Genomic DNA, 58598 nt, shown 5'->3' with positions numbered 1-58598 from the left:
GCTGCATGGGGGCCCTGAGGCTGGGTTGTCATGGGGAGGAAGGAGGGAGCTTGAGAAGAACTGCCGTGGCCCTCCCTGGCCTCTGCCTTCGCGTCCACCCTCTTGTCCCAGTCTCCCTCTGAACTCAGACATGCACATTTGTGCTGCATGCCTGAGTCTTGTCTCTTGTCTCTACCTAAGCTGCTTTTTTTTTTTTTTTTTTAGTAAGGGAGGGAATATTTATTTTGCTCACCTATCTAAGCTTCTTTGAAGGTAGGGGCCAGGAGTTACAAACTGCCTAACTCTCCCAAGAGGATGGTGCAGGTGTGGGACCAAGACTACGTGCTGCTCAAATACCTGTGGGCTGCATTCACACAGAGTCAACCCCAGAGCTGGCTTGTCAAGGGCACAGAGATGAACCAGCCCTGCAGGGCCAGGATCTGCCAATATACACACAGCTGTGTCCTTGTGGAGAACCATGACCGACCAGGCCCTGGGCTTGGGGTACAGCAGCAAGTGCAGACCACCCCAGGCCTTATGGAGTTCCTGGGGGAAAGGCTGCTCACTGCTGCTCTCTACATACAGGAGGAGGCCTGAACTCATTTCCTGAATGAAATGACTCTGTTGGAACCAGAGTCTGTCCTCCTATCAGAGGCAAACAGTCCTGACCGGGCCCTGGCAGTCACAGTAGGCCTGCTGGGCTGCTGGCATTTGGTACAGGGTGCAGGAGGGGACCTGCTAGGCTGGTTGAAAATTGTCCAGAGCCACCTGCCATGTGTTTTTCTAGACATGCCCTTAATGCTGTGTGTGTGTGTGTGTGTGTGTGTGTGTGTGTGTGTACAACAGGAGCACATGCCTGGGGTCCACTTAGCAGGTTTTTCTGTCCCCACCTCACCCCACAATAAGGAGTCTCCATAATGAAATAGCTTTTTTTCTCTTGAAAGAAGCTTTAGTCATTCCTCCTGCCTAGTTAAAACTTAAACATGGAACATTTCTTTTGAAACTCACCCAGAGGGAACCTGATGGACCACTGCTAGCTCTACTAAAACACCTCTAATGCATGCTCACCTTGATCAGGCTATTTTTTTTTGTTTTGTTTTGGTGGTACTGGAATTTGAACTCAGGGTCTCATGCTTGCTAGGCAGGTGCTTTACCACTTGAGCCACTCCACCAGCCTATTTTGTGTGTGTGTGTGTGTGTGTGTGTGTGTGTGTTGGGTTTTTTGAGATAGGGTCTTGGGAACTATTTGCCCAGGCTGGCTTCAAACCATGATCATCCTGATCTCTACCACCAGAGTAGCTAGGATTTGAGGTGTGAGCCCCAGCACCCGGCTTGATCAGGCTATTTTAAGTTGCTTTTTCAGATATTTTGAGACAGCCTTGTCTGCCTCAAACTGACTGAAGCACCTGCAAAAGTATCTGATGGGAGACCTTTTGGTGTTAGAGGGTCAAAAACTCCACTCTCAGGTCATGGTGAGGCAGCCATTTTCTGAATATGTGTCCTGTGAAAAGACATGAAGTTTGTTTGCACACGCACACACATCATCAATGCTTCACCTTTCACCACACCATCCTGTTTTTTTCCATCCCACAAATACCCCTAAAGCCTAATCCTTGGGGAGGTGAATGTAAGATCAGGGACTGCCTGCTTATTCTTGGCCATCTAGTGAATTAAACTCTCTTTTGCAAAACTCACTGCTTCAGGGATTGACTTACTGGGCGGCAGGTGAAGATGAGCCTGGTTCAGCAACACCGCCCGAAACACTCTATAATCCCAACAAGTTCCTGCACAGAAACCCGGGCCAGGTGCTGAGGAGGCTTCTCGGGAGTGCGTGGAATCTGCCTGGTGTATGCCTGCCATCGGACACGGCAGAAACAAACTGAAAGCAGAGCGAAGGAGGGGTGAGGGTGCTAGATGTTAATGGTTGGTGGCTCTGACCCAGCCAGCTTGGTCATTTCCCAGGTCCATTTGTCTCAAAAGGTAATAGATCTGTAGTCTTGCTCAAGTTCCTTCAACACATAAGCAAAACATTCATATGGTACACTTCACTTTCTTTGAAGGATTTTTGAGCATTAAACCTTATTACATCAGAGCAGGTGTTCATTCACTCATTTCAACAAAACACAGGCAGGAATGGGTGCAGGCCCAGGAGCCAGGAGGGCAGCAGGACTAAGAACTGCCAGCATTTACCGGGTATTTACTAAGAGCCAGATGCAGTTCAAGGGCTTTTCACACTTAGGCCTTAAAGCCTCACGATGGCACTTGGGGTCTCGAACTATTTGCCTGGACTGGCCTCAGACCACAATCCTCCTGAACTCAGTCTCCCAAGCAGGTAGGATTAGAGGCATGAGTCACTAGCACCTGGCCACCTGGTGCTATTATTGCTCTTGTGTTATGGCTCCAGAAACTGGGGCAGTCCCCAAAAGGTAAGGGCTGCATCTGACATGTCAATCCTGAAAGGCAGGCTCAGCGCCTCTGGCCTAAACCACGCAACATGGAAGCCTGGGGCAGCTGCAGCTCGTGTGCCTTGGGGTCCTTCAGACCAAGCAGGGCCTGCCTAGTGTGGTCATTCCTGCAGGTGAACCTGACTTGCTTATCCAAACTGTTCAGAACAGGGTATTTGGACAATTTTGATTTTCTACATTAGAAAATGTTTTTGTTCATTCTCTTCTCAGGGAAAGACTGGGGAAACCCCAGGCACTGAGGGGAATTCTTTGGCCATTCACCATGTAGCAGTATAGAGGGCAGCAAACATTTTCCTTCCCTGGGTCTCCTCCTCAGCCTAGAAACTCTAGTTTCCTGGGTGGTGAGAACAGAGCCAGGAGGCTGGCCTGAGAGATAGCCTTGCTCTGCATGTGTTACAAACCTGCCCCGTGCCCAGAGGCAGCAAAGTGCCCTGCACTGCCTGGAGCTTCTGTGGGAGTGGTAGCAGCGTGGGTGTGTGGTGGGGGAACAATAGCCCTGCAGAGCCCCACTGGAGCAGGGGTCCTGGCAGCTCCTTCCCCAGCTTGCTTCAAATGCAGCCTTAACGAAACTGGCCTCAGACCCACCTTGGCAATTTCAGCTCAGCCATGCCTAACTTTCCCCAACAGCTGCCTTTTGTTTCTTGGGTTTGTTACACTTGCAGAGTCAAACCTGGGTGATGTGAGCTTGTTAGACTGACTCCAGTTGTTGGGCCAGAATGCTATTGGTCAGAGGGGCTGAGCCCAAGAATCCTTGTGACAAGCACTCATGGGACTGGTGGGACCCCACTTTAAGCACCACCATTGCGGGAGTTGGGGGGTAAGCGCGAGGGGACGGGGGAAAGGGGAGGAACTGACCCAAACATTGTATGCACGTATGAAAAAAAAAAAAAAAAAAAAAGCACCACCACTATGAGGCTTCTGAGCGATCTGCCTGGGTTTCCGGGGGAATATTTGCCAGCCTCTACACCACTGGATGGTGAACAGCCAAAGATTTTCCTTCAGGGTCTACTCGGGCCTGAGGTCAAACACAGTATCATCATCATCTCATTAAGCCACACAGCCATCTCACAAGGCTGTTATCCCACTCTACAGATGAGGGTACTGAGGCTGAGAAGTTACTGAGGGGGCAGGATCTTGAATCTTAAGGCTGACTTTAGGCTAGGCGTAAGTATTACTAGAAACAGCTTTTTATTCTTTTTTGGGGGGACTGGTACTGGGGTCTGAACTCAGGGCTTCACACGTGCTAGGCAGGTGCTCTCCCACCTGAGCCACGCCCTCATCCCTAAAATTCTGCTTTTAGTCCTAGTTCTGGCTCTATCTCTTGTCATCTACTCAGCCTTGTTTTCTTAAATCTGTCCCAGCTAAGACGACAGTTCTGTGAGCCTCGCTGATTCTCGCTGACTGCAGCTGTAGCTGTTTTACAATGGGATTAGCATATCAAGAACTCTAAAAACTGGGCCACTTTAAAGAGCTCGGAGCCATTGCAGAAGTAGGGGCATCCCAAGTTCACCTCAAAAGAGAAAACGGTGGCTTTTAACAGGTTCCTCAGTGAATCCACCTACTGTAGTGAGAAAGCAAATCAACAGGTTCCCTGGCTTTGTACAGGATGCTGATCAGAGTATTGACAAAAAACAACTGCTGAAAGGGTGTAAGCTTCGGTTAGACCTCATCTGTGTCCTGAGGACACACATTGACTCCCCAGACACAGAAGAGACTTGACTGTGATGACTGATTTGTCACCAGGTCCCTTGCCTTGTTTTTCTGAGCAGGCAGCTATTGCTGTAGCACTGCCCGTCCTCCGCTACCGGCCAGGGCTGCTCAGCTTGGTGGTGGATCTTGGACTTTCACAGAGGAGCCAGTTCACCATTGCACCCTTTTCCCTCCAACTTGTTTGTGGAACTCGAGAGAAGCCTAACTCAACTTCTTGCACTGCAACATCTTGGAGCAAGGGACTGGCTCTCGGGGCATCCTGTTCCCCTGCCACACCTCAGTTGTCCCTTCTGGTTTGCCCCCTTGCTGCCTACTGGGTGCCCAGCTTCCTACACATGCCACCATCTTACCAACAGGGCTTCGCCCACAGCTCAGCCCTAACACCCATCCTGACCAAACCAACTTTGTGATATGTTTTTACTTATGGCCATGTCAGCCATGAAAGAACAAGCAAGCATGCTGTTGGGGGTGGGGAGCTTGCTAAACTGCCTGTCTGCTCATTCCCATTTCTCACTCCCATCTCCTTCCTCTGCCTAGAAGAGGAATGCCTTTGAGAAATAGGATCCTGCTCTCCCAGTAGCCCTGCTGTCCTTCACATAACCACCGCTTTGGGGGTTTGATGCTGCCTCTTGCAGAAACTTAACCCATCCATCAACTCCCATTAACCAAAGAGACACTATGCATGTTTTTTGATGGACTAAGCCCCAAGAACTTTTGACTTTGCTTCCTTCCTTGGTCTAGGAAAGCAGCACCTGTGGTGGGGTATTGTGGGGTATTTGGTGGGGGGAGGGAAGAGACTCCAGGGGTTCTTGTCTTCACTGGACTTAGGAATAAGCTCACAAGACACAGATAGTGCACACCCAGGTAGATTTATTAGAAAAAGAAAAGGCTGCAGCTAGAGCAGTGCCGCAGAGCCCGGAAGCCAGTGGCTTGCTGCTGAGGTGAAGGCTGGGGCTTTTTATGGACACTTTAACTCTGGGTTAGGGTAAGGGTTAGGTGGGTTCTTTCCACTGGTCATGGACTCACGTGCACGAGCTCTCTTTGATGAGCTGGTCTGTTTGCCCCTTATGGGGGGGAACAACCTTGAGAGCATTCTGCCTATCAACCCCATGGCAGATTTATGAGACTGTGTATCTCCTCCTTAGGGTACAGGGCTCATAGTGCCCTCCATGGGGGATGGGATACTGACTCATTCTTCTGTCCCTTAGGTTCCCAGACCCAACACAGGGAAACCAAAGGTGAGCTGTGTTCTAGCCAGAATCCATTTCTTTCAAAGGTCAAACTAGTTCAGCCTGGAGTTGAGTCCACAGCTGATTTCACTTGCTGCTCATGGCTTTCTTCTAGCTCTTAGCAGCTCTGCTGCCTCCTATTCATGACTGGAACTCTCTAGATGAACACCTCTTTACACTGGTCACTCATTACCAGAAGAGTGCAGTCCACAGCTCTAGGCCATCAATCTCCGCAAAGGTCATTTGTTCAGCAGGAACTGGATCTAGCAATGTTACTGGAGATTGCTCCTGTAGGAACCCTGAAAGTCTCTTTCCAATGAAGAAATCACCATCACTCATTTATCCACTCTCCCAGGCTGAGTTGAGTCCTCAAAACAAAGGCTGTGGAGCAGATGACTCTGCTCCTCTTTCAGGTTTCCACCTAGGCCCAGCATCTTTCAGAAGGCTCTTCCCTCAACCATCCTGGCCTTTGCAGGGGCAAGAAGACACCACCACCAAGAAGGATAAAATAAGTTTTTATTTATAGTCTTATAGTAAAGGGGGAAGCCTTAACTTGCAAGACAATTCTTCGGCAGTATGTACAACATACTTTTTATTTCCATGGAATGGAATCAAACACGGACTGAGACTACACAGAATACACTAGAAATCAGCAAATGCAGGAAACAGAGTAGGAAAAAGACAAAGAAATGAGGCCTAATGACACAAAGCCCTTCACTGGGATCTGTTGACCACAGCCAGAACCAGGGCTGGATCACACAATGGAGACAGGTTCCAGGACAGGAGAGGACGTGGGGAGAATAAGGAAAGGGCCACATGGGGGTGCAGGTTTAGTACCAGGTAAATTGCTCTTGGTATTTACATACAAAATCAGATGGATCTATTTCTTAGAAATACACACGAAAAGAAAGGAAGATTTGATCATTACTTTATGAATCTGTCGCTTTGCAGTATCGACATCATCAGAAATAGGGACAATTCACTCAGATTCAAATTTCAGTAGCAGGAAATAAATATCAAAACATTATCACTGGCCCTCAATACAAAACCTCTACCCAGCCCAAGGCTCCCTCCCTGTCCCACCCCCCAAATATCCACCCCTACCACTCCCTGGTAGCTGCTGCTTCACTGCTGCTGTCTCCTATACATACCACAAGTGTCATGTGGTCCTCCACAAGGCAGGTGCTGAAGATTTAATCAGCTGGTTGGGAGAAGTGAGTGAAACATGCCAAGGACTCTGCAAATCTGTCCCCACTTCCCTTTTACACCACAAACTTCTTCAAGGATCTTGTCTTTAAACAGAAGCGATAAATACCTTTCCAGAAAAAAATCCTCACAAAGGAGAGGGGGTGATTCTGATCATCCCAACCTGGTCATCTTCTCAAAGTAGAGCAGTTCACAGATTCACAAAGTCTATCAAATAGAAGTGAGGGGACCAAGAGAGGTCTGGCAGGGCAGGCATCCTCCAGGCATGGGCCCAGTGGGGCTGGAGGAGCTGGTGGGGTGGGCAGGACACCATGTGCTCAGGTCCGGCCGTCCGTCCGTCCTCCACAGAAAAAGCTGCCAAGTTGGGGTATTTTGGTTTAAAAATTCCTGGAGGGGACAGGGAATCCCTGAAGGGAATACATTTAAAAAAAAAAAAAAGTGGAAATGGGGAAAGAGAACGAGAGCTATTGTCCAAGAGCTTCTATGTAAAAATAAAAATTAAAAAAAAAAAAAAAGAAAAAATGAGTCTCTTAAATGGTTCTGGGGCTTCTAACGATGAACTGAGAGGAGGATGGGACGACGGAGGAGACAAGACAGTTTTTATTGCTGGCTGCCCCACTCGGCTTAGCTGGCCTCCATCCGGAGTTTCTTCCTGCTTTGGGGCTCTTCAGGCTCTGACTCTGAGCTGGAGTCTGAGCCCCCATCGAAGGCAGAGATGGTGCTGCCCTTGGCGTTGGTGTAGAGGTTGTTGTCTGAGGAGGGGTAGTTGGTCTGCAGCTGGGCACTCGACCTTGCCTTCTCCAGTGCACGGACTAAAAGGCAACCAAGGCAGAATGTTACCACCTTCTGGAGACGGGGCAGCAACCAAGTCTTGACTCAGGGTCCAGCCTGTTCTTCCTAAGGGCTTGCTTGCTGGCCCTCAAGGCTCAGGGTGGCTCAGGAGCCACGCCCTTCTGGTGGCTGCTCCACCCGCACACTTCACTTCCCCTCTCTCCTTTCCCAGCTGGGGCATCATGGCCAGCTCCTCTACCATCCTACCCAACCCTAAAGAGAGAGAAGGCTTGTGATGTCACCATCCTGCCATGGAAGCCCAGTGTAGAGACCAGAGCATGAGCTCCCTGTGGGATTCAGCAGTGCGAAAACAGAGAAGCCCGCCCAGCAATGCTGGGCTCCACAAGCGTATGAAGACCCCACAATAGCCAGAAAGGAGGACATAAGATGTCCTGGCCAAAGAGAAGTTTTAGCTTAGCTCTCATGTACAAGATCCATTTGGAATGACAAGCTGGACACTTGGAAGCAAGTCACCAATACGCACAAAATACCTGGGCCTTTTGACAGATAGCCCCTACATGCAGGCTGTTCAGCCCATTAACCAACCCACTGCCGCCGCCCACTGCCCATCCCTTGGTTCAGCTCAGCTTGAGCCTGGAAAGTCAACCCATTCATTTTATTTATTTCATTTGAGGTGTTCTAACCCAGGTGGTTACTTGCATTTCCTTTTACTTGCATCTTCCATGAGGGAGGAAGAGAAGTGAATTCCCCAGGAACAAAGAACTTGATCAGCTCTCGCTTTCCCCTGTGGTTGTAGGAAAAGGCGGGTGTGAGCATTGGAGAACAGCAGGGGCCTGGCCCATAGGCTGCCCTGATTGGACTACCATTGACAATGGGGAGGGCTCACTGTCCCTGAACACCTGGAGTTTCTGGTACTTACGCAACACATTCCACTCCAAAGGACTTCAAAGCTCTTTTGAGACACCTGATGCCAGGTGTGACCCTATTGTAGGCAGAGCACCTAAGCCCCAAGAAGAGGAGAGATCAGGCCAGGAAAGATACATGCCTCTGGATGTCCAACTCCCTAGCCTACACTGTGTCCTCCCTGGCGGCTCAGGTCCTTCCTCAGGACAGCACTACCACTCAACTACACAGGCCAGAGACTGTTTCTGAGGCACGAAACTGGCTCTGACTGCAGGCCCAGGTGTGAAAGCCCTGGCCTGGCCAGAGCACAGCAGGGCCAAGCGCCCCATGAGCTTGGCTGCTCACCTTGCTGCTCCAGAAGAGCGTTCTGCCGCTTGAGGTCATCGATATCTTGCTGGTGCGTGTGGTTTTTCCTTCGCATATACTGGATATACTCTGTGGCTTTGTCTAGGATTTGGGCCCGGGATGCCTGTTGCAATATGAGAGAAAAACGAAGAGGACAAATAAAGACCAAGTCTGGACAATGAAGAAACATGCCTTTCCATAGCCAACGTCATAGGGAGCAAAAAATAGGAGAGTGAGGTAGGCAAGGTGGAGGAAAAGAGTAATGCCTAGTTATGGCCTTTACAGCAAAGTGCCCAGTGCCTCACAGAGCTTACCTCATAAGCACAGTTTCAGAAGGAGACTACCAGGAACTCAGGGCTCAGAGAAGCTCAATGGCCTATTCAAAACCATCAGCTAGATAGTGACAGAACCTGGGCTCAGCCTTGGGTCTGTCTGATGCCTGAACTTGTACTCCTCCCATCCCCTGGTTCTTTAGGTTGTTTTATAAAGTCTTCAACTTGGCTATGTCTGAAAACATCAAGATACTGCTTATATGAAAGCTTGGGCCACTCACTCTCTGCTAGGACCTGGCTACACACAGCTGGTCTAGACTGACAAGAGCATGATCTCTTGTCATGAGCTGGCTTGGAGTAGGAGTAGGTACCATGCTTTCCATCAAGGTCTCAGACTTTAGCCAAACCATCAGACAATTGTTAACTAGGCCCAAGTGAATGCTGCTGTTGTGGCAGTATTTCAGCCTTTCCAGCTAAAGAAACTTTTATGAAAGCTGTCGGTGTTTGATGTCAACACAGGAAGAGCATAAGATTGAGACATCTCAGGAGGCAACCACACCTCTACAATGGCTGTGGGCAACCTGGCACTGCCCTGTCAGAGGGAGTTAATAAGCCAACAAAATAAATGGCAAGCTACTGTGCCCCCTGGAAGCCACGATCATCTGGGAGATTCCCTCCTAGCTGCAAGCAGGGCCAGAATTACTTTTGGTGGGCCAGCAAGCCAGCCACTTTGGTAGAATGATATGAAGGTAAGAAAAGCCAAGGCAGGGCAATCTAGTACCTGAAGTATGGTGTTCATGCCACAGAGGCTTCTGAGTAGTAGGAAACCTCTGCACCCACAAGGGAAGTTCTTGACAATTTTCAATTATACCCCAAGTGGTTCTAAATAACCAGAGCACAACAGCAGGGGAAAGGCAAAGAAAACATCCACACTTGGCTAGCAAAACTAAATTTACTTGTATTAAATCCTAACAATCTCAATTTCTAGACCTCTCTGGGTATCAGAGAGGTGTGCAAGGCCTGAGTTTATTCACTAGTCCTTGAAAACAACAGAGTTTCCTGACTCCTTTTTCTTAAAGTGGAAATCATTCATATTCAATCAATCATTTTTATCTGGTGAGAATTATGTGCAAGTGACTGGGCAGATACTGTAGGGAAACAAAATGTATTAGTCATGGTTTCTTTGCCCAGAAGCTTACTATCTAGTTGAGAAGTATTATCTACATACAGATAAATCACAGGCAGTGCTGAGTATAACCTCACTAGGACAGATTACAAAGGCCATGGGAAAGATGGTTCCTGGTAGGGTAATTCCCTACTGTGCACAGGCACTGGCCTTGGTACTACACATCTGTCTGTCTCCATCTCTGTCTCTGTCTCTCTCTCAAGGGCAATGGTAAGAGAGAAGCCAGGTGTGTTTCCTTAGCCTCTGGAGGAAAGAGGAGACCTAGCAATGGATGCTTCAGATGTTGTCCTTCTGCAAAGGACATTCTAGGGATTAAGTGATAAAATGGAGGAATTAATTAGAAGGAACTGATTAAGATACCCTCCCTCTCTGGACACTAGAGATGGAATTAAAACTGGTCAGTGGAATGTGATTGGGAGTAGAAGCTGGGGACTGAGGAGGCAGAGGCCTGGCATTGTCATTACTGGGTGTCAGCCCTACAGACACATTCTTGTCCATGGCCACTCCTTATCTGACCAGAAATTCTCTATAACCCCACCTCTTAACCTTACCCTGTCACTGGTGTCACTACTGTGCATATTTACACTCCATCTCTTATTTATTTAGCTAGTTGTTTATTTATTTATTTATTGGTGGTATTGAAGTTGAACTCAGGACCTTGAGACTAATAGGCACAGACACTCTACTACTTGAGTCACGGCCCTAGTCCTCTCTTACTTGTTTTTATTTAAAGACAGGGTACTACTATGTATCCCAGGCTAGCCTTGAACAGGGGTGTGCCAATCTCTCTTTAAATTTGCTCTTTGGCCATACTGTAGCTTGAACTCTGGGCCTCACTAAATTTGCCTATTTTAAAGCTTTTTTTTTTTTTTCAAATGTTCCCAGAAGGCAACATTAGCTCTTATTTAACTACCTGTGTGCATCTGGGACAAGGAAAGAAAAGCACAATTTCTGAAACCAGACAGCACTTGCAAATGCTCCACGATGGCTTCTAATAAATGACAGACCGAGGGGCAGGCCGTGTGCTCCCCGGTTTCTCCTTCAGCTATTTATACATGAAACCAGGAAATCAGTATCAGGAAGTGAAAAGTGAGCAGTGAGCATGGCAAAACAAGCCAGAAAAGGGAACAAGAGCTCATGAGTGAAGGCAGTCTCTACTTCAGGGAAGTTTTTACGTGAAGAGAGAATTCATAGATGCTCAAAGCAGAGTGTCTTGAGAACAAGAGGTCCTCAAAGAAGGTTGGGTTAGTCAGAACAAGACCTCCAGAATGCTAAGCACAGACCTTCCTCCATCCCCTGATGAAAACAGAAGTGTTCTTGGTCACTGGAGGTACCCCTGACCCCTCAGCAAGTCCAAAAGAATGGTTCAGAGTTTAACTTTAGTTTGTCCTTCCTAGGATACTCAACGAGAATTAAAATCCAACAAGAAAAAATTAAAAATCACAAAATACAGAATGTCCCAAAATTTACATCTAGTCCAAGAGAAAAACAAAAGACTGAATCTAGAAAATACAAGATTCACCTACAAAGCCCTCCTCCAATCTTTCCTAACTACACAAGATCATGTGGCCAGCCATAGTGGTAAGGTGTGAGCAGGCCCTTCCTTGCCTTTATGAGTTTATATGTGCACAGCAAAGATGAAGCCAGCATGAAACCCTGGGGTTTGTGGCATGGACTATGGATTGACCCTGGGCTTTCGGTTTCTGTCTTCTGAAAAGTCTCTCAGTCAGCTGAGTCAACTGATAATAGTCACGTGAGTGTGCTGGCCAGACAAGACCTGGCAAGTCAACTGTCCACAGATCAAATGTTGCCTTAGGAAGGACCTAATAACTTTTTTTCATGCTACTTTTTACAATCAGAAGGCACTAATTCTAATTTTGCCTTTCTGAGCAGAAATAGCTCTCCTGAAGAGTTTTGACACAGCCCATGGGATAGTACAGACTATGACTAAGGGACTGAAGAAGTAGCTGGGCAGCCAGATCTTGTTTCAAATCCATATTTGCACACAGCATTGGCAATCACAACAACGATGATGATGATGGTGGTGGTGTAGTAATAATGGCAATAGCTGACACTTATGGAATACTTACTAAGTGCCAAGCACTCTCATATAATCCTTTGTGTATCATTTGCTGTATTTTAAAACAATAAAACTGAGGCACAGAGCTGTAACTTACCCAATGCCATATAACTTGTAAGAAGCAGAGTCAGAATTTGGACATAGGCCTGCAGGATACCTGTATGTTGGGAAGAGGTGGTTGTAGAACTAATTTTAAAAGATCAACAGAACTGCATGGACAGTGTTGTCATGGAAGGGGAAGCAGGAAGGAGGAGGATCTTGAAAGAGCCACTGATTTGCCTAGAAGTTTGCCAAAGAAAATCCTAGTGAAGATGGTTTCCTCAGGAAAGCTGAAGATCAACAGTGAGTCGTCTCCACACACGTGCAAGCGTGAACTGAAAGCTAAGCAGTGATGAAGACTAGTCATTAGAATTTGACTGAAAAGAAGTGAAAAACAGTGGCATGTAATAATAGCAGCATGAATTCTAGGTGCTGGTGGCTCACACCTGTAATCTTACCTAGCTGGTAGGTTGAGACAGGGAGGATGGTGGTTCGAAGTTAGCCTGGGCAAATAGTTCATGAGACCCCCATCTCCAAAAAATAACCAGGGCAAAATGGACTGGACATGTGGCTCAAGTGCTAGAGCCCCTGCTTTGTGTTTGCGAACGCAAAACCCTGAGCTCAAATCCCAGTCCCACCAAGCAAAAGGTTTTTATATACAAGGCAAGAGCTCCACACATTTCTGGAGTTGTAAATCTCCATAGAAAGCTAAGCTGCTTTAGAAAGCGGGTGGGGACAGCCGTCTAGAGCACTAACATTATGAACCTAAGGTCTCTTGGGAGGTCCTAGTGCTGACCTGAGAAGCAGTGATCTTAGCTGGGTTTATCCCTTTGCCCCTCCACTGTCAAAAGCAGGTCCTCACTTGGTGTGGTGTGGCACACTTATAATCCTGAATTTGGAAGGTCAAATCATGAAGATCTTGAGTTCAAGGTCACCCTGGGCTACACAGCAAAACCCTGCCTCAAAACAAAAAAAATAGATCCTACTCAGCTGTTTCAGTTGTCTTGACCCCCCAAGAACCAAAATAATACATCTGGAGGAATGAAAAAAGAACTGCTGCCAAATGCTAGTGGCTCATGCCTGCAATCCTAGCTACTTGGGAGGCAGAGATAGGGAAGGTCACGGTTTGAGGCCAGCCCATGCAAATATTTTTCAAGACCCTATTTCCAAAATAACCAGAGCAAAATGGACTGGAGGAGTGGCTCAACTAGTAGAGTACCTGCTTTGCAAGTGTGAAGCCCTGAGCTCAAACTCCAGTCCCAAATAAATAGTTACACTATTTATTTTAGAAAAACAGGACCATATAATTTCTGAAATGTAAAATAGCTTTTGCACATATTAAGGTAAGAGGGTTGGGCAAAACTGATACACATTTCCATTGAATAAACCATCTTCTAAAAACAAACATGAACAAATCTGTACAACAAATTTGGGTCTGTGCTAACTACTTCATTCAAAAATAGAACCCGATCAATGCCTGCTGGGGCTGGAAGACTGTGAGCTCCACTGAAGGATTCCTGCTATCAGGCCCTCAGTTGGCTGAGTAGTAATGAAAGGTAGAGCTATCAGGCCCTGCAAAGGGCTTACTTAAAAGCCAGAAGGCAGACATTTAAGGGTCAAAAATCATTTTCAAACCCTGTATTTTAGCAGGTAGCTCATAACTGCAATCCTAGCTACTTGGGAGGCTGAGATTAGAAAGATCAAGGTTTGAGGTCAGCTGGGCAAATTTTGGAGACTCCATCTCCAAAATAACCAGAGCAAATGGACTGAAGGTGTGGTTCAGGCGTTAGCCTGCCTCCTTTGCAAACGCAAAGTCCTGAATTCAAACTCCCATACTACCAAAAAAAAAAAAAAAAAGAGAGAGAGAAAGAAACTTGCATTTTTCTTCTCCTGCTGTTGGAAGTCTGAAATAAAGGTGTGGCACTTCCCCATCAAACTTTGGCTGTGAAGGACAAGAGCACATAGTTCCCAAAAGAGGAAACAGAGCTAGTAAATAAACATGTGGCAAAGCATTTACTCTCACAGGTAATAAACAAGTAAAATACAAAAGGAATTACTATCTTTTGTGTACTAAACTAGTCAGCAACTTAAAAAAAATTCCAGTGAAAATGAAATTGAGTCTGTCAAAACACTACCAAAAGATTGTCTTCAGAATGTGCTTGGAGTGTGGCTCAAGTGGTAAGTAGTAGAGTGTCTGCCTGGCAAACCCAAGTATAAAACCCATTACCACCAAAAGAGAGAAAAATAAAAAAAAAGAGAGAGAGAGAAATGAGAGGATATGAAAACAATCCTGAAAAATAACTGAGTTAAGAGACAGCAAAAACCAGATACTGAAACCCTTGACCCAGAAATCCAAATTCTGAGCTGGGAACAGGTGGCTCACACCTGTAATCCTAGCTACTCAAGAGGCAGAGATCAGCAGGACTGAGGTTGGAAGTCAGCCCAGGCAAATAATTCCAGACCCTACCCCCAAAAATTCCCATCACAAAAAGGACTGGTGGAGTGGCTCAGTGGTAGAACACCTGCCTAGCAAGCATGAGGTCTTGAGTTCAAACCCCAGTACCTCCCCTTCCCACCCCCCAAAAAATCCAAATTCTGAGAAGGGACTCTAGGATATGGGAATGGCCACATGCACCATGATGTTCATCACTACATTATTTTTTTTTTTGGTGGTACTGAGGTTTGAACTCGGGGCCTCATGCTTGCTAAGCAGGTGCTCTACTACTGGAACCAGCCCTGATTTTGTGATGAGTTTTTTCAAGATAGGGTCTCGGAAACTATTTTCCAGGGGTTGGTTTAGAACCATGATTCTCCTGATCTCTGCCTCCTGAGTAGCAAGATTACAGGTGTGAGTCACCAGCACCCAGCCATTACATTATTTATAGAACTTTAAAACTGGACAAAACCCATGCTCGCTTCAGCAGCACATATATTAAAACTGGAATGATATACAGAAGATTATCATGACCCCTGTGCAAGGATGACATGTAAATTCATGAAGCATTCCATATTTCTATATAGGAAAGAAATAAAGATTTTTAAAAAATGCAATAAAACCCAACTGGAAGCCAGGTGCCAGTGGCTCACGCCTTTACAGCTACTCAGGAGGCAGAGATCACGAAATCAAGGTTTGAAGCAAGCCTGAGCAAATAGTTCAGGAGACCCTGTCTCAAAAAAACCAATCACAAAAAAGGGCTGGTGGAGTGGTTCAAGGCGTAGGCCCTGAGTTCAAACCCAGAACTGGAAAACAAACAAACAAAAAAAGGCCAAATACAAGGAAGCTTAATGACTAAATACGAACGCTAGCTACATCAATCACCTGGGGAAAAAGTGTTTTATGTAAATGCAGCAAGCTACATAGTATTTTTCCCATGAAAGGTGTATATATGAAAAGAACAGAAAGAACATACACTGATAATATTCTATTTTCCTTGCTTCTTAGACTCCATTGATAATTCCATGGATTAATTTTTTTTTTTTTGGTGCTGAGGTTTGAACTCAGTGTTTTTAAACGCTCCTGGAGTTAGTGATAAGATGATCACAAAAGACACAGCAGGGTCCTTGGTTCTAAGGGTATGGAAGTGTTTGAAATGGGCCTCAGGAGGGTTGGCAGACTGGTAGCAGAAGTACACAGGCAGGAAATAGTGCCTGGACAGGGAGTCCTTGAATAGGTCTCTTCAAAAGAAGACCCTAGGACCATCTGGACCAACAGGCAACAGGTTAGAGTTAGATCTTGAGTAAAGAAATCAGATAAGCCTTGGCTTATGACATCCCTGAGAAAACAGGAGGCAGATGCTCTTTCCACAAGAACTAAAGGGTTAATGGTAGGAAGGAAGACAAAAAGCAGGCAAGCAAGTTGGGAACCTTAGCGAACATAGAATGCCAGACCTTACTTGAATGGTAAATGAAAAGCTCTTGGAGGTTTTCAGCAAAATATATACACAATTTATAAGAAAAAGCTGTGGAGCCTGGTGCTTGAGAAGAGATGAGCAACTATGGGCAACAATTTATGATGTAGAAAATGTTAAGAGACAGTAATTGCCCAAATCAGAGTTTAGCCAGGTAATAACCTTAATGAGAAATGAAGTGAAACAGATAGGGGTAGGACCATACTTCAAGCAGCCCAGGCATAATGCAAACACAGTATTGCCAAATGAACTGTCTGCCTTAAAAGCATCCACAGGAAGGAGCCATGGGCCAGGGCAGAATAATGTGGTCAGGGCAGGCAGGGCACTTCTTCCTCTCAGCTTAGTAAATCTTCATGGTGCTCCCTACTAATTGCTAGGTACTAAGAGAAGAAAATAACAGCCTGGCGCCGGTGGCTCATGCCTGTAATCCTAGCTACTCAGGAGGCAAAGATCAGGAGGATCACAGTTCAAAGCCAGCCCAGGCGAATAGTTCATGAGACCCTATCTTAAAAATATCCATCACAAAAGGGGCTGGCAGAGTGGCTTAAGGTGAAGGCTCTGAGCTCAAGCCTCAGTACCACAAAAAAAACAACAAAAACAAACAAACAAAAAAAAACCCAGAACCAATATGAGAAAGGTTCCCTGCCTTCATGGTACTTACTGTGGTACAGTGTGAGCACAGAAACAAGTAAGACTACACAGAAGTAAGTGCTATGAGAGTACCTGACCTTAACCATCACTCCAGTTATCATAAGACAAAACAAAAAAATCACATTCCCTGTCACAAGGGAACTAGTTGGTTTTAACATCTATCTGACCTGTTAAGGAAACCAGACTTTAATGGGAACAAAACTGAGATTAGCTCAGTGTTTTAAACTTCCTAGCTGATGCATATTATTAATTGTCAAGTATTATCTTTCCCAGGAGGAGATCAAGAGCCTCAAGACACCGCCTATTAGGCCTTTAAACCTCTACAACACTCACAGCTGAGCAGCCACTGTTTTCTCACTCTACAACCTACATACACTGAGGGGGGGGGGTCTGTGATGGAGGTTAACAGGGTGGTGCCCTCATATTCTCACACAAAATCAAGAAGTGATGAACTTGCCAGGCACTGTAATCCTATCTACTCAGGAAACAAAGATCAGGAGGATCACGGTTCGAAGCCAGCCCCACAAACAGTTCTCTCAAGACCCTATCTTGAAAAAAATCCCTTCACAAAAAAGGGCTGGTGGAGTGGCTCAATGTACAGGCCCTGAGCTAAAGCCCTAGTACTGCAAAAAAAGAAACGAAATGCTGAACAGAATGATGACTAAGAAAATGTTGTTTTTGTTTTCCATTTGAGGTTATATTCTTTTCCACATAGCTCTATCCAGAAGGAAGAAATCCAGAGCACAAATATCCAAGAAAGCATATGATAAATGAGCATTTAGGAAAAGACTTAAGGATGAGAAATTACTATGAACAGCAGGACAGCTGGCAAATAGCAATGGTGAAAATAACCTTTAATTGCTAATGTCAACAATGAAAATGAAATGTGATTGGATACATCAATCTGATCAGGTACTAAGGCTAATTTACATGGGGTTTACATCCCCATGTAAAGCAAACAGATAGGCTGGCCACCAGGTCTTGACCCCCATATGAACACAGTGACTCAGTGTATTCCCCAGTACCAAAGTAGGCACCCTTAAAACAAAGAACTCCCACTTAAGAAAAGTACCATCTTCCTAAACTGGGCACTGATGGCTCACACCTGTAATCCTAACTACTCAGGAGGCAGAGATCAGGAGGATCCCTGTTTGAAGCCAGCCCCAGGCAAAAAGACCCTATCTCAAAAAAACCCATCACAAAAAAAAAGGGCTGGCAGAGTGATTCAAGCAGTAAGAGCACCTGCCTAGCAAGCTTGAGGCCCTGAGTTCGAGCCCCAGTACCACCAAAAGAAAAAGTACTATTCACCCTAAAAACTGGGACCAAGCTAGTTATGGTGGCACATTGCTATAATCTCAGCATCTGGGAAGTTGAGGCCACCCTAGGCTATATATCAAAATCCTGCTTCAAAAAATGAAAAAAAAAAAAAAAGGACCACAGTTGATCTTACCCTGACTTTATTACTACTCTGGTTGACTAACTGATGGTTCTAATTTCATGCCATCTTTTCCGGTGGGCTTCACACCCAGCTGAAATACTACAAGAGACACGAATGACTCAAAACAGCAGAGTTCAACGGTCTTCCTGCTAAGTCTGGGACCAATGGCAAAATCCAATGATCTATATTCTGAGGCTGAGTGATGTTAACTTGGAAAGACTCTACAGACTTTAGGCAGCACTTCACATAACCTACATAGGCCACTTCAGGGTATTTTCGTAGTAGCCCTGGTACGATATATTGCCAAGATTAATGGCTCTATCTGGGAAGCTCTCAAGATAATGACAAGATACATGTACTTAATCAAGATTTCTCTGAAACATTCTTCAATTGTTTACCCTACAATAAAAGAAGGAACTCAGGAAGTTCTAGTCCCTGTTCTGCTACAGACTGGGAGAATGACCTTGAGCTCTTTCCTCATCTAAGAGCAGCAGTGTAATAGTATAATACCCCATAGAACTGCTATGAGGACTTAATTTTATACTGCCATACACATGCTATATCTTAGTGATTTTTTTTCTTTAAGTAAAAGGTAAACTTTCTTTACAATGTTTATTTTATACTAGAAATACACAAAACAAGCTCAATGGAGCTGGGCACAGGTGGCTCACTCCTATAATCCTAGCTACTTGAGGCAGGGACCAGGAAGACCTTGGTTCAAGGTCAGCCTGGGCAAAATGAAATCAAGACCTTATCTCAAAAATACACAACACAAAAACTCCTGCACTCAGAAGTTTGAAGAAGGTGGATAGTAAATTCAAGGCCAGCCTAGACTACAAAGTGAGACCCTGTCTCAAAAACAAACAACAAGGTTCATGTGTGGTAGTGCACATCTATAATTCCAGCATTTTGGAGGGCAAGGCAGGAGGATCATGAATTCAAGGACAGCCTTGGTTACATAGTGTGACTCTATATCAAAGACAAAAATTTTCTTTTTTTTCTTTTTCTTTTGTTGGTGGCACTGAGGTTTGAACTCAGAGCCTTATACTTACAAAACAGGTGTTCTACCACCTGAGCCACTATGCCAGCTCTCCTTTTTCTTTTCTCCTTACTCTTTTTTTAAACACAAGTATCCCCTATTCTTGGTTAGGATCCAATTCAATATCAATTTCTCTTTAAAAAACAAAGGTTCAGACATGTATGACATATAATCGAAACGTTAAGTGAAAAGTCATCTGGACCCAAAGATGTTCAAATCAAAGGAGACTGGAGTATAAAAAGACTCAAATCAAAGGTTTTCAAGAATCTGAGCTAAGCTGTCCCACAACTCACACAGTAAAATGATCATTTCATGACTATTTACATAATGTTACAACCTTAATTACTGCAATCCAAATCAAGAATGAGTCAATTTCCTTTGGTTCAAATACCACATTAAAAAAAAAAAAAAAAAAAAAACTGCAACATTTAGCGAGAAGTCATGTCTGAGACCAAAGGGTTCTTGTTAGGCTCACTGCACCTGTGAAACTGCTGGCAGACAGAGAATAATGAAGGTCATGCTCTTTATACAGGAAGGGGCTGGGTTCAACCAAAGCTAATAGCACACAGGACAGGAGGACTGAAATTAGAATCACATCCAATAAATTCTCAAGCTATCTAATTTTAGCTACTCAGGAGGCAGAGATCAGGAAGATCACAGTTCAAAGCCAGCCCAGGGAAATAGTTCACAAGACCCTATCTTGAAAAACCCTTCACAAAAATAGGGCTGGTGGAGTGGCTCAAGGTAAAGGCCCTGAGTTCAAGCCCCAGTACTGCAAAAAAAAAAAATAAAAATAATTTAAAAAAAATCACAAGCTGGGGCTTTGCTGATTGGCTCTATCAAATCTAGTTCCTCTTAACTGCTCCTCTCCCAGTATAGAGTGTGTCTGACAGTATCTCCTGCTACCATCTTCTCGTTCCTTTAGCTACTCTAGCCTCTCCAAGTTGCCTGGACTGGCTGGGAGTGCTCACCAGGTCGTCTCTGGTTACTATTACGTTTTTTACCTTCCCTCTGCCTGGAATGCTTATCACCAGTAGGATGCATGGTTCTTTCCTTCACTTCCTTCAAATCTGCTCAAGGGCCATTTCGCCAGTGGCACTTTTTTTGTCTGCCCTATTAAAATTTATAATCCTTCCTTCCCAGTTTAATTTTCCTCCATATCACTCATCTGACTTAGTATTTATATTTTAAATAACACCTTCACTTTCTATCATTTCCTTGTCAGTAAAAGGACTTGTTTTTCGTCTTTTGTTCATTGCTGTATTCCCAACATCTAGAATAATGCCTGGCATAATTCCGTAAATATTTACTGAATGGAGTTAAGTGAATAGTGAAAGGGTCACAACAGATGATAAATTACTCCATTTTGTAAGATTACCAAATCCAAAACTTCGACTTCCTTTAAGAAAGAAGGGAAGCTACTGAGATTATGAGTACTTAGGGAAGAGGGTTATAGCAATGTAAAATAGGCTGGGAAGGATGAAGTACAGTTGTGTTCTCAAAGTTAAGAATGCCTAAGAATCACCTGACTGCTTGCTATAAAGGCAGACTCCCAGGCCTGCCTCCACCAAACTGATTGGATTGTGAATCAGTTAGATGTGAGACTTAGGAGCTCATCACGTAGCTCATGGAAGCTATGATAATTGCTACCATGGAATAAGGAATAAGCACTGACTGCCAACAGTTCAAGACATGCACAAGAGATAATCTTGCACGTGTGTACTTTGACAAAAGGGTGAGTCTCTGTAGTCATAAAGACTTCCTGTGGTACTTAGTGTTGTATCCAGGAATGTTGTTATTCTGGGTAAGTACCTTAGTTGCAGGACTTTAAATTAAGTCCATACTAAGTATGCTTAACTCATGACAAATTCTGGTTTTGCAATACTATGTAATCACATGGCCTGTCTTGTGTTTTCATAAAGGGCAGATCTATCCCATGCGTCAGTCACACCTTTGATAAACTATAAAGCACATGACTTAACATAATATAAACGAAATGTACCATAGTTTCCCAATTTGACTTTGGCTAATCAAACTTACTCGGGACCCCCAACACAGAACTAAATCAAGAAAGCCACTCAAAGTATACCCAAAAGCAAAGATTGTTCTTTTTTTGGTAATACTGAAGTTTGAAAAGGCCTTAATTCTTGCTAGGCAGATGCTCTACCACTTGAGCCACTTCACCAGCCCTTTTTTGTGTTGGGTATTTTTTTGGATAGTCTCTCTTTTTGCCCAAGCTGGCCTTGAACTTTGATCCTCCTGACCTCTGCCTCCCAAGTTGCTAGGATTAAGCCACTAGTGCCTGGTTCCAAAGATGGATCTTAATAATAAGTTGTTTCTTCTCCTTTTTGTAATGCTGGGATCACCTACCTCCAGCGTCTTGTACATGTTTAGCAGGCATTCTACTACTGAGCTACAACCAGCCCAAAATAGTCATTTCCTTAAACACTGAATCAGGGAAAACCCATAGGTCTTTTTCCCAGTTTGCTACTTAGTCTACTGAAGAACTGCAGAAAGCAGCCAGCTATACTGTGTTCAGGATAGACCTAACTGTCCAAACAGACACTTCCCCAAATTCTAGGAATGACCCTAACCCACAGGATTTTTGCTCAAAACTTCAGTTTTCTGAATGTATAAACAGTTGGTTTCCCTGCCTCCAGAGAAAACGCTAATTTATGAAGACCACCAATTTGGGGTACAAGTGAGTGAGTGGTTATTTCTTTCTTCTATCTCATATGAATATGTCTCTTCACTCAAGTTTTTTATTCTAAAACTTAAAATGTTCTTTCTATGTTTTGGAAAGAGCAGATGTCAGGGCAAGAAAATCATCCCAGGTTCACAGACATTCCTGGAAGTGCTCATTTATAGAACATACTACCGTGAGCTTCTAAAAAGAAATTCCTACAGAGGTCTAGGGAGTCACTGACCTTGGGAACCATTTTTTTTTTTCTTTTTGGGTGGTACTGTAATTTGAACCTAGGGCTTCTTGTGCTTAGCAGGCAGATGTTCTACCACCTAAGCCATTCTCCCTACCCTTTATGCTTTATTTTTCAGGTAGGGTCTTTCATTTTTGCCCAGGCCAGCCTGGACCTCAATCCTCCTACTTATGCTTCCCATGTAGCTGGATGACAGGCATGCTCCACCACACCCAACTTTTTGTTGAGATGTGATCTCACTAACAGTTTTGGTTGGTAGGCTGGTCTCAAACCATGATCCTTCTGAGAAGCTAAGATTATAGACGTAAGTCACTGTGCTTGGCAGACCTCAAAAGTGAGCTAAGCTCTATACTTCAGTATGAAGCTATACTGTATAATGCTCTGAGTGAGTAATTTATCACATATAACTCCAAGTTTGAAAGACCACATATTTCTGCTAAGGATAAACAAGAGGAAATAAGATATATGATGATCTTCCAAAGCATCAAAAATAAGGGAACCATGCATCTGAATATCCCTGACTGTATTTCTTTCCAAACAGTGGCATGTCCTGCTAAGCCCCAGAAGCCAACAGTGGCCAGTCAGCTTTCTCAGTAAACTCACCTTCTCTCCTTGGAGCGACGGGACCGAGTCCCGCAAACTGTGAAAGCTGTCTTTGATGTGGTCCCTTCGTTTTCGTTCCAGTGCATTATGATGAGCCCGTTTGTCAGCCTAGAAGAGTGGGAGAAAGAGTACATTAGGAAAGTCACTCATTTTTACTTAGTACAAGGTGGATGGGGTACAGTCTGGAGGTATATGCTGTCAGCGCTGTCCCTGGCGAGTGGACTGGGAAGATTTGTTGAGCGAGGTGGGCAGTTAGAAGTCTCCAGAATTAGGCTCTGCTAAAGGGGAGAAAGGGGTGAGCAAGGCTTGCGACAGACAGGAACATCCAAAGTAGCTCGATGCATCCAGCTCATGCATAAGTAAAATCAAAGTTATTCATGGGGACAAAGTGTGACTCTCCTGCAACAGTGCCCCCCAACTTATTTATGTGACAGAACAGCCACCAGCCCACTGATGGGAAGGGAAAGGGGAAACTACAGTGGGCCCTTTCGTAAGATGTGCTCACCCACTCTAAGATTGTTGGGAGATGCCCAGGGAGGAGGTGAGGCAGTGAAGTGCTTCTCTCCACATGAAACCCACCATTTAGAGGCTCTGCTCTATCTCCGGCCCACTAAAAGGTACTAGTATAATCTCACCAAATCATGCAAGAGAAACCAAAACCTCTAGAAATCAGACTGTGAGAATCTGATGAGATACAAACTGCATTCAGAATGCCTATTTTTAAAAATCAAATCCAAGGTGCTATCTGCCAAAGGCTTCCCCTCACATAGGCTGAGCCAGAAAGGCAGTTCTTAAGACAGCAGGCTTCCTGACACTTGCATGCTCCCAGTAAATTCAATCAGGCACGTACCGCAGCCAGTCAGGCTAATTTGGCAGTTTTCTAAATACTCAAACCATTCTCTAACCTGGCCTGCTTGGAATCACAAAAACAATCAGGTGGAGAGGGTGAAGACTGCCAACAAATCAAGGGTAAAGACAGAAGACAGTGCTTCCTCAGCACTGCCAGGGAGCTTCCACAGGTCCCCGTGAAAAGGATGGGTCCCCTAAGTGGAAGACAACCTTACTTAACCCAAAGCAAGAACTTCACCAGGAATTATGGAAAATATTATCTGGAATTTACCTTGACTATACCAGGTTGCACTGAACTAGCCTAAAGACCAGGTCTGTGTATGGGAAAATGAGGTGGCTTTAAATCTACCCAGGGTGCCAGAAATTTTAAAAACAAAGCAATAGGAGTGAATAACTTGGCTTAGTGCCAGAATAATACCACCTCCAAAGAGTCATATACTAGACAAGATGTATAGACAAAGCTCTATGAAGAGTTATAAGAATGAAAGGATGTGAAATTCTCCTATTATCTAATCCTAGAAATCTAAACCAGGTATGATCCAGCACTCAGAACACTGAGACAGGAGAATCTCGAGTTTGAGGTCAGCCTGGGCAACCTGGCAAAACCTGTCTCAAAAAAAAAAAAAAGTCTTTAGTCACTCTAGAGGAAGAACCAGGAGCAGCTGTGGCTTTATTAATTACTTCCCAGTCTCTCAAACAACTTCACCTACAGCTTTGTTGACTAGACATGTGGGTTCCCGTCACAGCCATGGCCCTCCAGAGCATGTCACAATTTTTAGGAGCAGAGGTAGGAGCCACTTCTAAGGCTGTCCCATCTTAAGTCTGATTTTACTGTGAGTAAAATCAGTATTTTCTGAACTACAATGATATATGTAATAGTACAGGGAATCTGAGGTGACAATTAAGCTTGAAAATCCAGAGAACCCGAGGCTAAAGGGACGTACTCTGTATCATACAACATTAAAGCAAGAAAACTGTAGATGCCTTCTAATAGCAGTATAAAATAGCTTGAAGGAATTAAACATATTTAAGTACCTAACTTACTGTTCCCTCTCATCAGAAAAAGGTAAGCTGGCCTGGGTCTACACCTGGAAGGCTTTCAAGGCTGAGGGTCAACATGATATTTGGCATGTATTGCTGCTCTCTACTGTGTTTGCTACATTATTCTCCAAGATGGTCTATTTACATGCAAATGACTGGCCCAGCTTTCGTCTCCAGCAGCAGCCCAAGATACTCCTGTCTAGTAAATCACCCTGATTCCTGGCCCTCCTCCCAGCTAAAGAGCTGTGCACAGAAGCAGTGACACCCGTTATCCACAATCCCTCTTGCTGATACAAATAAAATTCTAATAGACTGTTTTCTTTCTGGGAGAGCCCTGCAAATCTCAAACACAACTAAGTTGGAGATGGTTTCACATAGGCCTAAACAAGAGGTGTAGAGCTAAGTATAACCTAACACCAAAATCATCCCTACAGTGCATTAACTCCCTCCCATTCACTAAGCACTGAAAAGATTCAAATGGACAACAAGTCTTTTGGTTAGAATATTCTAAGTGAACTTGGCTGTGGACCATAAGCAGAAATCTTGGCTTCTCATCTGGGGAGCCAGCCAAGTTTGAGAAGTTGGCTCAACAAGGAAAGGCAGCAGTCCACTGCCTGGTAGAAAGACTGGGCTGGGGACTGTTGTTCTCAAAGTAGTGGATGGAATTTCTGTGGTGGTTCCAGGCCCAATTTAACTAGTAGAAGAATGGAATCTTAGACCAATCCCTCCTCTGCCACATCCATCTCTGAGCTGTTATGCCTAACCAGAGTCAATGTTAAAGCTCTTAGACAATAGCAAAGATGCATTTTTGTTCCTCTTCCCCAAGCCTCACTTGCAAGAGCAAGTTAAAAACATGTAAAACTAACATGCCTAATTTCAGGCAACTTTGAATTAAATGTATCACCAGTGGCTTGAAACATGAAAAACTTTTATACAAGGCTGAGAATTCTGAGAAACATTTCTACACCACAGATCCATACAGCCTGATACAACACTATCATCACCGAGGGCCAGTTGGCAGGTTTATCACTGCCTGGTGAACTGTGCTCACTTTCTTAAAAGGCCATCCCTTCCCAAAAGGCCAAGATTTCAGAGTTGAGAAAGAAAAGCTGAGAGAAGACTCTTAATATAAGGTATCTGAAATCCTCCCACAAACTTAAAACTGGTTTTTTTTTGGTTTTGTTTTGTTTTTCCTAAAACAAGGTCTTTATATTACTATCAAACAAATGAAACAACTCAGAGGAATGACTTGTCTCTCACTTGTACTGAGGATGTCTAACAATGAAAATGGTAGAAGAAACCCTACAGAAATAACCAGGTACAATTCTAGGAGATAACAGATCTTACTACAGCTATGTAGCAGGTATACATCCTCCTGTATACATCCTCTAGGGGCAGTTGCTAAATGCTGCTTGCTCTCCAAACTGGATTTGCAGTTTCTGCCAGAAAGCCTTCCTTCAGCTCGTCCCAGACCAACAGAAACAGTAAGGGGCTACCAAAGAGTGGCCCACAGATGCTCAACAGGAACTACGGCACCAAATCACTTCCAGCCTTTATGGAAGGTGCCAAGGTTTTTACTTAGCCTCTCAGTTTTACTTCTACCAAAGTGCCTGTTGGCAGCCAGAATAAAAATCTTCACTTACAATTTGTCCATCTCTGACACTAATAAGCACATGTATCTTAAGTGTTATTAAATGTTGAAGGCAAAAGTTTTTTTTTGTTGGCCAGTAAGTTAAGTTGGCAGGAGGTCACCAAAGCTAAGATCTGTTCAGAATTATAGGAAATCTCTTAAAATTATTTCCTTTCAACTTATTCCACAGAGAATGCATCTTGGTTCAAGGAATTATACCAGTCAGCAACCTTATTTCCTGCAAGTTCTAGCAAGTAACATGGGGAAATAAATGCTTCATTATTCAAAGATGGAGAAAGTTCTCCAGAACAATACCATTTCTTGCAAGCTACCTGACACCTAACCCCTTTTTAAGAGGAATCTTCTCAGTGCCAATATAGAAAATTCTCATTGTATAAGGAATTTGTACTGCCCACTAACTATTTACTGCCTTTAGGAAATTTAAAAGTTGCATTTTAATTTTTTTTGGTGGGACTGGGGTTTGAACTCAGGACTTCATGCTTGCAAAGCCAGTGCTCTACCACTTGAGTCAAATCTCCAGTCCATTTTGCTCAGGTTATTTTGGAGATGGGGTCCTGCAAACTATTTGCTCAGGCTGACCTCAAACCTCAATCCTCCCAATCTTCTAACTAGTTAGGATTATAGGCGTGAGCCACTGATGCCCAGCAAAGGTTGCATTATAGAGGAAAGATAATATTGCTTATGATTATTAACCTATTCCTTTTCTTTTTTTTTGGCAGTGGTACTAGGATTTGAACTCAGTGTCTCATGATTCGTAGGCAGGTTTTCTACTACTTGAACCACACCTCAAATCCAAGCTATTCTTATTAATCACTAAAAACATTGGAAATAAAAAGGTCCCATACTCTCACCCGAAAATAACTAGTACTTCTGACTGAGAAGAACCAGACAGAAATAAATAAAACTGAATTTCTAAGCAACTTAAAATGTTCATTTTATACATGAAATAATGAGTATTTAGGATGAGATAAACTAATATCCTTAAGTGAGAAAATACAAATTTCAATTTCCCAGCTCTTACTCTGTTTCAAGCCCATTGCCTGGTATACATTCCCATTATAATGAATACACTTGTTCTGAAGGCTTTTCTCATCTTTTGATCCATAAAAGAACTTAGGAACACTATTACCTGCACATGGTGTCATACTATGGCTATTTAAGAGGAAGGATGCCTTAGTCAGAAAATTTTAATTCAAACTCAAATTGGATTCATTTATCAACTCTTTTAGCATTACTGGCACATTGACTTAACATAAGAAAACCTTTTACTCTAACAGGCATATTCAGGAACTAAACCTGGCATTTATGCTATTGCCAATACTCTAAGACACAAAATACATGCACTGGGCAGCACTTCTGCCATGCAACTGATTGGGTGAATTCCAATCTCAGAGGCGGTCAAACTCATTCCTTTCCAAATACACTGTAATTCCTAAAGAAGCAAATTGCTGAGAAGTTAAAGACACTTTATACAAGCAAAGTCCCAAGGTGGAATTACACAAATCTACTTTAAACACCTAACAGGTATGCTATAGCTGCAACATGTTCAGCTGGTGTGAAGGACAGTACATCAGGAAAGGCCTCGGGCTTCTTGATAAACACAAATCCTACATTTCTCCTATACTTTCACTCTTAAGAAATTTACCGAAAAGAAAACAGAAAGGAATCCCTTCAACAGATACAACTTTTCCTGAAATTTATCTTTAAAAATGGAACCCTTTCCCTCCAAAAAGCAAAAAAAAAATAAGAGAACATGAGTGGGATTCTGTGATATATGAAACTTAGTAATATTGCTTGGGGTTATTTCCTTTAACAAAGCTTTACTGGTCACTGGAGAAGCTGTTTTCCCATTTCGTGAAATCAGTTTCACTTTCTGTTACAGTTAACCTCACTTCCTAATTCTGCTCTTGCTGAGTATTTTGCATTTTTCATGTAGTAGGGCTTACATATTGTAGTGACATTATAAAACACAAATGAATGTCTTTTTTTATATAGGACCCACAGAACATTTTCCAAAAAACTTTTTTAAAGTTCTACTGTAGTCCTAAATATCTGGTTGTTCATAACTCCTATCTTTTTCTGAATAATTTTCCCAAGGAAAAATTTAAGAAGTTTCCCCCCAAATTTTAAGAATATATTTATTATTTATATTGAATTTTAGGAAGTAAACAATGTATTTAGAGAGGGGGAAAAAAATGAAATCCTTTTCACCTTACCCATTCATAGCAGTTATTTGGTATACTATAAAATTTGCCTATAACACATTTGCTTTTTCTGTCCATGCTGTTGTCATTAACTTATACCAGATAATATTTAAGTCTCACGAAGCAGGTACATCAAATTAAAATCAAAGAATCTGGAGGTCCTGAGTTCAATCCCCAGCACCAAGAAATAAAACAAAACAAGAGAGCCAAACCTATTTTTATTGTCTATTTTCCAAAATAAAAGGAAAAAACTCTGGGCACCTTAACAGCAAGCTAAAAACATCTAGACAAACAAGGAGATTAGCACTCTAGGAGAGTGGAAACATTTTACTAAGTTAGTACACCAATTTACATCAACACCCATGTGGATAAGTATTTTGAAAAGCAGAAAGCACTCAAGAATTGTGAGCCAGAATTTCACAAAGAAGAAAACTTTTCTCTCACGAGAAAGACAATATAATTCCAATTCAAAGAATGATTCTACAAAGGAAACCTTATCAATCCTGATCCTCCAACCCTGATCAAGCCTTGAGACAGATTGAAAAAAAAAAAAATAAGGGTAACAGTAACTTTATTTGGGGAAAAAAAAGAGTGAGAGGGAGAGACAGACACCTGTGGCTCATACCTGCAATCCTAGCTACTCAGGAGGCAGAGATCAGGAGGATCATATGGGCAAATAATTCAAGAGATCTTGTCTCAAAAATACCCAAAACACACACCCACACACCCACCCACACACACACACCCCCCGATGAAGTGGCTCAAGTGATAGAGCATCTGCCTAGCAAGCGTGAGGTCCTGAGTTCAAACCCTAGTACCAACCAAAAAAAGAGAGAGAGAGAGAGAGAGAGAGAGAGAGAGAGAGAGAGAGAAAGCTGGGGGTATAGCATGGCTCAAGTGCAAGTACAAAGCCCTGAATTCAAACCCCAGTACTGCAAAATAAATTAATAAAAATACAATTTTCAACTATATGTATAACTGTAAGTATGTGACCATACTTATTTTTAGTAACTATTACCTGGTAACAATCTTAAGATCCTTGAAACTGCATTCTTGGGTTTTATGGAAATATCAGATCTCAATAAAAATTTTCTTAATGCCTATCTGCTTAGACAACCTGCACAATCTTTGATTGCTCTAATGAAGAGCAGGTACAACTAAAAGAGATTGACTTTACCTTGTGATTATTGGATTCTTACAACAGAGGTATCAAAGTGGCATCCTCTTAACAAGTCCTCAAACAGCTGTTCTACACATCATTTTAAAAATCAGAAAAACAAACTGAGGGTGCAGCTCAACAGAGAGTTTGCCTAACAAGCACATGGCCCTGAGTTGCCCCCAGCACTGCAAAAAAATAAAAACAAAAATCAGAAAAATAATATGACAATCTGGATTTCTAAGGTATGTGACTCACAGGGAGAGAGCTTACCAGGCATGTAAGAGGCCCAGTGTTTGGGGGGGTGGGGGGGCAGGGGACTGACACGTGACACAGGAAAGATAGAAAGATCTAGCAATGCTGAGCTCTTATTCCCATATAACAATCCACTGGGATTGAGTAGTGGCTGCCTTTTTGCAAGTGGATATGCTCTCCAGTACCCTAGTCCTCACCCCTTCCCTCTACTTTAAGCTTGACCATCTCACTGCCTGGCCCTCAAAGACCTCCACTATACATATTTCTTACTGTTCCCAACTGTCAAATATTAGACACTATGATAGACTTGTTTCTCTTCCCCACTCTGCTTCTGATTTTTTCTGGGTCTATTATTCCTCAAATCTATACCCACATTACTGTCTCAGACTCCAAAGACAAGAAATTGTGTATCTAAATCTATAGAACTTTCTTCAGAGAATACAAATCAAAACACTAAGAAATTACTGATAACACTGCATGTACGCATCCATCACCTTGCAGTAAAGCTGCCTCTACAGTGACACTTGTCTTCAACAACTTTTTTTTTATTATCTCTCAGTCAACTCAAATGTAAGAATCAGACCACAAGAAGCTGTATGTGACCCTTACATGCTTCAGCCTTTGGCTCTTCTAGATTTTCAATTTTGGCAGAGAAAACTATACTTTTTTAAGAGTCTGTGGGTCTATAGCAGTCACATGACTTGGTTAAAGGCGATTATTCCATGTGGCAAAGCTTCACACAACTATGCAGATATGGTTTAAAACCTACTTGTTCCTAAGTAAATCTTCTTGACCACTCTGCCCTGAAGTAATACCACCATTCACTTCATAAGGCTTTATTTTTAATTTCTCATATAGAGGCAGCTGGATCACTCATCTGAAAACTACAGACTAATTCATTTCTTTGCACACAGCTCCTCTTACTCGCCTACTCACCATAATTTACCACCTAAGAATCTAGGATCATGGGATTTGCAAACCCCTCCAACCCCTCATCTCAGCGATTAACAGGAGAATTTACAATATTAAAAAGATATAGAACGATTCCTTTTTTTTCTCTGACCCCAAAAAAGACTAAAACTGAACGGAAATGAAAATGAAATGGAGAGTAGGAGACGTACCGCAGATTGAAACCTCGGTTGCTCTTCCTGGAATAAGAGAGAAAAAAAATAGAAAATATAGAAGTTATTTTTACACTTCACACTCAATAATAAGAAAGAAAATGCCGGCGGCGGAGGAAGCGGCGGGTGGGGAGTCAGCCCAACACCCCTCCCTCTCTCTCTCCCTCCAACCCACACCCCCAGCGGGATCCGGTAGCGGGGTAGGGGGTCCCGGGCGCCGCCCCTCTTTCCGGGATCCGATCCGGGCCAGAGGGGTCCGGAGCACTGTGTCCTCCCCTCGGACTCTGCTGGGGCAGCTGGGCACCCCGAGCCTCTCTCGGTCCTCCCTCGCCCCCAGGATCCACGGGTCACAGGAGGAAGGGATCGCGAACCCAAGGGGCAGGACCCGAGCGCCGTCCCCCTTCTCCAGAACCCGGACAATGGGATCCCGGGCGCAACTTCTCCGGGTCCCTGGATCCTGAGCGGGCTGGGGGTGGAGCGGGAGGCCGCAGCACCCTCCTTCGAGGGAGGAGGCGGGGGTCCCAGAGGCCGCGTGTCTGCTACCACCTCCAGCCCCAGGAGGCCGCTCCGGCCGGGAGCTCCGAGGAGAGCGAGCCGGGAGCGCGACGCAGGCGGTCCCGGCCCCGGGGGGTAGAGGAACGAGGCTGCGACGGCCTAGCTCCCTCCCGCCGTCGCCCCACTGAGAGCCCCGGCCGCTGTCCCCGCCTGACAACCCGCACGGGAAGGAAGAAGCCCCGGGACTCACGTCGCTCTCCACCTCGATGTCATCGTTATCGCTCATTTCCTACGGCCCAGGGAGCGGCCACTGCAGCGGCGGCGGGGAGGGGGAGGGGCGAAGGGGAGGGGGAAGTCACCGACAACAAGAAGCCGAGTGCCCCCACACACACACTCTCACTCACTCACTCACTCGCTCCCTCACTCACACACACACACACACACACACACACACACACAACACGGGCGAGAACCACCTCCTCACTGCAGCACCGGATCAACGGCGGCACGCACGCCCGATCGGCCCCCTGCCACGTGACCGGGCTCGCAGCGCCGGGGCAGCCGAGACTTGTAGTCCTCGATCCTCTGACTGGTGGCCCAGCGAGCAGAGTAAAAACTACAATTCCCATAAGGAAGCGCACTCCGTGGCCGCCAGCCCGGCTTGTTGACGGAGCACAGGGCGCCTGCGCGCCGGCAGGGGGAGGGGCGGAAGTGCGTGGTGCCTGCTGGGAGGCGTAGTCCTCAGACCGCGAGTTGTCAGGAGGTTTTCTTCCCGAGGCAGCAGAGAGGCTGCCGGGAAGACAGGACACGTGGAGCGAGCTGAGCTCCTGGAGCCGGCCACTGTCTGAGCTCCGGGCTCCGGGCCCAAGAGACTGGGTGGAGGCCCTCGGGGAGAAGTCGGTTGCCTAAATAATGCTGCCTCTCTTGGCGCGACTGGTTTTACTTTGTCTTCTTCAATTCCCGAGTCGCTCCACTTTGCGCCTTGGGGCGTAACCCGCCCGAGAGCGAACCGTGCTGCGGCGGACTAGGGGGCGCGGCTCGGGATGCCCACGCCGACCCTCCGGATCCGCTTGTGGGGTGTCAGTGGCTTGGGTTTAGTGGCAGGTAGATGACCAACCTCGCGGCTGGACCCCTGCCAGCCGCAGTCTTGTATCCATTCGCCTGGAATAACCATTCTCGCCACTCACGTGCGACTCGTACAGAACCTCGTGTTCGTGGAAGAAAAAAGGCCCGTCAGTGTTTGCTGTATGTAGCCCGTGCAGTGTAGGGAGTGCCCCAGAGCAGAGAGCCATAATTACGGCAAAAAGGGTCAAAACGGGAAACGTGTGCAGCTCTAGCCAGTTAAAACCGTACTTATATACTAGGACTTGAAGCGTAATTACATCCATGCCACCAGTATTTATTGAGCACCTAACATGTAGCAGCACAGGAATGCCATGATATGTAAGACTGTAGTGGTCCCTGCCTTCTTGGAGCGCACAGCTGTGAAAGCAAAAATGACATTGCCTGGCCGCCATTTTTAGGATGCATTAAGTTCCACAGGAAAGAAACTTTCCAAACCATCACATAAACCAAACTACTCTTTTACATCTGTTCTCCAAGGTGAATGAAATCTTGGGCTTTTATTATGACTTACTGATTCCTGAATGAAAACCGTTTTATCCCTGACTTTCAAATGCGGAAATTTGGGATTATAACATACAATCTTTGTGACATGTATCTTTGTATGAGCATATAGTTATTGCTAAAGAGGCAAATGTGATAAACTTTCCTTTAAGTTTTTTCTTCATGTGTTTTATTTGTTGCTCAGTGATCCAGTCCTGCTAAAGTCTGCACATTTTGTAAATGAATCTATCTTTTCTAAATGCTTTTGTCTCCTACCGTTGGGGAGACGACATGAGTTGACCATTATGTGATAAGAGGTGATGGGGTATAAGGGAGACAAGGATGGTAGTTCTTCTGTGAGTTAACTAGATACTAGGTTCGGATTAATTGATAACAAACCATCATTTGGGTGCCTGCTATGTGCAAAGCACAATAGGACAACCCCTAGCTACAAGTTAAATTCACTTGGAGGCTTGGAAAAATTCCCATACCTAGGACACACCTCAAACCAATTAAGTCAGAAACTATGGGGTGAGACCCAAGCAGCAATAGTTTTTAAAGCTGTTCAGGTGATTTTGATGTGGCCCCAAGACCTAACTACTGCCATAGAGGATGCCAAGATAAATAAGGTAGGCTTTCATTGGATTGTATACTTTGAAAGAGTGGATTTTTATGGTATGTGAATAATTATATTTCAATAAAACTGTTATAAAAGGAAAATAGTCTTTGTTCACACAGAACCTAAAACCTAACAGGTGTGAATTATGAACACAATGTAGTGAAGACAGACTCTGTGTCGAATACCTTGTCCGGACAGTGAAAGCTGTAAGAGCTCAGAAGTGGGAGAAAAAGTGCTATGGCCCAGGTGGAGTGCAGTTTGTCCAAGGCATCTTAAACTGTCAGCTTCCCAGGGCAAGAGCTGGGTCTACAAAGACCAGGCCAAATTTCACTCACCACAAATCCCCAGTTGTTGGAAGGTCTGGGGGAGCAGGCTGAAGTGAGGAGGAGGAGAGTTGCAGGTGGAGAGACTGGGGGTGTTAACACATCTTTCTTGTAGTTGGTGGACCTGTCAGCCTGGTTAGTAAATCTGACCTAATAGACAAAACACTGCACCCAACAGTTGTAGAATGTTGTTTTCAAACACTCAAGGGATATGTATAAGAACTGCCCATATTATGTTCTTAGCCATAACACAAATCTCAGCAAGTTTCAAAGGACTGTGAACTTAGCATGTTCTTGGACCCTAGGCAATTAGAGTAGAAATAATAACAAAAAGCCAGCTAGGAATTCTCATGAGTTTGGAATTTAAGAAACACTTTGGGCTGGCAGAGTGGCTCAAGTGGTAGAATGCCCACAACAGCAAGCATGAAGCCCTAAGTTCAAATCCCAATACTGCCAAAATAAGACCAAAACCAAATACTTTTAAGTGACCCAAATGGAAAGACAGCATACAAGAACAGAAATTTCCTTTAATTTTCCTTCTTAGTTCTTTTTTGATGCGAACAACAATCTAAGAATCCATGTTCATCTCTACACACAAGTGTCTCTGGTAAAACTACAGAAAGTTTTTCAGGCTTGTGAGATTTTCAAGACAATCTTGTCCGCCCTTTGCTGCTTTAAACTGGCCCAGTGGTAAACAAATCCCCGGGAAGCTTGTTAGGAATGCAAAGCCTCAGGCCCCACCCAGACACACTAAATCAGATCTGCATTACAACTGATTGGGTTGCACTTCAGCGTTTGAGAAGCTCTGATGGGGAGGAGGGGAGCAGAGTGGAGAGGGCCACGACTGCCTGCTGTCCTCTGCAGCTCTTCTGTGTTCTGCATCCACCTTGCTGCTTCACCAAACTCCCTCTTCTCCAAAGCCCTGTGAGTGGCCTTCTACACTCACACTGTTGACTACTGTGTGCTCTCTCTCTCTCTCCCCCTCTGTCTCTGGAATTGAACACAGAGCTTCACCCAGGGCTCTACCACATCTCCCATCTCCTCTTTCTCTTTCCTTTCCTTCCCTTCCTTTCCTTTTTTTGAGACCATATTTCACTGTGGAGCCCTGGCTGGCCTCAAACTCGAGGTCCTCCTGCCTCAATATCCTGGGACTACAATGGTGCACCACAAACTCCTGGCTGACTCCTCTTCTTGAAGGCCAAGAACTTTTGTGTTTTTTCTTCCCACCATCTTCACTGATCCTTCTTGTGCCACCTCTGGTTCCCCTTGCCCAGAACCAGAGACCTTAACTCTTCTTCCACCTCCACCTGGTGGAATCCTCTACCTCGTGAGGCCTTCCTGACCATCTCTCTGATGGTGACTCAAGACTGCATATCTCTCTTTCCATTGTTATATGCGATTTATTTCTGGACACATGTACTTGAAACAAGCAACTCAAAATGCAAGGCTTGTCTTTTGAGACAGTGAGAACTTGTCCCAAAACAAATCAGGGCTGGAGGCATGGATCAAGTGGTAGAGTGCTTGCCTAGCAAGTGCAAATTCTGAGTTCAAAACCCCAGTACCAAAGAATGAAGAAACAGGTTTATTTTGTTTGTGGTACTGGGTTTGAACTCAGGGCCTTATGCTTGCTAGGCAGGTATTTTACCACTTGAGCCACTTCACCAACCCTTTTTTATAAAGGGTTTGTCAAGATAGGGTCTCAAAAACTATTTGCCCAGGCTCTCTTTGAAACCTGACCCTCCTGATCTCTGCCTAGCATTACAGGTGTGAGCCACCTCTGAAACACAGGTTTTGACACAGCATTTAGAATATTAGTCAGTCATACAAAATTGGGTAGAGAATATGTGTAGAGAATTAGAAGGGTATTCAGCAAAAATGTTAACAGTATGTCTTTGGGAATTGGGATTTCCAATGATTTTTCTTTTTCTTTACTTTTTAAGTGTGCAATATGCTTGCCAAAAAAGTAAAGCTACCTCACCAACTTTGTTATCTTTCCTAAGCAGCAAATTCTCAAGGAAATCTTCCAAAGATATTCCTATCCTTCTCCCAGTCAGTAGTGCCTGCTTTCTCCTTATTTGGGGGAGGGAGTGTAACCACTAATGTTCCTTCCCACAGGAGCCAGCTGGTATACTAAGAGCCTTTTAAACGGTTTTTTTGTTGTTGTTTTTTTGTTTTATAAATAGGTTGGGTGAGGGAGTATAGCTCAATGGTAGAGCACTTATCGAGCATGCAGAAGGCCTTGGTTCAATCCCCACCCCTGCAAGAAAATTAATTAAAATAAACTTTAAAAGAAGCTACAAGGAATTGTCCCATTGCGACTCTTTTCCCATACCTACAACCATGGAGGAGAGGGGACAGAGTGGTGACCTATCTGGGAGGGAGGGGCTGTATGCCCTGGAACAGTAGCTTAGGTCAGGGTCTCAGAATAGTTGGATGGGCTGGTGGAATGGCTCAAGTGGTAGAATGCCTGCCTTGAGAGCACAAGGTCCTGAATATAAATGCCAAAATCACCAAGAAAACAAACAACAAAAAACCCCCACAGATCAGAGCAGTTGGAGTTGAAATACCAAAAGGAAGATCTCTAAGCTCAGGGAGAGATCCTTTTCTCCTCTTCTCAAATTTTCAAAGAAGGCAGGGAATTTCAACCCATTCTGCAGGAAGGAAAATACAGAGGGTGGGGGTACGCTGGCATCTCTGCTCCCCCTTTATTTCCCCTTGCAGATGAGTGACTGACTCATCACGGTAGGGGTGAGAAAACTTTCCTTCTACCTTGTGATAGTTAGACAACAAAATGTGTTGACAGTAGACTGGAGAAGAGGTAAACAAGTTTATCATGTGCATGGGACATAAGAAAGAAAAGGGAGCATCCTAATATCCACTGAGATCTAAAGCTTGTATACCCTCTTCGCTGTGGAGAAGGCAGGGACACAGGTGACTGAGGGTTGAGTAAATGACTCCTGCGAAAGATGAACGGGCCCTCAGGAGAACAGGCAAGAAAGAGCCTGTGACAAAGTCTGTCAACCTCCTGGCTGGAGTTAATCCGCCCTGGTTGATGAGACTCAGGAAGGATTGATGACAATTGAGCTGCTTTCAGAGGATCTGTGTCTAGACAGATAAGGAGTTCAGAGAAAGCCCCTCCCTGCACCTGCTGTTCCCCCAGTGCCCTCAGCTTGAAGTCACTAGCACACCAAAGTGACATATTGTGGGTGGCCATTCCTGAACTCCTCTGTTATCTTGGAGAGTTTGAAGGAGAAACTGGTACCCTGTGGCCCAGCCCTTTCTCACTGAGCTACAAGGTCTGACTTTCCCCTCCCCTTCTGTGGTCACCCTGTGGTGACCCAGCCTGTGGTCACCCAGCTTTGCTATAACTGAGGCCAAGAAGTGTCAGGAGGCCACAAAGGTCAATTTAGCCTTTGCAATAACAAAGCTTTTGCTCTTGGCTCCATCTGTCTGACTTATGACTCTGTGAATTGATTCTAAATTCAGGGCAGGGGACCTGAATGGTATGTACCAGTTCTCTTAAACCACCAACATTCCTCCTTTACTGGCCAGTCTCTGTCCTCTACTCCTCAGCAAGTCTGGTACTTTCAGGCCTTTCAGGCTCTTTGCTCCTGGCCTCTCTTTCCTGCCTTCATGCCCACTTTTCTCCTACCATTCTCCACCCTGCAGCCAGGTGATCTATCAGGAATGAAAGAGCTTCACTCTCTTGATCAAACATCTCAGTCCCTCTCTATGACCTTGGGGTAGACCTATACACATAAGACCCTTGCCAGACTCATCTTTCAGCTCCTGCTCTCTCATCTGTCACACTCCAGTTGTGTAGGTTTTTTTGTTTGTTTGTTTTGGGTTTTTTTGCCTTCTTCCCAGTAAGGACTGTTCTTTTTTGCCTCCAAGGATTTTCACACAATGCTCCCTCTTTCCTGAGTGTTAACTCACTAAAACTACTCACACTCACCTTCAGTTTCTGCTCATCCTTTGGGGCTTCACCATCATCTCCTCTAGGAAGTCCTCCTGAATTCTCTGAGGCTAGATTTGGTGCTCTTCGACTACTCCCATAGCACTTGGTGCCTTCCATCTCATAGCATTTACTGTTCTGTTTTCTGGCTTCCTGTTTGCACATCTCTGTCCCCCACTGGATTGAGTACAAACCCCTCCACTGGCACCTCTGTGCTTGCAGTCCGTGTCCCCTGCTTGCCCCCCACCCCCACCCCATGGACTCTTCTTCCCCTTTGGAAGTGGCTAGGTCACTTTTAGCTGCTCTAAGAATCCTTCTGGCCTCATTGTCTAAGGTAGGCAGCATTTATCACCATCCACTTGTTGTTTTGAGATGGTGCCTTGCTATGCAGCCCAGGCTGGCCTCAAATTCTTAATCTCTTGCCTCTGCCTCCTGAGTGCTGGGATTACAGGTGAGCACCACCACACTTAGCTTTCACCAACTATTTTTTATTGATAATAGTTTGCTTATTTATAGACTATCATCCCACTAGATCTTAAGCTTCACAAGGCCAGGGACCTCGTTCATTTTGTTCCTAGTCATATCCCTGCCACTTAGCATGGAGCCAGCATCTACTGGGCACACAATATGCTTTTGTCTGAATGTTTGTGTCCTTCCCCCAACCCCCAAATTCATGTGTTGAAATCCGAACCCCTAATCGACCATATTAGGAGTGGGGCCTTTTGAAAAGTAGGCTCTACCCTCACTAGTGGGATTGTGAAGTAGGTCCAAGGAAGCTTATTTGCTCCTCCCACTCTGTGTGCGATGAGGCTGCTCCTCTGTGGGGGCAAATATATGGGATTTTTGTTTTGTTTTTTTGTTGTTGTTGCAGTACTGGGGTTTGAACTCATGGCCTACACCTTGAGCCACTCCACTAGCCTTTTTCTGTGATGGATTTTTTGAAAAATAGAGTCTTGCAAACTATTTGCCCAGGCTGGGCAGAAATCTTTCTGATCTTTGCCTCCTGAGTAGGTAGGATTGCAGGTGTGAGCCACCAGCACCAGGCTTACTATACGTTTATCGTTACAAGTCACCCAGTCTATGGTATTTTGTTATAGCAGCCTAAATGGAATGAGACGAAATAAATGCTGTGGGACTGAACTTTGCAACTGTTTATTTCAATCCCATCATCCTTCAGAGACTGCGTGGATAAACTCACTCCTTGAGTACTTGAAAACAAGTCATGAAGACTGTTCCACCTTGGCCAAGGAGACTTGGAAGAGCTTCCCTACCTGACTTAAACGTCCTGGGACATCCTGGGCTTGATGGAAATGCAGAGGCTATCTCTTCATGTCTCACCCCATACAGTGTGCTTGGCAGGGCTCCTCTGCCACTAATGCCTGGCTCTGAATTATTCTCAAAATGTGTTTCAAACAATCCCGAGGACACAGGGTCATGGTGGTGGGGAGGAGACTAATGTCAAGGACCAACCCCTGTTTAGCCTGTACCTTACTTGAAGTCCTTGAATTAATTTGACTCCTTTGTCAGAAAATCAAAGGCATTTGTTAATAGCTTTTGTAAGCAACAGCCAACAAAAGATGTTTTGTTAACACCAGGGTGAGTTTCCTAATACATGTTGGAAGTTTGTTGAAAAAGTTGTTCCATTGATCACTTTGGTTACAGTTAGTGAAATACAATAGATATTTTGTGATATAGGAGATATTTTAATATTATAGAATGATAGCATACATACTATACATATCCCATCACATGGTCAAAGCCTAACTTGCAAAGAACAAACAAAAATCAACCAAAAGAAAAATCATAAAGGGCTGGTTGGCAGAGTGGCTCAAGTGATAGAGCTCCTGCCTAGCAGGTGTGAGGCCCTGAGTTCAAACCCTAGTACTACCAAAAAAAAAGTCATAGATCTTTAACAGAGATATTTAAAGTTGAATGGATAATAATTTTATTTAAAATAACAAATCAACCAGCGTCTCTATCCTGATGCTCTCCAAAAGGCCAAACATATTCCAACAGACAATTTAGGAGTCTCTGCTGGGGATTTTGACAGATTGCCCAGCTTCTTGCTCACCATAGCAAGAATATTATATTTTTGCCTACAAACCCAAGTTCCTTTTTTTTTTTCCTTCCTTTGGTGCTAGGGATTTGAAGATGGGGTCTTGAGAACTATTTGCCCAGCTGTCCTGGAAGTAGGTAGGATTACAGGTTTAATTTACCAGCTTTAATTTATCAGTTTCTTACTGTTACTTAAAGCAATGACTTAAAACACTAGACATTCATGGGAAAGAAAGGAGGGGAGAAAAAAAAATGACTGCATGGTTTAACATCTTGGAGTGCCCTACCTAATAAATGGAAACAGTCATGTGCCATATAACCTTTCATTCAACAGCAGACTATAGCTGGTGGAATGGCTCAAGTGGTAGAGTGCCTGCCTAGCAAGTGTGAGGCCCTGAGTTCAAACCCCAGTAATAACATTTAAAAAAAGAAAGAAACTGCAGACTACATATATGATGGTATTCTCATAAGATTATAGTGGAGCTGAAAAATTCCTATTACCTAATGACATCATGGCTGTTGTCATAGCACAAGATATTATTCACGTGTGTGTGATGCTGGTGCAAACAAGCCTTTTGTGCGGTCAGTACTATAAAAGTATACAGCACCTGCAATTATGTACAGTATATGACTTTGATAATCACAATAAACGACTGTGCTACTGGCTTATGTATTTTTTATGCTATACTTTTAAGCAGTAGTGTAGAGTATACTTCTACTCACATAAAAAAATGTTTAAACAGTGTGTTATACCAGCAGCAGCCTCACAGTCTGGAGTTCACTGTGTGTCTTGATTGTATCAAGAGGCCATGTAGAGTGACTGACCTCTACCATCTAGGTTTGTGTAAGTGTACTCTGTGGTGTTCACATAACGACAAAGTTGCCCAAAGGTGCATTTCTCAGAATGTGCCTTCCTTAAGTGACAGGGGACTGTGGTTCCAGGTAAGGGGCCAGAGGTAGGACACTATTCTTCTGGAGTTTCGCTTCGCTCCTCAAGCCTTACCTTCTCACAGCACAAAGGAGAGAACTTGCCCTAGGTAACGGAGGTGTAGGGATAAAATGTGATCATATATGCAACAATATTCTATTAACTGAGGTCTGATGTACATCAGATAGCATCCTGGGGCCATTTCTGCTAATTTTGAAAAATGCATAGGTATACACCTTAGCATCACTCCCTGAAATCCTCCGGTGCCCTTTTCTTTTTTTTAATATGTGCATACAATGTTTGGGTCATTTCTTCCCCCCTTACCCCTGCCCCCTTCCTTACCCCCTCCCCCTCCCTCTCCCCCCCCCCGACCCCCTCAATACCCGGCAGAAACTATTTTGCCCTTATCTCTAATTTTCTTGAAGAGAGAGTATAAGCAATAATAGGAAGGAACAAGGGTTTTTGCTAGTTGAGATAAGGATAGCTATACAGGGAGTTGACTCGCATTGATTTCCTGTACATGTGTGTTACCTTCTAAGTTAATTCTTCTCGAACTAACCTTTTCTCTAGTTCCTGGTTCCTTTCTCCTATTTCCCTGTGCCCTTTTCTAATCTCCCCCTGAAAACCACCATGGATCTATCTCTGTACAGATTTACTTCTCCAGAATCATAAGTTTTCGTGTGTGTGTGATGTTAGGGATCAAACCCAGGGCCTCACACATGCTGGGCAAACGCTTTACCACTGAGCTATACCCCCAGCTAATGATAATAATGATGATAATAATAATAATAATAATAATAATAATAATAATAATAATTTCCTCGGTCCTACATGCTGCTAGTAGGCTCTGCATCCTGCCATAGAACTCTCCCAACAGCCCAGCAGAGGTGAAGGAACAGATTGCACGAGGCCATGGCCAACATGACCTAGCTGCTGGTGGTAGAACTGAGGCCTGCGTCCAGCACCTCTCTGAAGCCAACGTGTGAAATGTGTGCTGAGCATCACATCGCCGCTGCCTTGGTTAGAAACATAACAGAGGACTTCAGAAGGTGAAGGGCTCTTAGAAATGACCTAGTCACATGGTCCCAAAGCACTCCCTCTGATCAACCCCAGTGTCTTTGCTGTTAGCTCTGTCAAGCTAGGTAAGGTACTCGCCCCCTCCAGCTTGTAGAATGGTGAGTCGGAGGACCCAGCCCTGGGAATTTCTTACTGGATTGAGACTCTCATGTGGACGGCACAGTCTGAAGTTGCTGTGCACTTGACCACGATAGGAGTTCAAAGGGTGCTGGAGTGATCAAGGGCAGCATCTGTGAAGTAGACATGGGTGTGCAGAACACTCAGGTGCTCTTTCTAGGGGAACGTTGGGTAAATGCCATGGAAGCTGTCATATAACTTTCCAAAATCTAGCTGTCATTTCCAACTGCCAATGCTGAGCCTCGTGCTTGTGACATTCCAGTCTGGCTTGGTGGGGTTGGCCCTGCCTGGCACAGCCTGTCTGCTGGCTGAAGCTTCTCATAAGCATCTCAGCCCCTTTCTTCTGCCACTGCCAGTGGCTTGTGTGACCTTGAACAAGTTTTGCAAGGATTGGTAGAACCGTTTAAACTCTTAGCATATGGATTAAAATAAGTAAATAAGAATTATAGTGTATGAACCATGGCTCTGTACTTTTAGAAATATTTTCTTTTAGGCTACAACCTCTCCTCCCCCACCCCCTTAGCAAAATTACAGGCCAAATGCTGCATCAATTCAAGAGAATGGGAGGGAATTCGCTTTGAAATAGGAGGCGAAACTGACCTGGCTGGTTTGGTAACAGGTCCAAAGAACACAGTGTCCTTTGGCTGCAGATAGCTGCTGGAATGTCTGTTCCTGTCTGTCAGGCCCACCCTCTGGCCAGTTGACTCACAGCAAGTGGAGACAGTCACAACAGTTAAGAAAAGTGCCCTCCATCCTTGACAGTGAGATGTGCTGAAGTGGGAGATAGGAGAGATTTTTAATCTACTGATAAAAGAGGGAATGAAGCTCAGATGAAAAATGATAAGAATGAAGCAGGTTACAAAACAATACCTACTGTGGTATATTCACATACTTTTACAAACATAAAACATCTGGAAGAATATTTACAAACCTAGCTGGCGCCAGTGGCTCATGCCTGTAATCCTAGCTACTCAGGAAGATCAGCCTGGGCAAATTGTTCGAGAGACCCTATCTTGAAAAACCCTTCACAAAAACAAGGCTGGTGGAGTGGTTCGAGGTGAAGGCCCTGAGTTGAAGCCCCAGTACCACAAAAAAAAAAAAAAAAAAGAATATTTACAAACTTAATAGAGCTGGGATTGAAGAGGACTGCCAGTGTGGCAGTGTGGCTCAAGCGGTAGAGCGCTTGTCTAGCAAGTCAAAGCCCTTGAGTTCAAACCCCAGTACGCTGCTCCACCAAAAAAAGGACAGGGATTGAAGAGGGCAAAGGGGATTTCCTTTTTTTTTATAGTGTCTACTTCTACAGGATTTAAAGTTTTCCTAAAGAGAATACATTACTTTTCCCCCAATATTTTTCAATATTTATTATAATATTATTTTAATTGGCACATAATATTTGCACATATTTATTTGTGATATTTATTTATGATGATTCAATACATGTGCACAATATGTAGTGATCAAGTCAGAGTAGTTAGCATTTCCAATTTCCATCATCTCAAATTTTTGTTTCTTTTTTTTTTCGGAACTCAGGCTTGAACTCAGGGCCTACACCTTGAGTCACTCTACCAGCCCTTTTTTGTGATGGGTATTTTCGTGATAGGGTCTCTCAAACTATTTGCTGGGGCTGGCTTCTAACCACAACCATGATCCTCCTAATCTCTGCCTCCTGAGTAGCTACAATTTTAGGCCTAAGACACCAGCGCCCAGCTGTTTCTGTTTTTTGAGATCAGATCTTACTCTGTAGCCCAGGCTGGCCACAAACTTGCAAACCTCTTATTTCATGCCCCGAATGCTGAGATTACAGTATGTACTACAACACCTCACTAAAATATTTATTTTTATGTGTTGGGAACTTTTAGGTTCTTCTTTTCTTGTTAATATCATTTTTTTTAAAGGTCAAGTTCATTGAGGTAAAATCTACATATGGTAAAATCACCCTATTAAATAAAAGTATATGGTAGCCAGGTACCCATGGCTCCACCTAGAATCCTAACTCTTGTATCATTTTTTGGTGACATATCTTCAAATATTTTGTCTATCAAAAACTTGTGGCTAAAGTTATGGAAACAGCCAAGATGCCCCAGCACTGATGAATGGATTAAGAAAATGTGGTATCTATACACAATGGAATTTTATGCAGCCATGAAGAAGAACGAAATGTTATCATTCGCTGGTAAATGGATGGAATTGGAGAACATCATTCTGAGTGAGGTTAGCCTGGCTCAAAAGACCAAAAATCGTATGTTCTCCCTCATATGTGGACATTAGATCAAGGGCAAACACAACAAGGGGATTGGACTATGAGCACATGATAAAAGCGAGAGCACACAAGGGAGGGGTGAGGATAGGTAAGACACCTAAAAAACTAGCTAGCATTTGTTGCCCTTAATGCAGAGAAACTAAAGCAGATACCTTAAAGCAACTGAGGCCAATAGGAAAAGGAGACCAGGAACTAGAGAAAAGGTTAGATTAAAAAGAATTAACCTAGAAGGTAACACCCACGCACAGGAAATCAATGTGAGTCAATGCCCTGTATAGCTATCCTTATCTCAACCAGCAAAACCCCTTGTTCCTTCCTATTATTGCTTATACTCTCTCTACAACAAAATTAGAGATAAGGGCAAAATAGTTTCTGCTGGGTATTGAGGGGGGGAGCGGGAGGGGGTGGAGTGGGTGGTAAGGGAGGGGGTGGGGGCAGGGGGGAGAAACAAACCAAGCCTTGTATGCACATATGAATAATAAAAGAAAAATGAAAAAAAAAACAAACAAACAAAAAAAAAAACAAAAAAAAAAAACTTGTGGCTAGATGTTAGGTGCTGGTGGCTCACATCTGTAATCCTGTCTTCTCAGGAGGCAGAGATCAGGTAGATCAAAGTTTGAAGCCAGACTGGGCAAATAGTTTGCAAGACCATATCTCAAAGAAAAAAAAAAAAAAAACCCATCAGAAAAAGGAGTTGGTGGAGTGGCTCAGGTGGTAGAGCACCTGCCCAGCAAGTGTGAGGACCTGAGTTCAAACCCTAGTACCACCAAAAAAAAAAAAAAATATTGGGCTAGCCCAGACATGGTGGCTCATGCCTGCAATCCCAGGTACTTGGGAGGTAGAGATCAGGAGGATCAAGGTTCAAGGCCACTCTGGGCCTTGAATAAGCTGGAGATGGTGGCACAAACCTGTGATCCCAGGTACATGGAAGACAGAGGTAGGGGAACATGGTCCCAGTCCAGCCATGGGCAAAAAATAAGACCCTATCCAAAACATAACTAAAGCAAAAAAATAAAAAATAAAAACTGGGGCAAGGTGGAGCACACCTGTAGTTTTAGCTACTCAAAAGATGGAAGGAAGAGAAGCTCAGTTTGAGGCCAGCCGGAGAAATTTTAATGCAAGGCTTTATCTGGGAAAAAAAAAATTTTTTTTAATTGAGTTTTCTACTATTGAATTATAAGAGTTTTTAATATGCTTCAGATATAAGTGCTTTGTCAGAAATCTGTTTTTTAAAAAATTTTATTTATTTTTGATGGAATTGAACTCAGGGCTTCACACTTGCAAAGCAAGAGATATATTTTTATAAATTATTTATTCCAGTTTGTGATTTATCTTAATTTTCTGAACAGTGTGTTTAGAACAGCAAAAGTTTTAAATTTTGATGATGTATGATTTTTTTAATGGTCTATCTTTTTATATACTGTTTAAGAAATCTTGCCAGGTGTGATGGTACACACTTGTAATCTGACCACTCAGGAGGTAGAGGCAGCAGAATCACAAATTCAAGGCCTGCCTGGCTACATAGCAAAACACTGTCCTCCCCCCCAACCCCCCAAAAGAAAAAGAAAAATATTTGCCTAAGTGAGGGTAACAAAGATTTTCTTATGGACCTTTATAGGCTTTTGTTTGTTTGTTTGTTTTTGTGATACTGGGGTTTGAACTCAGGGCCTACACCTTGAGCCACTCCACGAGGCTCATTTTTGTGTGTGTGTGTGTGTGTGCTGGGTTTTTTTTGAGATAGAGTCTCGAAAACTATTTCCCCAGGCTGGCTTTGAACAGAGATCCTTCTGATCTCTGCCTCCTGAGTAGCTAGGATTACAGATGTGAGCCACCAGCTCCCGGTGAGACCTTTATAGTTTTAGTGTTCACATTTAGGACCAAAAGGACTGGAAGTAAAGTACTCCCTGAGTTCAATTCCCAGAACTGCAAAACAGAGCTGGCGGCATGGCTCAAGTGGTAGAGCACCTGCCTAACAAGTGCAAGGCCCTGAGTTCAAACCCCAGTGCCACCAAAAAAACAACAAAAAGAACTGCAGGCTGGCGGAGTGTCTCAAGTGGTAAGAGCACCTGTTTACCAAGCATGAGGCCCTGAATTCAAACTCCATTACTGAAAACAATAAGGACAACAAAAAGACTGCAAAACAAAACAACAAAAACACATTCCCATTAGCGGTGACTTCACATTCCCCCTCCTACCCCTTAGTTCTAGACAATCACTAATCTACTTTCATTCTCTTTTCATTTGTCTATTGAGTTAACTCTTATACGTGGTACAAGGTAAGAGACAAAGTCCATGGTTGGCACATGCATGTCCAATTGTGTCAGAACCACCATGTGTTGGAAAGACTGCTTCTTCTCCACTGAACTATTCACCCCGGCATCTTTGTCTATAATCAGTTGACTTATATATCTGGACCTATTTCTTTTTTTGGCAGTTCTGGGGTTTGAACTCAGGACCTCACACTTGCTGGGCAGGTGCTCTACCACCTGAGCCACTCCACCAGCCTTGCTTTGTGTTGAGTATTTTGGAGATGATGATTTGCTTGGCTGGCTTTCAACCTGGATCCTCCTGATGTCTGCCTCCTGAGTAGCTGGAATTTCAGGTGTGAGCCTCCAGCACCAGGTAATAAATGGGCCTATTTCTTAACTCTATATTCTGTTCTATTGATCTATACTTCTACCTGTATGTGAAAACCATGCCGTCTTGATCTTGTTTATAAATTCATAAGAAATTTGAAATTTGGTAATATGAATCCTCCTTGTTCCTTTTTAAAAAAAGCTACGACAGGGCTGATGGAGTGGCTCAAGTGGTAGAGCGCCTGCCTAGCGAGAGTGAGGCCCTGAGTTCAAACTCCAGTGCCACCAAGGAAAAAAATAGATGGATTAGATAATAATAATATGTCTACATTGATTCCTATTTTTCTTTTTTTTTGGATGTACCAGTTATTGAATTTTGGGTTTCATGCTTGCTAGGTAGCTGCTCTACCACTTGAGTATATCCAACTCTGGTTCCTAATTTTTTTAGGGAGGAAGTGGGCCTGGGGTTTGAACCCAGGGCTTCACACTTGCAAACCAGGTGCTCTACCACTAGAGCCACAGCTCCAGTCCCTGTTGCTCTGGTTATTTTGGAAATGGAGACTCATGAACAACTTGCCCAGGCTGGCCTTGAAACTCGAGCCTCCTTATCTTGCCTGCCATGTAGCTAGGATTACAGGCATCTAATTTTTTGATTATGTTATTGTAGAGAGAAAGTACTCAGGGAACAGAAAAGACTACTTACCAAGGCTTGCTAGTTCTCTGTGGTCTCTATCTTAGTTGATATGACCACCACTTCCTCAGAATCTCAAGCACAACCGGAGGCAGTCATCCTTGACAGCTTTCTCACAACCTAAAAGTCTGTCTGAACAGGCTGAGTATCTATTAATAGCGCAATGATCTTATGAAACATCTGTGCCTTAGAATATTATGTTGCTAGTCAGAGGCATGAAGCAGTTGGCAAGGCACCATGAAAATAAAGGAGAAAGTTGTGAAGTAGAATATGAGGATCCTTTTTTTTTTTGGCATAGGTAAGAGGATCACAGCATAAGGCTGTTCCCCAGCAAAGAGAGAGACCCTATCTGAAAAAATAACCTAAAAGCAAAAAGGGCTGGTGGTGTGGTTCAAGTGGCAGACTGCTTACCTAGAAGCACAAGGTTCTCAATTCAAAACCCCAGTATCACCCAAAAACATATATATATATATTTTTTTTTTTTTTTGAACTCAGGGCATCACGCTTGCTGGCAGGTGCTCTATCACTTGAGCCACTACACCAGCCCTTTTTTTGATGGGTTTTTCAACATAGGGCCTTGTGAACTATTTGCCCAGGACTGGCTTTGAAGTGTGATCCTCCTGATCTCTGCCTCCAAGTAACTAAGATTAAAGCTGTGAGCCACTGGCTCCTGGATGAAGATCCTATTTTTAGTTTTCATACATGAAGAGATCAAGATGTGAAGAAATGTATTCAAAACTATTAACTGGTCATTCTTTGGGGTAAGGTTATAAATTTTCTTTTCTATACTGTTTGGATTTTTAATAGTGAAATATGAATGTATAATAGTTATATATATTTATAATAGTGATATATATATGTATATTTATACATATATATTTGTATATATATCACTATTAAAATATATATATACATATATATATTTTTGGTGATACTGGGGTTTTGAATTGAGAACTTTGTGCTTCTAGGTAAGCAGTCTGCCACTTGAACCACACCACCAGACCTTTTTGCTTTTAGGTTATTTTTTCAGATAAGGTCTCTCTTTTTGCTGGGGAACAGCCTTGTGCTGTGATCCTCTTACCTATGCCTTCTGCATAGCTGATATTACAGATGTGAACCACAACACCTGGCTTGTTGGTTGAGATGGGGCTTTGCTAACTTTTTTCCAGGGCTGGCTTTGAACCTCAATCCTCCTAATCACGGCTTCCTGAGTAGCTAGGATTATAGTGAAAGCCACCATGACTAGCCTACAGTGATGCATTTTTAAAAAGGAACAATAAAAATAATTTACTTTTTTTGTATGATTGGAGTTTGAACTCAGGGCTTTGCACTTGCACAGCAGGGACTCAACCATTTGAGCTACACCTCCATTCCAAAAATTATTTACTTTTGAAGAACTTTTTTTCTTTTTGGCAGTACTGGGGTTTGAACTCAGGGCCTTGTGTTTGGTAGGCAGGCGCTCTATTGCTTGAGGTATACTTCCAGCACAGAGCTTTTTAAATAACAAATGATGTGGAAGAGACTTACAAAGAGATAGAAGAGAACTTCTCCTTCAGAGAACTTCAAATTCAGTAGGTCTGTCTTAGTCCATTTTCTGTTGCTATAACAGAATGCCATGGACTAGGTAATTAATAGCTAGAGAAAAGAAACTTGTTACAGTCTGGCTCAGGATCCAAGAAGAAAGGACTGCATGTGGTGAGGTGCAAAGCACCAAGTGTTGAGAGAGCACGGGAATGTGAGATTGGGTGTGCATGTATACAAGTATGTACATATTTATACTACACACACACACACACACACCCCCCAATGTGGAACAAGAGGACAACATAAGAGAGAGAGAGCTTGCCAGGCACAAGTGGCTCATACCTGCAATCCTAGCTACTTGGGAGGCTGAGATCTGGAGAATTGAGGCCCGCCCAGGGAAATGGTTCTTGAGACCCCATCTCCAAAATAACTGGAGCAAAATGGACTGAAGGTGTGTCTCAAATAGTAGAGTGCCTGACTTGCATGCCAAAATATATATTTAATTAAACATTTTTTTCATTTTAATACATTTGGGTATAATTATAATTGTCTAGTTCCACTAAAACTTGATTTTCCATTTTGACTTTGGGCATTTGAGAAAACAAAGGAAGCAGCACCCTTTTGCCCATCCTCACCACATCGTCCTCTGCTGGCCTTTCTTCTGTATAGGAACATTCAATGTTTATCTGTACAGTCAATGCCAGAGATAGGATTAATTCCACCCAGAGCTGATGACTGTTATCTGGTTGTATTTCTCAAGGCAAATAACATGTATTGAATGCTACACAAACATACAGATAGATAAAAACAAAAAAACAAAACTCAGTAGAAGTAGTAAACAGTTTGTACAGAACTGGGAACAAAACATATCCACCTGGGCTGAAGGTAGGGGCAGTGTTAATGTCTTTTGCAGAGGCTCAGGTTTCCCTTTATTGGGTCAAGTGCGGGAGCATCTCTCCTCTTTGTTAACCAAACATGTCCTGGCAGAGGCTTGTCTTTCCTACACCACCTGTGTCAGCAGAGCCCTCCACCACTGCGTGCTACTGACAGCAGCTGGGAGGCCTGGTGGCAGTCCTGCTGATGGAAAAAGACTGCTGTGGGGGGATCTGAGGCCTTGGCATTATCAGGCTACTGTGCCTGGACTTTCTGACTATCTTCTCCTGCTTGTTCATGCTTCGCGGGCTCCATCTGAAGGAAACAGGCAGTGGTATTGTGGGATGGGTACAGTAGGCTTCCTTGTTCAGGGGAGGAAACCAGGTCCTGAAGTGCAGGCTCAGGACTTATGGGGAAGACAGTCCTGGATCCAGGTCCTGCAGCTGAAGCTCAACTTGAAGGTACCTACTCACACACAGTACCTTGGTCCTTCCTCCTTGCCCAGCTGAGTCTCCTTAAGGTTCTTTGCTGTAACTCTAGGTCACTTCTGTGGTATTGGGAAGTGATAGGACAACTGAAATTCTGGGACTAGGGGCAAAAGAACTGACTTCGGAAGCTGACCTCAGCAGGCAGGATATTACTCCTCTCTGGAGGCAAGCTCTGTAAGATTCTGCCTCAACTTCACCTCTCCTCTCTGCAGTATTTCCAGCTTCCAAAAGTACAGGAAACTATTTAGGAAGAAGTGAAGTCAAAGCTTCAGTGATTTCCAGAGACGATGCTAGGGTGAGGAGGCTCCCTACACACACAAGGCCCTACTTAGTGGAATTGAGTCAGGCCCAAAGTCACCTCTTAATGGTATTTGGAGGATGGACATTGGAAAGTGATTGGGTCAGGAGGACCAGGACCTTCTGAATGGATGAATCCATTCATGAATTAATGGGTTATGGAGGGAATGTGTGACTTCGTTAGAAAAGTGAGCTCTCAGCCAGGTGCTGGTGGCTCATGCCTGTAATCCTTGCTACAGACACAGAGCAGGAAGATCACGGTTCAAAGCCAGCTTGGGCAAATAGTTTGCCAGACCCTATCTAGAAGAAACCTATCACAAAAAAGGGCTGATGGAGTGGCTCAAGGTGTAGGCTTGGAATTCAAATCTAATACCACAAAAAAAAAGAGCTCTCTTCACAGCTTCTCCCTGATACCCCCCATGCCAATGTCATGCTCTTGTACTACTCAGTCTCCAGAACTATTAGAAATACACTTCCAGTCTTTAGCCATTACTCTGTGGTATAGTGACAATGAACCAAGATAAGGGTGGAGCCTTTTTTTGGTGGTGGTGGTGGTACTGGGGTTTGAACTCAGGGACTCAGGCTTGCTAGGCAGGCGCTCTATCACTTGAGACTCTCCATCAGCTCTTTTTTGTGTTGGGTATTTTCCAGATAAGATCTCTCAAACTATTTCCCTGGGCTGGCCTCAAACCACAATCCTCCCGATCTCTGCCTCCCAAGTAGGTAGGATTACAGGCATGAGCCACAGGCACCACGCAGAATTTTTGTATGGTTTGTTCATTATTGTACTCATTGGTATGAAGTAGACATTGAATAACCTCCTATTAAAGGTTCCACCTTCCAATGCTTTCACAGGGCCAATGAAACTCCAACATGATTTTTGGAGCAGACATTCGAGCCACTACAATGTAAAGTTATTTATATATGATATAGAATACTTACAAAAGCAACACAACTACAGAGGCAAGCTCAGCTATAAAAAGGCAACATTTGAGGAAATGAGAGGGAAGGAAGACCGATGCCAGGGGCCTTGGAGAGGTTGACAATGGAGCACAACTTGAGAGGTCTTGGCTAGGAGATGATTTTTTTTTCTTTTTTGGCATATCTTAAATTGTACTAGTAAGGGGTTTCACCATTGCACTTCCTCCTGATCTCTGCCTCCTGAGTAGCTAGGATTACAGGTGTGAGCCACTGGTGCCTGGCTATAAGAAGAATTTTCACAAAAGGAGGGTCTTGGGGCCCTCAGTTCAGAAATTTGAGTCAGGTGGGAGTCTGGAGGAGATGCTGGGCCATTTTTCCCTGAGTTTTTCTTGTTCCTTGAATTTTTAAAGTTTTATTTGATTGATTTAATTTTGCGTTGCTGGGAATTGAATCCAGCGTCTCACACATGCTAAGTACACACTTTACCACTTAGCTACACCGCCAGTCAGACTTCTCCAATTTTTGATTCCCAGTTGCTTTGCTGTTTAGGGCCCTAGCTAAGAGTAAAATGCACAATGCACCCCTATTTACTCCCTGGAAAGCATGGGCAAAACTCTCTTAATAGAGCTAAACGAATTGATATATGAGAAAACTAAGGGAATAGGTAAAGAAAATAATGCCTGATAATACCACAAAACAATTAAGACACTCCTCAAGTTTTTCATTTTAAGAAATGCTATGAAAATATCTAAGATCTGTACCTAGCCCTCAGTTTCCACACTCTTGATTTTTTTTTTTTTTTTTTTTTTTTTTTTGGTAAGACTGGGGTTTGAACTTGCACAGCAGATGCTCTACTGATGGAGCCACACGTCCAATTTTCCCTGCTTTTGAAATGGTTGTGTGTCTGGCCTGGCTGTTTCTCCAGGGCCCATGTCTGCCTCTTCCCCATGTGGTTTCTGGGTGTCATACACTTTCCCAGTTCAGGGATGCTTGTTCAACAAATACATCCTGTTCCACATTAGGACAAACTCCAGCTCCGTTAAATTCAACCTCTGGCACTCCTAGTAGATCACTCATTCTCTCCTAGTACAGTTTGCACGAAGGACACACCTAGACCTCAGCTGAACTGAGATTTTAAAAAAAATCTGCCCTTTCCCACTTCATGACATAATAACCACATAATAAATCAAAATTCCTACAGAAGAGTTGGTATACTTTTGGTATGAGGAAGGTCATTCTAATTTCACCAAGCGAGGTGGTAAAATTTTGCCTGGAGGGCACCTGTTGGGTAGACTGAAGAGTAACTTTGCATGCATGTGAGAACTGGAGGTATTCTCTCTAGCTGTTCTCTCAACGAGGTGGCTTAAAGATTTAACAAATAATTGTGCACATTTCACCTCAATAAATTATTTTTTATAAATTTCATCTATCTCCAATTCAAGATAGAGATATCTGTAGAACCCACCTGAAATTCTAAGCAATTTAAACTCCTGCAGTTAAAGCCATTACGATTTGTAACAGTTTCAGGAGGAATTCAGATTGGACTGGGCTTATTTGAGGGTGGTTTTTGTGTGAACTTTTCCAAGGCGAGGAGCTGGGTCAGTGTGCTCTACGTTCTATGTTGTTCTGTCAGGCTGACATTATACACTGTGGGCTTCGTCACAGAAGATCCTCAGGAAATCCTCTATGAAACCTGAGATATCCTAGCACCAGAAATGGTTTTTCTTTCTTGTGGGAGGCACATAAGATGACTAGATTTGTTTTGGTGTTAGGGATTGAACCCAGGGCTTTGAGTGTGCTAAGCATTTGCTGTACTACTGAGCTATGTCCCTTGCTTAGACTTATAATTATATATTTATTTTTCAGTCTTTTTGGGGGAGAGGCGTGATACTAGAGTTTGAACTCAGGACTTTATACTTGCTAAGCAGGTACTCTACCACTTAACCATATCATCAGCCTCTTTTGTGCCGGTTACTTTTTGAGATAGGGTCTCACTTGATACTCCTATTTTAGGCTTCCTGCCATAGCTGGGATGACAGGTGCACACGACTGTACCCAGCTATTGGTTGAGATGGGGTCTTGCAAACTTTTTGCCAGGCTGGCCTCAAACCATGATCCTCCCAATCTTAGCCTCCCAAGTAGCTGAGCCACTGGCACCTGACTTTTCAGACTATTTTATTGTGCTTATACTTGGTATTGGACAAGTAGCAACTCATGTTTCTTCTGACAGCCCTTTGAGGTGGGACTATCATTAGTCCCACATAGCTAGGGCATGGATAGATTGAGGGACATGCCTCCTCTCATAGCTAATATAAAGTGCAGAGTGAGAATTGTAACCCAGACAGTTGGACTTTGGAGCTGAGTTTTTTAAGCATCAAGTGCTTATCTATTATGATGAAGCAGGAAAACTCCAAAGTCCAAGTGCCCTTCCCAGAAGATAGGAAGATAGAAAAAGGAAGAGAACAGCATCTTCAAATTTCCCATTGCAGAAGCTCTGTTTAGAAGCTGTCCATGCCCTCAGGTCCTTCTGCAGAGTTCTGGTGCTGACACTTCAGGGTCTCTTTCCCTGCCCTGAACCAGGAGTCCTCAGGAGCCAGTCTTTAGCTCTCCTGTCAGCCTAAGGTCAAAGGCCAATGGGCCTGACAGCTGCCTGACTCACCAGTCTCTCAGCTGTACATGTCAACAAGCTGACCTAGGTGCTTACCTAAGTGTTTGAAGGCAGGCAGACTGAGAAGGAGCCCTGCCTGGCACCCTCCCCACACTGCTGTCAAAACTATCTCCAGCCCCAGTTTTGCCAAACATTTTATCCCCTTGCCCTTCTACAAATAACCTGGGCTGGTGCCCATTGAGACAGCCTCACTGGGCTTGTTATTCTGAGCAGTTTACCTCCTGTTTGCTCCAGGGCAGAAGACAGGTTCCCCAGAGACAGAAAAAGGAAAATGCTTTCAGCTCCCAGTCAACAGGTGTTCTGCACATGGATCTTCCCTGGAGCTCAAAACAAAAGCCAGGTAGCAGCCTGGCCTCCTGTGCCGGTCCTGGATCCACAGCAACCAACCCAAGGGAAAGATGGAATTATCTTGGACTCCTGTGGGCTCTGACTGAGTGCCCACTCTTTGGGAGAAGTGTAGAACTTGCCTAGTTCAGGTCACTTGGGGGCTAATGATTTAGCTTTTGTGGTTTTTTTCATACCCAGAGTTTTGCAAATCAATAAGTGGATTCATTTTTTTTTTTTTTTTTTTTGGTGGTGGTGCTGGAGATCAAACTCAGGGCTGTAAGCTTGCTGGGCAAGTGCTCTTCCACGGTACTCCAACCTCTAGACCCTGGGCTAACTGCTTTAAAATACAAGGGAGGAGGGCAAATTGAACATCCTGCTCCCGGCAGCGGCATCTGGAGCAAGGGATGAAACTTAGACACAAGCTTACTCATCCATCCGTACGTTGCACTTCCCTACCGTCAGTTGCCCCTTGGATTTGGGGAGCTCTTATTGGTGCAAAGAAGTGAACCACACAGGCCTTGAGAGAGGGCTCAAAGGCATTTGGGGAGGAAATTCTGGGAGTACTGCGGGGACAAGGCTAGGGCTTAGACATGCCACTTTGGCCTTGAGGGAGGGTGGCTGCCAGTGCAAAACCAGAGAGGGGACTTTTAATGCATGGGACTAAGGCAAGGTGCTTCTCAGTTCCCTTCCATAATCTTCCTCCTCTATCAAGACTCTGCCTTCTCCTTGAGGTCCTTGACCTCACCTGTGTTCCTCCTTCCACACGGAGGAATCCAGTAGAGAGGCAGCAGGCCAGAGGTCAATGCCACATGGATAGGTCTACAGAAATTCTTATCAACTGGTCGGCTTTCTTATCAGTTCCCAGGCTTCTAGCAATGGTTAATGACCAACGCATTGGACTGGAGCCACTACCCAATGGAAAATGGTCATTCCCAGCTTCTCTGAGAGCCAGCAAATACCTTGTATGTAACAGGCTCATGGGTGAATGCAGTTAATCACGTCTGGGCCTGCCAGGCTGACTTGTTCCTCTTCTGATGGTTTTGCTGTCTGCATAGGGAGACACCTGTACCCTCCTCCACCATCCATTCCCCTCACACACCTGTTTAGGGAACTCCTGCTGTTCTGCAAAGAAAACAAGAGCGCCTCCACCTGCCCTGAACGAGGAGATTTTGTGACTCTCCCTCCATATTCCCTATCCTCCTTAACAAAAGGGACCAGCAGTCATCCTGCGCCTTTGTTTTATAGACTGTTTTATGACTAGAAATAACCAGTTTATCATAAATCTGCCTTGTGGGACTTATAGAGGTGCCGCCTGTTCTATTTGCCTGGCTTTTTCACACATTTATTTAACTTCATCCATTATTCTGGAAGAACATTTTGTATTCTAAGTCTTAATTACACAAGAAAGAAATATTGCCCAACAAACACAGCCTTACTGTATTGATCAAGGTTTCATAATTTAGAAGGTAGATTTTCCCCCTTGGTAGTTCTCTAGCTTTTTAAAGACATTTACTCCTAGAACTGGCATGTTCCAGCCTGTGAGTGTCCAGGATACAAAATGATTTCTTCTTCTTCTTTTTTTTTTAATGATTTCTTTAAGGAATAAAGTCTATTATTGCTCTAAGTTTTAAAAATTATCTTCTTTGCAAACGAGGGGCAAAAATACATTCCAGCTTTGTTTTTGTGAATCCCTAAGGCCTAGTTTGATCCTTAACTCTGTCTCTGTCTTTAATTTCATGAGGTTGAAAGGACCTTTCACTCTGTTCTGGCATTGTGTGTGTGTCTGTGTATGTGTGTGTAATACATGTATAACATATAGTTTACAGTTTTATCCATATTAAGCGTGTGATTCAGTGGTATTCAGTACATTCAGTTGTGTAACTGTCACTACTATTTCTAGAACTTTTTCATCACTCCAGACAGAAACTCTGTAACCATTAAGCAGTAACTCTCTCCATTTTCTGGCTTTTTTTTTTGGTGGCACTGGGGTTTGAACTCAGGGCCTCACACTTGCTAGGCAGGTGCTCTACCACTTGAGGCACTCTTCCAGCCCACTCCTAGCTAAGGAGCTTGTGTGCTGTTTAAGTGAATATAATTTAGAGCTGAGGAAACTTAGTTGGAATATTGCTCTGCCCCTCACTAAGCCTGGGACCTTGAACAATTTACTTGATCTTTTTAAGCCTCTGTTTAATCATCTGTAAAATGGAGCTGATAAAATAACAGCCCTCATAGGTTGTTCTGAGCACATAATACCACATGCATAGGGCAGTTCCTGGGCTGGTGGAGTGGCTCAAGTGGTAAGTGCCTGCCTAGCAAGCATGAAGTCCTGAGTTCAAATCTTAATACTGACAGTTTTTTGAGCCACTCTGCCAGCCCTTTATTGTGATGGGTTTTTCAAGATACAGTCTCACAAACTATTTGCCTGGGCTGGCTTCCAACCATGATCCTCCTGATCTCTGCCTCCTGAGTAGTTCACAGATGTGAACCACCAGTGCCAGCACCATCAACTATCAGTAAGCACCAAAATCCCAAAGCCTCATTCCCATCTAGACTGGGCCTTGCTCCTTACTCACCTTGACATGGGCTAGGAGGGGATTTGGACATTGTTTCCCCCTCCTTTCCTTTCTTCCTTCCTTCTTACCTTCCTTCTCACAGGGTCTCATTATGTAGCCCATGCTGGCCTCAAACTCTTGATCCTCCTGTTTCAGCCTCCAGAGGGCTGGGATTACAGAGATACATACCATGCCCAGTTTAGGCATTTCTTTCTTTTCTTTTTTTTTGGCAGTACTGGAGTTTGAACTCAGGGCATCATGCTTACTAGGCAGGCACTCTACCGCTTGAGCCATTCCACCAGCCCTGGGCACTTCTTAATTGTCAAAATAATCATAGTATTTGTGGAATGCTCACAGATGAGGTAATCAAACTCAGAGATACATGCTAGGAACAACAAGGTCTCCCAGCTTGTAGGTGAAAGAGATAAGATTTGAATGTAATCTGACATCATAGCCCATGTTCTCAACCACTGGACTGCAGGGCCTTAATGTGCTAATAAGCATGGGGGAATGATGGTGACAGAACTTAAAGCTCACGCAGCACATTGGTAGCATGGCTGACAGTCTATGCTGTTTGACTCACCACCAGTTGCCCACTGGCTGTGGCTGTGCTACAGGTATAATTACTCTAAGAGTGTGATGTCAAAAGTAATCAGGTACTGTAATTAACTTCCCCTTCCATAGAGTGAGGTCTGAGGTCTTTAGGGAGTTGGTAGACAGGGGCAACCCCAGTGGCCTCCCTCCTGGAGTATAGTTTTAATGGGAGCCTCATCTGTATTCCCACGGGTCAGTCATAACACATGGAGTTGCCTAAAGATGATTGTCACCCACTGTCGCCTTCCTGATTCTCTTTAAAACTTTATTAAGTGAGCATGGGTGGTTCTCCACTTCCTTCACAAGGTAGTTGAAGAGACCTCTCCTATTTAAGACTTCGCTTATATTTTCACGCTGACTTCTTGAAATGGCTTTGTTGATGTCCTTTAGCTGAGAGAGAAGGCTTTGTTCTTTGACTTCCAGGAACTGATGGGATCTGTCAAACTTACAAGTGACTTTCTTCTACTCATTTTGTTTTTATTTCTAGAATAGATAGAGCACTACAAATGAACACTAAGCATCACATGAGTCTTTCTTTTCATCTCCGCCCCCTCCTTATTTTTTTTTTTTTCGAGTTGGGGGTCTCACTACATAG

At 44.0% G+C, this 58598-nt stretch overlaps 1 protein-coding gene and 1 non-coding gene across 2 annotated transcripts; one reads left to right on the top strand and one right to left on the bottom strand.

Moving 5' to 3' along the window:
- Window positions 1–5882: 5882 nt before the first annotated feature.
- On the bottom strand, window positions 5883–32023 carry Max (MYC associated factor X). Its single transcript, XM_074067779.1, is given in 8 exon segments — window positions 5883–7401; window positions 8065–8165; window positions 8301–8361; window positions 8364–8381; window positions 8630–8753; window positions 22782–22889; window positions 31059–31085; window positions 31804–32023. Coding segments are annotated over 8 exon segments (663 nt in total). The 5' UTR covers window positions 31840–32023; the 3' UTR covers window positions 5883–7213.
- LOC141422021 (U6 spliceosomal RNA) lies at window positions 15115–15221 on the top strand. Its single transcript, XR_012446690.1, has one exon. It is a non-coding gene; the product is annotated as a U6 spliceosomal RNA (small nuclear RNA).
- Window positions 32024–58598: the final 26575 nt, after the last annotated feature.

Source organism: Castor canadensis, chromosome 3, assembly GCF_047511655.1.
Source record: "Castor canadensis chromosome 3, mCasCan1.hap1v2, whole genome shotgun sequence".
Taxonomy (NCBI): Eukaryota; Metazoa; Chordata; class Mammalia; order Rodentia; family Castoridae; genus Castor; species Castor canadensis.
The sequence above is the reverse complement of the archived record's forward strand: the minus strand, read 5'-3'. Positions and strand labels throughout refer to the sequence as shown.